Source organism: Rhodamnia argentea, chromosome 8, assembly GCF_020921035.1.
Source record: "Rhodamnia argentea isolate NSW1041297 chromosome 8, ASM2092103v1, whole genome shotgun sequence".
Taxonomy (NCBI): Eukaryota; Viridiplantae; Streptophyta; class Magnoliopsida; order Myrtales; family Myrtaceae; genus Rhodamnia; species Rhodamnia argentea.
In genome coordinates, this window is record NC_063157.1 from 7,502,470 (window position 1) to 7,571,081 (window position 68,612).

The following is a 68,612-nucleotide window of genomic DNA, read 5'->3' on the forward strand; positions in this document are numbered from 1 at the left end:
TCCGAACGTAATATCGGGACGAACTCTCTTGCTGTATTGTGGACATTTAATTTGTGAAAAGTCGAGATGCGTTCGTTCTATAATGCACTCCTCGATCGAGTGATTCAAGATTGATTCTAGGGCTTGTTAATTCCGTATAATCCATTGCGTTTGTAATTGGGATATGTTCCTTTCAAGTGGGACCCGGACAACCTGGTGGTGTTGCGGCTCAAGGACGGGCCGAGACCCAATGTCGAGGTCATGTACATCGGCTCTTCGAAGGCCGACATTGACGTCGCCGAATAGGAGAAGGTCTCGCGGTTGCTATTCAAGTCATTTCGGTGCGTACCGACTCTAGATATGTAGAATAAGTTCTACCATGGCTTTTGCAAGCACTATCTCTGTCTTCTGTTTCACTACATGTTGGTCGTGTTGCCAAGGCAAGATGCAACAGTGATACCAAATCTGAAAAAAAAAAATAGGAAAAAAAAATAGGAAAGAAAACCGTAAAACCGAGATGATTCGAATCAAATCGAACTGGATTTTCGGTTCTGTTTGTATTCAATTTGGTTTGCAATTCGGTTTAATTTAACTGCTCATCTTAACGGTTCAGTTCGGTTCGGTTTTTCAAAAAAATCGAATCGAACCGAGCAATTGACACCCAAAAAAACGAAGAGGGTGGGCCCTATTGACCTCGATCTGTACTTCAACCAATCAACTCAGATGATCGAACCCCACTATCCTGCTCCCGTTACAGCGGAATATTCTCCCAGCAGGAACCCTTCTCATTTCTCACATCTCCGGCTCCAAAAATAGAGGTGGTGGGCGTAGTGCGTCTCTGTCGTCTCCGTTCCCATCTTTCGTTTGTCTTCTTCACTCGGTGACCACTGTGTAAGTTCCAGTTGTCAAGGCTTCCTTTTCCGATCGATTCCTTCGCTTTATTGCTGATCCCCTTGTTTGCATCGCTGATTCTCTCTCCTTCTGTCAGATTGGACGCCTGTTTTCCGGGTCCTCTGATTTCATTTGCTGCGGGCTGTGTCTTGCAGGATTCCATGGCTGATGAGGCGATTGTCAATAGCGCGAGCGATCCGGAGGTGGTGAATTGGCACCCGGCGGATCAGCGTGGGGTCGATTCCAAGGTAAATGACCTGACCCTGAAACTGAAGTTGTTGGAGCTTGAGAAATTCAATTTGTTGTGCGAGAATGATGAGACCAAGGAGAGGGTTGGCGAGCTGATGGCGGAGATCGAAAAGCTGAGGAACGGTGAGGGCGAGGCCAAAAAGGAGGTGGCGCGATTGAGGAGCGCGACGGAAAAGAAAGACCAGATAATCCAGGGCTTGAAGAGAGAGGTGGAGGGTTTAAAAAATGGCAGGGCAGAGAGCGATGTTAAAGTGAGGGAATTGGAGCTGAAGATTGGACAATCCGAAGTGAGGGAGACGATGTTGATGGTTGAGAAAGGGAAGGCCAAGAAGAAATTGACAGAGAGGGTTGAGGCGAAGGAGAGGGAGATTAGTGGGTTGAAGGAGAAGATTGGGGATTTGGAGGCGAGGATTGCAATGGTCGTGTCCAAGCTGCAAAGTTCGAAGAATGAGAAGAGTGCTGCGGAGGACGCATTGAGGATATCTGAGGAGAAGGCAAAGGAGATGGAGTCGAAACTGGTTGAATTGCAGAGGAAGTTAGAACAGGAAGAGAAGGTAATTACCGGATTGAAAGACAAGACAGCTGAGACCATCAGTGGGAGGCGAGAGATCTTCGACGAGACTGAAGACAAAGGGTGGAAACAGCAATGGCCGGTTGTGGCAGCAGGGTCCGCTGGAACTATTGTTTTGGCTACCGCTGTGGCCTATGTTTGCTACAGTAGGCGCCAAAGCTAGAATTCGGCAAAATAATGAGCAAGCACGGAGGAAACAGAAGAGAGAGATACAAAGAGCCTCAGAGGTTTTAAACTACTCTATGTTGTTTCAATTTTGTTAGATGCTACAGCTTTTTCTTTTGCTTTGCTTGGGGGCATCTCGCCGTTTGTTTGATTTCATATGTGGTCTTTCCAGAAGCTGAATCGTTATTACAAGCTATTGAGTAAGATGAAGTTTCCCCAATTTCCGTATACTTCAGTGATTGCTCGTGTTCCATGCTCATTGCTGTTGCCTTCAACTTGGATTTAGAATTTAGCAGAGTTTTGGTTCTGATACCCCGCTTATTTCTTCGCTGGCTGGCTGTTTCAATGGCATTATTGCTGCAATGTGTAGATATGTTAGTTCGATGCTCTACTTAAGCACGGCAAGAACTCCGGTCCGAGCTCTTCAAGTAATCATTCCTCAAAAGGGGTGGAGAAATCAAGTTATATCCTGAGGCAGGGTTTAGGAACCTCATTTTTTGCGGTATAACAACCAAAGCAGCTCATTTCCCAGCCAGGACCTTGCTTTGGGATCAATCTTCTTAAGTTGGTAAGACAAAGTAGGGATTTCACTTCACCATTATCGGCGATATCTCACAGGGCAAAGCCAGGAATGTGAGCATAACTCACTTCACATGAAGCTGCAGAATATTTTCACCATAAAAAAAAATGTTCATCAAAGCATGTTTCTATTCAGTAGAATGCTCAACACTAGGGGATTCTCCAGTGAGTTTCTTTCTTCCATTAATAGAGGAGCACAAAACAAATCCAAGTCTTTTCTCTGTTAATATGAGGATATGCAGTTTCGAGTTCCACCATCCCCCAACGCTATCTATCACCCTGAAAGAACGAAACTATAGAACACAACAATCAATTTCAAACCATTCATGCCATGTCTTTTCACTTGTTATAAGCGTTGGGGATCGGGGAAGGGTCAATTGGATCATACTTTGTATCATGTTTGTTCATTTTTGCGGGTAATGACACCCTTTTCATCAAGAAAATACGTGTTACCCTAATATAAAAGTCAGTTAACTTCCTTATTGTAGTAAAACGTGCTAATTAGCCTCTGTAAAAATAACTTGGAAATAACGAATTGTGTAAAGTTGGTTTTTAATGGTTTGACGAGATTGGAGACGTTTGGTTCAACTTATTGAAACTATTCGTATTTTGTACTTAGTTAAAACTGGTGTTTTCTAGTCCTCCATTAAGGCAGGTGCCACAGAACCACATTAATCTTGCGTTTCTTTGGATTTTGCATTCTTGTTTGCATCACATTGATGTGCCGTCCCCGACACTAAATATAAATCAAGGCCACCCAAAAACTATTCCAAGTACAAGAGCACATTGATGTTTTCTTTACAGAGTCCCCAACAGTGAATATAATCAGAAAGAGGCCCGTGTTAGGATTAGGTAGAGCTTGAAGGGGTCGATTCGGGTTGTCTTTTCGTTGGAACCCTGGGTCCTCCATAGTCATTAGCTAAAACAGAGAAAATCTTGCTGGCACACACTCTCTACAAGTCCTCAAGAACATCAACAAGATTCTTCTGAGCAGCTGCTTCACTCTAATGGTTTCGTATAAATTCTGTGCTTTTCGGAGAGGCAAGGAAGTTATTGGCGGTGGTCAGAAGTCACGACACTCGGCCGTTGTCAGAAATGACAACGATCGGCTATTATAGTGGTGGTTCTCTCACCATGACTAGCGAAACAATATCCGGATGCGTCACTCCATCACGTCATCGTCGAAAGATAATGGGGATTGCTAAGTTAATTTTACAGCTAATAAAAATAATTCAATTCTTGTTTATCTCACCCCCCCTGAGTTCCTCACAAGTCAGTATGTCTTTGATGGCTCTGTCAGGCAGCGCTGCCCGATCCACCTCGTTTAGAGTTATACTTCATCACAAAATTTCCGTGTCTCTTGATGGCAACTTATAAGGCAGCTTTCAGTTACGTAAGTGCAAAACCATCCTTTAAGAGGTTCTTTGAAAGAAACTACTGTTGATCCTTTGGCTGGCCAGCTCGCCCTCATTGGTATGTGTGAACCACCATTAACAGTTGAGTAGTTCATGTCTCCTGTTATTTGTGCCAAAGGGATCTTTAATTTAGAAAATTCTATAACACGAAAAGAGTAGCTATCTTCATCTTCCATTCTGATTGTCTTCAGTGCTTATTTTCATTTGACCCTTTTTAAGATAGGCAGTGATTAGGTCCGAATTCTGTAGAGTTGGTCTGGTAGTGTCAGCATACTGTATATCCCGACCATTAGATGGTTTTGTATGATTTTATGTACAGAATTTTTACCTCCTACTTTGATTCTCATGTTATGTTGAAGATCTGCCTATCCTGATATTTGGAGAAAACCGTGTTGAAAGATGAACCTCCAGTGGGTGGATATTGAGATGGTGGTGGATGAAATTTGAGTATCTGCTTTATGCTGTAGTTTTTGCATTGTGCACTTTGAAATGCTCGATCTAGAGGCTGGTTGGAGTCACTGGGTGTATAAGCTTTTGTTAATTTATTTCTGGAACATCAGTATCGAACGCACCAGCTTTTTGGCTTTCTCTGACGGAAGTGCTATTCTGAGATGGTTTTGATTTGTTGGCAACATTGTGCGGGGATTAAATGGCGCGAATAAAAATTAGAAGGCAGGAGCAAAAGATCATTTGGCCATCAAAGAACCCCTTGGTGTCATGTTAATTTGATCACCATCAAAGTATAGCATGTGAATATGAATTGTAGATTTCTTCCACGCTGCTGTTTCTCACCTGCACGGCAATAGAAGAAAACTTAGGTCGGTTCTGTACTGCCGTGTTAGATCATGACAAATGACACGGTAACCATGTGATTTTGCGCTGCATTTCTAAGTGTAGTTGCAGTGGCACCATTTCTTCCTTTGGCCCTGCAATTGCTTGAGTACTGTTATACTCAATTGGTGGGAAAAACTCTTAGCAGGACAAATGAGCAACCAGCGGCTAGTTCTGTTTCTTATTGATGCTTTCTCGTTACATCTAGACAAAAACTTTTGTGGCGGCACTGAAGCTATCGATTTTCTTCCTTCTTTTCCTTTCCCCTACGCAAGAAGGACAAATTTCCTGGGTTGCGATGTTCATGGGACAACTTCTCCTAGGCTTGTAAGAGGGACACTGTTTCAAGAAAATTGATGGTCCAGTAAGATGTGAATTTCGTGAAGGCACCACAATCCAGGAAGTGTTTGCTGTACTGAACACTGAATACCAGTGCAGAGACTCGTCCTCTCATGAAAGAACAACAAAGGAAGAGAAACTGATGACACTAACCAAGAGAATCAAAACACTGCCTAATCTTGCTCACTTCTTGATATGCAAGCAACATGTTGTCATACCTCCACACGAGCTTGTATACATGCGACGGAGTGGTACGTATGCGACTGCGATGCTGGTACAGTGCCTTTATTAAAACTCAGTCTCCACCTCGATGGAATCTGGAGGCCTCCTAGCAGATTCACTGACGTAGACACATCACTGCTCTGATTAGTAGTCTCATTCAACTTACAAAGAACAGCAAAATTCCACCATTGGCTTGGTAGGACCTAAATGTGTATACAAGTAAATTGACACAGTAGGTCCGGTGCTGGACATTGCAGGGAGTTGCATTTGGGCTGCCACATCGATGACAGTAGTAATGTCCACTCACGAACTGATTTACTTTCTTTTTTACCCACCTTAAGGTTGAATTTGTTTCGTAAAAAATGAACAATTTGAAAAATATTTTACTAAGTATGATTGCTTAAAATAATTAATCAATTGAAAAATTATTTGCGTTATCAACAACAATTAATATCCGAATTACGAAAATGACTTTTATTTATTCATTTTTGTAAGCCACTTCCAAATCGTTTATTTTTTGTGAAAAAAAGAGAGCTTTGACTTATCTCCCAACAATGACACCTTGGTCATTTCCATCCAAGATCATCATCACCGTCCTTCTATTCTCTCCCTGGGAGTTCCAGGGCTGCGATGGCCACTTCTTCAGCTTCAAGATGCATCACCGATTCTCTGAGCCTGTCAAGAAATGATCCCGGTCCCCGGCAGGTGATTGGCATAGGAAAGGGAATCAGGAGTACAATGCCGAACTAGCCCACCATGATCGGGCACTTGGCAAGCGCAGTTTGTCTGGTTCTGATTCGGTGCTGGCATTTTCCAATGGCAACTCGACTTTGAAGATCAGCTCCTTGGGATTGAATGATATCCACAAAGATTGGTTATTTGTACAAGTCATATTTGAGTTCTCAGTTGGATGCTTGGAGAGAACTCATTAGCCTTTTTGCTTAATGCTTTCATAGTCCTTGTTCGGCCCTTTTGTTCAAATTTTTCGAAAGGTAAAATTATCTGCATTGAATTCTTGTTTTCGATTCAGTCATCAAGATTATTGGAACATTCAACTTCCCGCATGAAGGACTTGTATTAGAGTTGCCATGCTCTCTTGGGCTTGTGGAAAGAATTGGTTTAGTGTTTAGCTCATGCAAGGGGATTTTGTTTTCTGGTTCTTGAATTGAAATGTTTCTTATAAGAGCATAGAGATCATTTCCCGGTAAATTCTTGCAAAGGATGTTCTTTTCTGGGTTTCTTTGGCGGCTACCTCAGTCTGTATGACGCGACAGTGCAACTTGATACGCCAGGAGTGAAATTCTTGGTGGCCCTTGACATTGGCAGGGACCTTTTCTGGGTCCCATGTGATTGCCTCGACTCCTCTTAATCTCAGGATCATCGGATATTTTCCCCTGAGTGTGTGGTCCATCCGACAGAGAACACAAAAAGATGGCAAATGACTGAAGGGAAATATAGGAACGATGAACATCATGGCACTAGATGTCCCCTTGCGTTCTGAGGAACTACTATGTTCAGAGATCAAAGTGCACGAGTGTGGGGCATACAATTCTTTAGTTAGCTGGTATAGCTGTCAGTCCCTTGTATGTTATAACCTCAATATGAATTACAATCTTTTGATCCAGGGATATAATCTCGGCACTTAGTGCTTACAACCCTTCGGTATCATCGACAAGCAAAACGGTGACTTGCAGCAACCGTCTTTGCACATGGGGCAGCGATTGGGTAAGACCACTCAACAGTTGACCATATTCCGTGTCCTAAATATGGCTAGAACTTCGAGTTCTGGGGCTTTGGTACAGGATGTCCTACATTTAATTGAATGAGCCCAAGCTATGAACATGTTGCGCCTGAAGCGTTCCGCTAAGTTCTTGAGCATCACATCTTTGATCTTCACAGCCTCTGAATTCCTTCGATCAACATCAATATAACAGAGTATGCTTTTGGGAGTGCGCAATCATATTTGCATAAGGCATATCTTGATATCGGTTTCAATTAGCAATGTCAATGCTGTTGTGGACAGGTAAAGAGTGGTTCTTTCCTGGATATTGCAGCTCCCAATGGCTTGGTTGGCCTCCGGATGGGGAATATATCGGTACCTGAAATTTTGTCGAGGGAGGGCTATATAGCAGACTCGATCTCAATGTGTTTCGAGCATGATGGGACGGGAAGGATCAATTTTGCGAATAAAGGTCGTCCTGACCAGGACGAGACCTCTTTTTTTTTTTTTTTTATCGGAACCGTCAAAGTAAGTGGCAACTTCTCAGTATGATAGAGTTCATTTTCTGTAAGAAGAAACTTACCCTGCAACTCATGTCCATAACTACTTTTGCAGACCAAGCTATAATGTCACTGTTGATTCAAATTCAGATAGGAATGACGCAACTTGACACGAATGTGGGGCATACAATTCTTTAGTTAACTGGTGTAGCCGTCAGTCTCTTGTATCGTTATAACCTCAATATGAATTACAATCTTTTGATCTAGGGATATAATCTCAGCACTTAGTACTTACAACCCTTCAGTATCATCGACAAGCAAAACGGTGACTTGCAACAACAGTCTTTGCACATGGGGAGCGATTGGGTAAGACCACTCAGCAGTTGACCATATCCCGTGTCCTAAATATCGGCTAGAACTTTGAGTTCTGGATCTTTGGTATGGGATGTCCTACATTTAATCGAAGGAGACCAAGCCATGAACATGTTGCGCCTGAGGCATTCTGCTAAGTTCTTGAGCATCACATCTTTAATCTTCACAGCCTCTGAATTCCTTCGATCAACATCAATATAACAGATTATGCTTTTCGAAGTGTGCAGTCATATTTGCATAAGGCATATCTTGATACCGGTTTCAATTAGCAATGTCAATGTAGTTGTGGACAGGTGTAGAGTGGTTCTCTCCTGGATATTGCAGCTCCCAATGGCTTGCTTGGCCTCTGTACGGGGAAGATATCGGTACCTGGCATTTTGTCGAGGGAGGGCTATATAGCAGACTCGTTCTCAATGTGTTTCGGGCACGATGGGAGGGCTATATTAGAACAGTTTAGATCACTGCTTAGCTCATTGATGCCCCAATAAGACAACCAGTTCAACAATTTGGAAATACGAAGAAAATTACTCAACCAGTCTTGAAATTATTGTATATATGTTAATTTAGTCTTAAGTTTTTTTAATCTTATCAATTCAGTCCTAAACCTTTGAGCGAAATTGCAACATAAGCCTCCTGGCCAATTTTCATCCAGAATCACTAGCTTGGCAGTCCATTCATTTGCGAGCTATCTACGTGGCACATCGACACGTCGCCAATTTTAGGCAAAAATCAGCCTAAAGGACTATATTGGAATATTATGAAAAGGTTGAGGACTAAGTTGGTGAAATTGACACTGTACAATAGATTTAGGATTTTTTTTTTCTATTGAAATATAGATTTAGGATTGACTGGACAATTTTTCTCAAAAGTATTTACAAATACAAGGGGCCACATATAATAATTAAATTTAGTCTCGCCATTTCCGAGAATTTGACTTTAACTTCAATAATGGAAATTTTTTTTTGTCAAATAATAATGGACATTTGAATTTCCACGTTTTCTAGAATTTAATAACATTATGTTTCCAGTAACTTTTTTTGTTTCTTGGTGGGCAAAAGTGTAGGAAGAGGAAGATCTTAAGAACTTTGGGCGACAATATCGGGGTATTCCGGGGTAAAAAAGTCAATTTTCCATCGAATTGTTATTGGATACCGAGGACTTAGAGACTCTTCTAAATCTGTGTAGAAAGTATCTTCAACCACTTTTCACAACCACCAATTCAATTTTCCGTCGGACTATCCAATCTAATTCAAGACACCAAAAACCCTAAACCGGTATATCTGTGACAAATGTATCTTAAATTAATTCTTTTGACCACGAAATATCTCAAACCGATACACATGTGATAAATTTACCCTCCGTTAAATTGAGTTAATAACACGAAAAATTTCAAATTGATAAACCCGTGACAAGCGGAGGACAAAAACCCCAAATTGATATACCCGTCAACCGCCACGTGCCATTAGACTCAGCAATTTAACGGTTAAATTTAACGAAAATTGACGGAGGGGTATATTTGTCATAGGTGTATCAGTTTGGGATAAATTTATCACAAGTGTACCGGTTTGGAATTTTTTGTAGTCAAAAAAATAGTTTGGGGTAAATTTGTCACGGGTGTACCGGTTTGGGGTTTTACGTGGTATTAACCCTAGATTTAAAGGTAATTTAGGAAAAGAATATTGTAGAACAAGCAAGACTCAAGATATGAAATTTAAATGAAATTTTGAACATGTGAAAGATACTGAAATTATGATTACGGTAATGATATAAATAAACTCTTTTCTCGACATGAAATAAAATTGAGATGGTATGATTATCATATTGATATTATTAACTTCCATAAATACATTCATTGTATTGAAGTATATGGTTATTATCGTTCTGATAACTTATATGAAGCTTTTTTTTTTTAAATGTTGCCCTAAAGTTTTTATATTCATGATTTTATTTTTCAGATCCTTCTGCTTAGATAAGACAACATTGGGTTTCCATATTTTTCAAGCAGCTTAAAAAAAAATAAACAGTTTTTTCCTCGAAAATAATAATTCGAGACCTTTGGTGCATTTGCTGCGCGAAAAAACTCAATAATTTCAAAAAATAATTTTAATTTCTTATATTGCTCGAAAAACGAGTTAATAAAATATGTCAACATTAATAGCAACAACCTAGACCTAAACAGGTTCGTCAAAAAAGAAAACATTTTTGCTAGTTCATTTATATTCTCTGACGTAGCATATCTAACGTTTGCTTTGTTCCGGATAATATATTAATATACACAAAATTGTAAATTGAATTGGAATCACCCATAATAAAGAGATCCAAATCAATAGTAAATAATAAGTGTTGACTTTTTTTTTTTTTAAAAAAATCCAAACTGGTACACATTCATGCCACATTTATATACCATCCATTAAATTCCATCAAATTTTTATGAAATGTGAAAAAACTTGAATGACGCGATCAGTCCACGCGAAAATTCATACTTCTCTTTTTTTATTATTTTTCACTCAAAACGCCACGACCTCAAATTTGTCTTCTTATTTATTGCTTCAATTAGCACACGTTTGCATTCGCCTTCGTCTTCACTGCTTCATCTTTGTCTTCGTTTTCGTGACTCGTTCAAGCACACTCTTCTTCTCGAGCATGCTGTTCTATCCAACTCAATCATGTTCGCGAAACTAACAAACGCAGCCTCGAGCAGATGTGTCAGGGCTAATCATAAACAAAGCAAGCAAACGACGCGTGCCCAACGTTCATTGCGGTTTCTGTTTTCCCCTTCTGGGAACAACATTAGCCAACGATAAGACGTTAGAATTAAAGAAGAGTGCAGAAGAATCCGAGTCCGCTTGGTTAACTTATCACTTTTGTCACCAGAAACATCCCAACAAAGTATCCAAAAATTGTTGACAGATGAATGTTTCCTCAAATCATGGCCACATGCTCCGAACAAGTCCGAATCCCAAGCAAAGCATTTATCATATTCTTGTATCATCTATCTCTATCTTGAGAAGACGAGACCAAAGATCATCCAGTTTCTCTGATGTCGCCGAGATCGAGCTCGCCGAGCTTGAGCGCTTAAGCCCCGCTTCCTCGAAAGTCTTCTTCATCTGGCATCGTATCCTAAAAGGACCTGCAGCATTGGCAAGAGTTTGTGAGATTATATAGCGAATCTTCGTCATGCTACAAACTGATGTTGCCTTTCTTTGGATTTTGCATTCTCATTCGCATCACATTGATTTTTAGTACAAGAACACATTCATCTTTTATTATGCTGTCCCCGACACAAAAATATAGATCAAGGCCAGCCAAAAACTATTCCAAGTACACGAGCACATTGGTGGTTTCTCCTACACTGTCCCCAACAGTTAATATAATCAGATTCATTCCAATGAAAACTATTCCAGGTACTGCATATTTGTGCAATTAGACTAGACCCCATAGCATAACTTGACTTCTTCGCCAGAAAAGGAAGAATCGGTGAAAAGGCCAAGAAGTAACTAAGAAATTTAGGAACAAGGAAGACAAAGCTTAAAGTTACAGATTATCATGACATAACACTTTCTCAGCTCATTCCACTAAGGAAGATGAAAGAATCTAAATGTACCGAATGAAAGCGAATGAATAGGGTAAGTTACCACAAATCCAACAGACATTTGAGCTCATTGGTCTACCTAACAAGACAGACATTTAACTGGTAAAGAACTCATATCTATCCGAATCACATCTCAAACACTTCCAATAAATAACCAAAGAAAGAGCACTGGGTTAACAAACAGAGCAGCAAGAGATAAGAAGTACCTAATACCCGGCTGTTGCAGACATCTATGTACCCAGTGTCAACAAGAACCTTCTCTCTCTTAGCCAATTCAATATCCTCGTCCACCATCATCTCCACCAACTTCTCGAACCCAACCTTGGCCTTCCAACCCAACACCTCCTTGGCCTTAGTTGCATCTCCCCTCAACTGGTCGACCCCCGCCGGCCTGGGCGGTATCTCATTATCATAAACCACATAGTCCAGCCATTCGAGCCCCACATATTCAAACGCCGTCCTCATAATCTCGTCCACCGTGTGCGCCTCCCCCGTCCCGACCACGTAGTCATCAGGTTTTCGTTGCTGCAGCACCATCCACATCGCCTCCACGATTCCCCAGGAACAACTTGCTCTGCAGCCCCATCTTGATCCGCCCCACAGCCCATCTTGATCCGCCCCAAAATCTCAATTCTACCATAAAATTTTTGTCTTTCATAACAAATCACTAATTTTTACTTGAGTCGCAAATCTACTTAAATTAATCTTCTGTTCAAAATTTTTCGTTGACAATCGAGAGATTGAAAACTCCCAAGCACAAGTTATTTGAGTTTCTCGAAGGCGAGCTCCCTAAGCACGAGAGATGAAAAGTAGAGCAGGTACGTGAAAAAGCTACGTAAGATTACTAATAGCAATTTAGGACGGATGGTTAATGGGATCCATTTGGGACTCAAAGTAAAAGTTGATTTTTGGGATATGTTCACTAGAAGTCTTAAAACTTATCATGAAGGTGCAATTGAATCATAAAACTTTCACAAAATGCAATCGATTTCTAAAACTTGTCAATTTGATGTAATCGAGTCATTCCGCTAACTCCGTCCATTTAAGCTAATTTTCTGCGAAAGACGATTCACGGGTCACTTGTCGACGGAGCTTCTGATGCTAATTTTCCGGGCAAAATTGTGTGCAGTGTCTGAGCCTTCTCGCTGTCCCAATTCATCCCGAGCTTGAGGCCGTGTGACGGTACCAGCCCTTGTAGCCGAACCGGGAAAGTCCACGATGTAGTGCTGTTTTTGGCCCTGTACTGCATATCCGTCGGCACCGGGGGCCACAAGCCGTTCCTGCAGAGCTTTGGGGCCGAGCAGTTCGACGACAACCCGACGAAGAGCGGAAGAAGAAGAAGATGTCCTTCGTACCGGTGGAACTTTGCACTCTGCTGTGGCCGCTTGCTGGGGGTGACGATCATAGTCTATGTCCAGGACAATGTGAGTTGGGGCGTCGCGGATCTTGTCCATGCCGTCACGATGGCGTTCGCGATCAGGACTTTCTACGCGGGGAGGTCCTATTACCGGTACTGAGCTCCCGAAGGAAAACCTCTCCCGCCGTTACTGCATGTTTTGGTCGCGGCAATCCGGAAGCGAAACCTGCCGCATCCTTCGAGTCTGGACTCGCTCTTCGAAGCCCCGACATCAGAGAGTTCTCACAAGCGATTCCTTCACCACACAAATCGACTGAGGTAAGCAACAAAAACCCGAGTCGATCTTGTATCGATACAGGCCTTCTCGAAGTACAAATTTCAGGCTTCTCTTGGTTATTCCTAGTCCTGCCACTCTCGATCAAGCTTCACCGGTTTTAAATCGATTCGTATATGAACAGATTCTCCGACAGGGGAGGAGGCCTCCAATGGAGAGATATATGATCCGTGGAGACTTGCAACAGTGACCCAAGAGGAAGAGATGAAGCTCGTGTTGAACATGACCCCCATTTGGCTGACCTCACTGCCCTTCGGGATATGCATCGCGCTGGCCTCGACTGTCTTGGTCAAGCAAGGCGCGGCGATGGACCGGAGGATCGGTGGTGGGGGCCGCGGCTTCGAGATCCCCGCGGCCAGCACCTTCGCCCACGGCACCGGGGGATGATAATCTCGGGGACCATGCATGAGAAACTGCTTGTCCCGATCCTGAAGAAATCCACGGGCAACGAGAGAGGCATAAACATACTCCAGCGAATCGGATTTGGTATGATCTTCTTAGTCGCAGCGATGGTCGAGGCGAAGCGGCTAAGGACATGGAAACACAGCATCCTCGTGCGAGGAAGGGCGATGACCAAACCGTCCATGAGCGTGTTCTGGCTAGCGCTGCCGTTCCTCATCCTCGGCCTTGGGGACGGGTTCACGCTCGTAGGCCTGCAAGAGTACTTCTACGACCAAGTCCCCAACTCGATGAGGAGCCTCAGGATCGCGATCTACCGGAGCGTGATCGGGACGGGAGCTTCCTGAGCAGCTTCCTCATAACGAACGACGACCACCTCACAAGGCGGGCCGACAGCGGCTGCAAAGGGATGGGTCGGGAAGGACCTAAACTCAAGCCGCCTCGACCGGTTCTACTGGCTGCTCGCGGCAATAAATCTGGCGAACCTTTGCGTTCATGTGGCCATTGCAAGGAAGCACACCTACAAGAATGTGCAGAGGAGGGAGGTGGTTGTGAAAAGATTGCAGAGAAAATGGTGAAGAAGATCATGAGGCAAGGGCTTGCTGATTGCCGTAGTCCAAATTGAAAGTTTGGTCATCCAAGAATGTACGGCTTTGTGCAATATCGCTAGATTAATCATCATCTTGACTTATAGCAATATTTACACCCGCTACTCCTTACGGTATCGGCGTCCATCACAAATTTGTTGACTCGCTACACCTTATCGTGAATGGCACGTCTTTGATCGGACTCAAATTGATCCAAAGAAAGATAATTTTCGGTACACGGGTGGAATAGAGGTATGAAAACCAAATGAGGAAAAGGCCAAGAACTTCCATACATAAAGTATGAGATGGTGATACACATATGTACATTCTTTAATTTTAGCTGTCATTTTCAATTTATTTGTAAATGGGTTTTTGTTCCGTATCAAGATTTCTTATTGATGAGCTCTTTAATGTAAAATCTTAATGACATTAAATAAAATTATCGAGTTCAAACATAAAAAATGTTGGGCAATTAGATTTCACGAAATTAGTCGTGAGAATCATTATAAAATCCCGATCAAGTTGGAGATGTTCGAACGAAATAAGAAATAATTATAAACCCAAAAGTTTAGTACGATCGAATCTTAGGGAAGAGAGAATTTCGAGACATATTAATTACACTTACAATGTGGAATGTTCGGTAATATCCCTTTTAATGTAAGCGCCGTTTATTTAGTGAAGAATACATAATTTGAATTTTTTTAGAATAATTGTTTATATTAATTATAAAAATAAAATGAAAAATGCTTTCATTATTTAAAGAAAATGTTTAATTATGGTTATCGATAATAAAAATATGTTTATTACAAATCAGTAAGAATGAATTTTCGAAATTGGCCCTCCAAGCAAAACTACAAACTCTACACGACCGTTTCTGCAATTCCTTAAACTTTTCCATCTGTGTGTCTGTCCTTTTCTTCGCCCATCGACTGCAAGAATTCTTTGTGATTCAGCATTTCGCTTTCTCGCACTTTTTCTCGAGAAAAACTGTTCTTTATTCGCCCTAGAAAATCCGACCTCGACCTCGACCTCGACCTCGACCGAATCCCTCTCACTATTCTCTCAGAGAAATCCATCAATGAACGAGCGAGCGTCGTAATCTCTTCGCCCCAGCACGATTAAGGGATTCCGAGAGAGGCGCTCCGTCAATGGCTGCGCAAGCGCAGGGCACGGCTATGGACCCCGTCGCGCTGGACGACATAATCGAGCGGCTGATCGAGGTCCGATCGTCGAGGCCCGGGAAGCAAGTGCAGCTCTCGGAGTCGGAGATCAAGCAGCTCTGTGTCGCCTCCAGGGATATCTTCATGCAACAGCCCAACTTGCTCGAGCTGGAAGCGCCCATCAAGATTTGTGGTATTGTTCGTAATTTCTAGTCCTTTGTTAGTTGCCGCATGGTTATACCTAGTCAGCCCGAGCTGCTAGTTTCCTAATTTACTGGCGTTCAATTGATATGAATATTGTGCTTGTTCATTGGTTTTGTCGGTGTTTGGATTGTAGATATCGGAAGTGGTGTGTGGAAATGAGACTTTTTTTTTTGTTTGCCTTATGCTTTTTCCCCTCTTGGCTCATAGTGGCAATGGAGATGAGAGTTTTGCAGGCTCAGGCTGTTCCTGTTGGAAAAGCCCCACGAATTTTGCCTCTGGTATTATCACATCAGGAAAGAAAAATTCTTTGTTTATACTATGTCTTTTAAACCATCTGATAAGTGAATCTATTGCAGTGTAAGTGCGATACATACTAGATTGTTAAGGTTACTGAATCTATTGCAGTGTAAGTGCGATACATACTAGATCATATAATGATGAAAATACAAAAGAATACTCGTCCAAACAAGGAACTAAGACTGAATGGCCGGTTGTGTGTGTCTCCCTCCTGGAAATGTAGGTTTTGTCCGGTGTTTATGGTAATATTCTTGGAAACTGAGTTTGCAAGGGGACGTTGAAGGTTTAGGAAGCAAAATATTCTGTGAAGGGCTGGAATTTGAGTTAGTGTGATGGGAACTGAGGGAACAGGACTTAATTTGTATAATATCATGCAGGCACTAAGAGTTTATTGCTATTCAGAATATTTAGGGGGTTAGATGATATGTGTTCTTCAGTGTTGGCTTGAGCGAGTGTTGCATTGAGATCTAATATGTCACTGTACTGATGCTCAGGGGGTAACCCTTTATTGAAAAAACATAATTTAATCGGATCTCTAGAGTTTAATGTTGATCATCGTGAATGTTGCCACAAATTTGATTTGCGTGTCCATTGGCAAATAGGAGGGGATATGTTGGCTCTTGGTCTGAATTAGTGAAATTAACAAATCTTTAGGAAGGATGAGGGTGTGGCTATGCTTTGATAGAGAGAAGGATTTTCGTAAACCAACGATGCCTTGTATGCTGACAACATGTCAACATTGCATTGACGATGACCCAAATAGGTTGAAACTGAACTCTGAGTTTGGGGGAGCCAGTCAAAAAGTATTTCTTTGCTTTTTCTCTGAAACTTTGCCTTTTTGGCAGAAACCAAAAAGAATCAAATTTCAAAAATGATGTTGAATTAATTCCAAAGAACTGTCGAACTTCTACAATTTGTATGTTTGTAAAGCTTCAAGCGTCTAAAAATTTGCAATTCAAAACTATACAAGAAAATGCATAAGCAAAATGAAAAGGTGAGAGTCTCCCCAAATACATCTTAGTTCCAGCACGACGATATTAATAGCTATTAAGTTTTATTTTATCTTATTCTTTCATATCGAATAGTGATTTGTCTATTGCATCACTTGCAATTGTAAAACATCATTTGAATTAGGAATTCTTCAGCGGAATAAGAGTAGACCTTTGCTCATGTAGAATGAAAAGTGGCTACTTCTTAGTGGCATGAGTTTGCTGACTGACTATTTCTGATTCTTTGTTGGAGGTAATGTTGTGTGGGTGTAGCTGGGGTCTCAGGGAGCATAGTGGCAGATTGTCACATACATTTGCACTTACCTTGTGATACTTGGATTTTATCATGCTATCATAATGTTAATATTTCTTTTGGGCTTTAGGTGACATTCATGGACAGTACAGTGACCTACTGAGGCTTTTTGAGTACGGCGGTTTTCCTCCGAATGCCAATTACTTATTTCTAGGAGACTATGTGGATCGCGGCAAGCAGAATTTGGAGACGATATGCCTTTTGCTTGCCTATAAGATCAAGTATCCAGAGAACTTCTTTCTTCTGAGAGGAAATCATGAATGTGCTTCTATTAATAGGATATATGGATTTTATGATGAATGCAAGCGGCGTTTTAATGTGAGACTTTGGAAAGCCTTTACCGACAGTTTCAATTGCCTCCCAGTCGCGGCTCTTATTGATGACAAAATACTATGCATGCATGGTGGTCTTTCTCCTGACCTGACAAACTTGGATCAAATAAGAAATCTACCACGCCCAACTGCTATTCCTGACACAGGCCTGCTTTGTGATCTGCTTTGGTCCGATCCTGGCGGTAGGGATATGAAAGGATGGGGTATGAATGACAGAGGGGTCTCATACACCTTTGGTGCAGATAAAGTGTCAGAATTATTAACAAAGCATGATTTGGACCTTGTTTGTCGTGCTCATCAGGTATGGCCTTTCATGTTCTCTATGTTGTTATTTCTTTCTATTTTTTTAATCATTCTAATGTATTTATCCTGAAAAAATGGTTATTGGACCTAGGTTGTTGAAGACGGATATGAATTTTTCGCAGATAGGCAACTAGTGACTATATTTTCAGCTCCGAACTACTGTGGTGAATTTGATAATGCTGGTGCAATGATGAGCGTTGATGAGAATTTGATGTGCTCCTTCCAAATTCTTAAGCCAGCAGAGAAGAAAGCTAAGTCATTGATGTCAACAAAGATGTGATGCTTGCTGTACTGTAATTCTTCGATGAGGTCCGATCAATGCTGCTCTATGTCTTTTACATTTTTATGATGTCATAGCGGTACTTTCACTTCTGTTTAAGTGGAAACTTGCACCAATATCTTCACATCAGAACAGTTGCTAGCTGTGATGATTGTTTTCTTTCTTTATTCCTCAACTGCATTCATGCCCAGTTTGTTAGTTGCGCCGGTTCATAGCAATTAGTCAACTACATCTCATTTCTCTTTTGCCCGATTTCTTAGTTTTACCCAAGGGGTTTATACGAATGGAATATCCGTGCACTCGTGCTATTCCTAGTATATTCAACTTTATAATACCAAAAATATCTTGAGAATACTCCATTGGTTAGTGTGGCTAGATTGGAGATTTCTTCAAGGCTTTTGTAGATTCTGGTGGCGATAATCAATCTCTGAGATCTGGATATTATCTTATTCTGAGTACTCAACCATTGGAAGCTCAGCGTACTAATTTCGTGCCATCATCTAGCAACTCCCTTTCTTTTCTTTTCTTTTTTTGTCACCATGAATATTTTTGGGAAGTAGGTAGAAGTGAAACCAAGTTTAGCAGATGCTGTAATGGATGACTGATTCTGATCCTGGTTTTCTCTGTTCTTGCTGCTCCTCTCATGCAGAGATTCTTCCCTTGTGGCTCAGGATGCGGCAAAAACCTGAAGATCACTATTATATATGGCTTTTTAACATCTGCGTTTGGTGTAAATGCCAGTCTGCTGTTTGAAAGACCTTCCCGATGCCATTGTGAAGACAACTTCTCGGGCACAAATAAATGCCATTCCCCGGTAATTTATCTGCTGCACTTGTTTATGTAACTGGCCTAGGCGTGCTTATTTGAGATACTCGTGAAGGTCAGTCTGTACTGGTAATGATGTCTGTATTGATTCAGCTGTTTGTTAGGGAGAAAAAGAAACGGGGTGACATTTTGGCACCTACAAATGCATTAGAATGTGCTCTCTTGCCATTAATATGCAAAGGTTTTTTTTTTTTTCACATGCACCAACTATATCCTCGTAAGACTCTCACAATGGCTAGTGTGCAATTTTCCTTGTTGACCCCTAATGTTGTGGATATTTGATCTCTACTGGTTTGTGAGTTCAGTATCAGTAAAGCCTCTTGGCGACATGGGTCGCTGTGCTTCTCTCACCCTGTGGTTGCAAAGCCTGTCACTGTGCCTCTGTCTGCGGGGTGGTTGCTGTGCAATTCATAAGCCCATGCTTGAGCTGATGAGTCAGAGCAAAGCTGGGTATTGGTGTTTTGAGATTTGAAAGCTTTGTTAGTGCAGAGGCATGGCACGATAGGACCAGCAGATGACCGGTTAGTCCGATGATCTGTTTTGCTGGGAGTGACTCTTTTTACTATACTAAGATACTCACATTAGAAACAGGGATGCCGGCACTTGATCTCATAAATCTGTCCACATCATTTTTTTTTCTGAAAATGCTGTGCTGGCGGCGACCATTGTCTCTCTTAGAGGACCCAAACAACATGAATTTTATAACAGTAATTGAGAATGAGAGAGTTATCCTTATACACTGTGTCGATGTATCGTGCCGCGGTAATCAACAGGAGCCGCCAGACATTATAATTATGTTCCTTCCATCACCATTATATGTCAAGATTAAGGTAGTAGTTAGCGGGGCTTGTGGGGTCGATGTTGATGGGGTTCAATCATGGCCCAGACAAGAAGATTGCAACTGGCCTTCCAAGTTCAGCCGACTCTATAGGAAAAGCGACGAGACCCCAAAAAGGATAGAGAGGAGAGATAAGTGGTTACTGAGCTGTAAATCAGTGATCACCTAAGGCCTGACTATCATAAAGTTTTCAACTTATACGTCACGAGCTAAAGACCACTCCTTTATGTACCACGATTATCTTGACTTTTGATATAAAACGAGTCTGAAAATTGTCAAAAAGTCATAGTTGTATGGGGATTAATTCAATGTTAAGTTTTTTAATTATGTCAATTTAGTTAGAAGCTTTTTGACATCTTGTCGATTTAGTTGTCAACTTTTTAATCGTGCCAACTAAGTCATAAACCTTTTGAAAACTTATCAACTTTGATGGAAACTTGTTGATGTGGCAAAGGTCAACCGTCTTATGTGATCGATTGGCGATGGAATGATTAAATTGGCAAATCATTAAGGAATGAATTGGTCATTGTATAATAGGTTTAAGACTTTTCGGAAAATTTTCCTAATTTTCTGATGTTGGTTGGTTGTTTAGCTGGTACTAAGAAGCGGCTAGAATTTGACCCTCGAGTTTCGATAGAATTTAGCCAAGTGGGCTATAATTATTTCAAAAATTTCTGTTGTTGAAAGGAAGGAAAAATCCGTGGGGGCCTTGCCTTGTGGCCAAGGTGAACAAGAGATTGTTATTTAAGCTACGCAAAGAAAGAAAGTTGAGTTTAGAAGACAAGACGCGAGGAACTTTACGGATCATCTCTTGGTTTCTACAGCAAAAGAGGTTTTTTTTTTTTTCCTTTTTAATTTCCATTTGGTAATAATTGTATCCGTAAATCGTGAAAATTAAGCGGAATTATTCATTTGATAATCTCAAAAATGAATCACATGGATTTTATCCTAAACTTGTAGTTACTAAAAAGTAAACGCGATAATGCGAAATTTAAGATGTGAAGCTCCACAATTTTTATCGCGGATCTGACTAACGGAAGAGAAGACTAATGCAACTTTTATTGTTATTCTAGGTTATGGACTTTTCCTAGTTTAAGAAAGGCTAGACACGAGATCGTTATAAATGGTACTAAGGCATGGTAGTCAAAAGTAAGAAAGAAGGATTTATTATGGGACGAGTCTATGTAGATTTTTGCTTCTTGCTATTTGTTCAATTTGAATTTCGCGATCGATGCGCTTTTAACTTTTTCCTTAATTCGAAACTTTCGCCATATGAAAATGTTAACGAGTAAATTCACGCTCGGAGTATTTCGCGACTTTTTGAAATTCAAATAATATTTTGAAATTTGTGCAGAAAGGAAAAGGGTTGCTTTTCACTTTTCGAAAGCTTAACCAATCAGGTCATCAAATATTGTACCTTAAAATAGCAATAGCAAGAGTGTTGTAAATTTCAGTTACACTAATTAATTAATAACATATTCCATCGTGATTTTAATAGGAACGACCTATCGGAAGATGAAAACTTTCGTGCATCATATTCACTTTGGAATATGCAAAGTCTTTAGTTTTTCCGACTAATTTCATGATCATCTTTCTTCCGGTTGATATAATTATCGTCAGAAGGTATTGAGGGAAGGAAATGAATAGTTTCAATGTCACGCGAGAAAAATAAAATTAGAAGCTACAATAAGAAAATTGTACTAATTATGTTTTATCTTATTTTTAGGTATAAGTGCAAGAGAAATGCTAAAAATTATCACGAAAGTAAAAAACTTTTTAAAAGTGACATCCTGTTAATTTCCTTCAATTTGACTAACATGATTTTTTTTTTCACTTTCACGTGTGGCGTTAAGGTTAACTAAAGCACTAAAATGACGTTCCAAATCATAATGATTTAATTAGGCTAAAAATTCAGAGTTTTTTAAATAAAATAATAAAATAAAAAGGCTAAAAGTTAGGGGAAAAAAAACCGCCAGCAGAAGGAGGGTCAGGCCCTTTGCCCGTGGTCACCGCTCCATTATCGCATTGACAATGGCTAGTGGGGTTGTCGGTCCTCACCTAGATCTGGCCTTCACTGACGCCCCATTAGTGATGTGGCAGCAGTCGCAGGCAAGATGGCCAATTTGTATTTGTTTTTATAGAAAATTTTAGCTTTTTATTTTTTTAATCTAATTTAACTAAAAAATAAGCTAAAAGTTTGAGATTTTGAAATCTCGTTTTAGTATTTTAGTTAACCTTAACGCCACGTCGAAATGAGGAAATAATAAAAATAGTCTTGTCAGCATTTTCAAGTGCCACTTAAACGGTAGGTAAGCGGCAAATGACGTTTGAAGTTGTCGTTCGTGCACCTTCCCCAATGAAAGAATGAGTGATCATTTCCCTTGCAGATCATAGCCTTACCACTTGGTCCCCAATGGCCAACAGGGGATTTGGTATAGCAGCTCATGGTCGTTTGCGCTGCGCATTCCCACCGTACTGGACACGTGTTAGCTGAAGGAAGTATGATTCTGAAAGTGATTTCGGTTCGCCAATTCAAGCTAGTTTGACAAATAAATGGGAAGGATTTGATAGCACCAATTTGAAGAGTTGTAGGATTTGATTTTTATTTTTTGAAATTTTTAAGATTCAATTAGATTTTCGTGATAAATTTTAAGGCTTCGAATTCAATTACCCTTATTTTTTATTGTGTACGCTGTAGATAGTTTTGGAAGGTAAGAAAAAAAGTGACAAAAACCACTTCCACATTATGAATAATACCCTTGGCAAAAAGGATGGACTTGTGAAGGCGCCCAATTACAATTACCGGCACCCTCTCCATCCATTTTTTAAATTTGTTGCCGAACACTCTCTCGCTCGCTCGCTTTCGTTCGTAGTTCATACTTCAAAGGTAGGGTTTTGCCCTCTGCAAAATTGAAATTCTCTTCCCAGGCTCGATCTTCTCAAACTTCCCCGGCCTTTCTTCTCGAAATCGACTGCAATCCCTGCATTGCCAGACCCCACATTGGCCCGGGGGGGAATTTCGACGCTTCTCTCCCTCGTTTCCCTCGTCAATTTCCCCACCGAGGGATCGGCGAGGCAAGGTGGAGCGATGATGAGGAGTTTGATGGATCCGTCGACGGCGTTCCTGGCCGCGAGCGGAGGCGACACCGTGAAGCTGTTCGACGTGTCCGTGGAGACTGGGGATCCGTGCACATTGAGCTACGCGCCGTCGCCGGGGAGCACCGTTCACTCCGTCAAGTGGAATCACACCAGTGAGTGACGGTCTCCGTGTAGCTCTCCGTCCAGTTTCGGGAAATTTAGGTCTAGCTTCGAGTGTTCTTGTTTCCGCATTTTACACTCTGTCGGCGGAATTAGATTTGCTTTTCTGAGCCGAAGTGAGGATTGAGTGATTGATTTGTCTTCACGAAAGTGGTAGGTTTATGGTAATCGTAAATGAAGTGTTTGCCTAGTAGCCAATCTCTATACCTGGTGTGGGAGTGATTGGCTGTTTGTGAAGCGAGGAGACTTTCGTGTAGGGTTGTCTCCAGTAGCATGTATGAAGAAGATTAACAAGAATTCATATTTTGCTCGGTTCAAACATTCGGGTTTTACTTTTTCTAATTTTTTTTTTTTTTTGGTGATCTTCAGATTTAGTTGTTGCTAGTGCTGGGGAAGATGGGAAGATCTCGCTGTGGAGGAAAAATGGTCAAAGCATGGGGACATTATCGGTGTCTGGGACAGATGGTGGAGACAACACTGAGGTACCAGATTTACTCTTTAGTTCTTTCCCCATTGTTAATCAAGCTAAAAAAGGCTCACAGACAGTTGTTTTCTATTTATAGTGGTTACTATCTCCTGTTGTTTGTAGTTGTCCCTTGCATTAGGTTTGGGATGTCAAAACTTTTAATTTCTGTGTGTCCAAAAACACATTCCTTATACAGCCACTATGTCTGGGAACTTGCTCCTCCATATTTAGCACACGAAAGAAAGAAAAATAAAACACGGTTTCTATCCCAGTTGTCTTGCTTTTCGTTAGAGCTTAGAACATAGTGACTAGAAGAATGGGGGATGTGTCCGTTGAGTGGAGACTGGATAGCATAACTCTAATGATTCAGTTTTTTGGACTCTAGAAATTGTTACCTACACTCTTGAAGCAGATTTAATGACTTTACTTGTACAATGTACATGAAGATAGTTGCAAGAATTTGCTGAAATGGACAGAAATTCCTGCATTGCGATCTCATTGGCAATTATTGATGATTTGCAATTCCACTTGATCTTTCACATGCAATGTTTTTTTTTTTTGGGTGATATGGCTACTATTTTCTTGCTCTTTTACACAATTCTGTCTCATTGCATAAGAAACTAACATGTTGCACGAGGATCACAAATAAAAAGAACTCAAGTTTTCATATTTGTCATGCTATCATGGCCATGGCATTGACTTACTGTAATTTTCTCGGCTTTCAGGAATCTATCATGGCTATTAGCTTTAGCAACAAGGGATCCAGATACATATGCTCCGGGGGGAGTGATAAAGTTGTAAGAATATGGGATTTGCAGAGGAAGCGATGCATTAAAGGGTTAAAGGGTCATACCAATACGATAACAGGTGCCATGTACAACTGTAAGGATGAGCACTTGGCTTCTATCAGTATAAGTGGAGACCTCATTCTTCACAATCTTGCATCTGGTGCAAGGGCGGCTGAACTGAAGGACCCCAATGCACAGGTCATTTATTGTTTTCATCTTAAACTGCAGCATGGTGCTTGCTGGCTCAGCTTTGTAAGCTAATTTTATTTTGCTGGATGATTCAAGACCAGGTACTTAGGGTACTTGACTACTCAAGGATTAGTCGACACCTTTTGGTAACTGCTGGCGATGATGGGACAGTTAATCTGTGGGACACTACTGGTCGTAGCCCCAAGGTTTTCTTTTATGTTTTAACATATGCTTGCTACCATTGCGATGTTTTGCTACTTTATTTCAAGATCCCTGTAGAAAATCATGGAGAATTGAAAAGGTTGTCATTGTTAATAGCTCTTCCAGAGAATTACCTGTGCAAATTTGATTGCCAATCGAATTAGCAATATAACTTCAGATGTGACATTATAGCTCCATTAAGCACATTGTTTTGGATTTTCCACTGTCTTTTGGAAGGAGATTTTATTTGAATTCGAATGAGCATCATTGTGAGACTACCTCTTCCTTAACAAACATGCACGCACCCCCCACACAATCACCACATGGTTGGCTAGTCTGTTTCTCATTTTCAGTAAGTATTTGAGGCAATGTTTTGATGGTTCCTTTGTTTTCTCTAAGATTGCTTGGTTGAAGCAGCATTCTGCACCAACTGCTGGTGTTAGCTTCTCTCCATCCAGTGATAAGGTTTGTCCTTCCACTCACTAGCAGAGACCTGCATTTTAGTTCGTCTTCATGAAAAGAGAATATCAGATGGCTACGGGGCATGGTGGATGTGAAAGCTTGTTGTCTTTTTTGTTTTGTTTTGATTGATAAGGTCTGCCTATTGTTGTCGATGATCTAAACACTGTTGATGATTCTAATATCCAGAATATCTGTGGCAGATGATTGCCAGCGTTGGTTATGATAAAAAACTGTATACCTATGACTCTGGATCTAGAAGATTCTCCTCCTGCACTTCCTATGAAGCACCCTTCTCTTCGGTGGCTTTTAGTGACGATGGATGGATGTTGGCTGCGGGAACCAGCAACGGTCGCATAGTTTTTTACGATATCCGGGCAAAGCCTCAACCTTTCACTGTTCTTCGTGCTTATAATAGTTCAGAGGTGATCGATGTTTTCCGTGTTTACCTTTACACCTGAAACTTTCAAACTTGGATACTCGTCTGTTTTTAGCTGGTTCTTTGTATCGTAAATCTTTTTCTGTGTTTTGAATAGTCTCCCTAATATGCACACAGAACTACCTAAGTAAGTCTTTGTTTTCGTGTATTTCGTTGAACTGTTTTTCCTGTTCTCCGATACTCCCATCAAGCCCTTTTAAAACTGATTTTTCGTCGCAAGAATTGCTTCTGACTATTTATGGGTTCTTCCATGTCTTTTACAAGAGTAGAACATCACCTTTTCCCCTTTTTTCTTGACTTTGGATTGTTGGCTTGATAACGAATGAAATTAAGTTGGATATGTTAGTGGGCATGGGCTAGCATGGGTGTAGAAAAGAATAACCTACCCTGTTTATTTTATGTGAGATTAAGATGCATAAAGTATGGTCACTCTGTCTCCATGAATAGAGAAGCATGTTGCTATGGAAATGTAACCAATATGATGAGGCATTTGTTGCATAAATCTCCCTTTCTCACAATGTTCATTGGATGGTAGTGGGTTATATGACAATACGGGAAGGCATTTTGTATGAGGGAATACATGAAATAAAATGAGTTAAAAGAAAATCCTATAAAAGATTGAAATTGAGCATTGCTGATTTTTCCGCTTTCTCTGCTGGTGTCTCCACCTATTATGCTCATTCTTGATTCCTGAATTGAATGCAATCTCTGCTGGTTTTTGGATATGGCATCATGTTAGGAAATCCAAGTATTTATTCATTTAGATATATTTGGTTGAACTTTCTCTTTCCAATTTAAGACCATTCTTGAATATTAGCATGCCAAATGCAGCCTATGTATTTCAGTTGGTTTCATTGTATGAACAGCTAAAGGAAATACCCATTGTATGTACAACTGAGGGAAATACCCTGGTTTTGGTATAGTGATATATACTCCTTTGTCAATTGGATAATGGATCTCTCTTCCCGCTCCACAGAATGGAACAGCAGTAATGGCCTCTGCTGCTTCTTGTGGAACTAAATTTTGTGATGAATGACTGGAAAAGCATATCTGCTGCAGGCCTTTTTCGTGCTTTATTAAAATGGCTGTGAAACTTAGAATTTCGCTATCATTATCTAATTGCTGTGAAACTCTACAATAACTCTGATTAGAAAATGGACCTCGAAATCCTAGTCTTACTATAAACTGAGTTTCTGTGGTATTAATCAGGCTGTTACGAGTTTATGCTGGCAAAGAGCCAAACCAGTTATTGTGAATGAGAGTAACTGTTCGGCTGAGACTGCTCTTCTTGGAGGTGCTGATGAAGAATCAATACTTATGCCGGATCCGCTTCCGTCCTCAACATCATCGAACCTTACAATAGCTACATCAGTATCTGGCTCACGTAATCCTGGCCGATCAAGTCTTTCTCTAGATGCAACTTCGCTGACGACAAATAGCAGTGGATTAACCATGAGCACACAAAATTTGGTTTCATCTGAGGAAACACCCAACAGAAGCCATCTATGGCCTGGTGGGACATTGGCTAGGTTGCATGCTCCACGTTCTACTTTTAACCCAAAGGATGACATGGAGGTTTTCTCCCCCCTTGTCGACGTCCAGCCAATCACACCCTCACTTGATAAACTATGGAACGACGATGATGGTAGAAGGAAAGATCTTTCTGCTCTTGATAAGAGACCTTCTTCGCTATTGTTTCCTTCATCCAATCGCCGGTATCCCTTTACTGAGGACGGAAGCAACATTCATCCTATATTTGATTGGAAATCCACCTCCAACTCAGGACAGGTTTGATATTTTCACTTGTCCCATGAAAATGCTATAACCTTTTGTTGTTTGATACACATTGCGAATGTAACTGTGCTCATAGAGGCAGTATTGCAATTTCTACTTCCTTCCATAATTGAGAGCCTGATTTATGTTTTGGCTCTTTTGAGGCAAAGGTAGAAGATGGACCAGGCCTATATGTCTTCATACAAACAGTTTACGAGTTCGATATTATTTTGATTTCAAAGTGATTTTAAATATTTCCTGGATTTTCCAGTTTTTCTTTCAATGAAGAGTAGAAGGCGTCCTATTGTGTTAGATTAACTCTATGTGGGATTTTGGTAGAAGACATTCTGTTTCGCTATAGTGACTCTGATGGATGCTTACAGTCTTACCATAAACATTGTGCCACTCACACATCTTATAGGAGTTACTTTTGAAAATCATGGACGGTTTCTTTACTTTGTGCAGGATGAGAATCGAATTTTAACACAGCTTGGATCTACTCCTCCTCAATCATCCAAGAGTGAAGATTCTTCTATCACTCCTCCAGAAGCTTGGGGTGGGGAGAAGGTATTGGACAAATATGCTCATATTCGCCAGCCTCTCACTTTGCCATCCCGTCTAGGAACGTTAGCTGGTAGTCAAACATCAGGGTCTATGTTTTCATTCCAAGATTTTCCCTCATCAGTGACCCCGACAAGTATCAGCTCTTTAACAAATTCAAACTTCGATTACGCTAATTTGCGGAGTAAAGATGCTTCCAACATTCAGGAGACTCCACTTGGATATTCAGAACTCCCTCCCTCTAGTTCATTGTCCTTGTCTTTTGGGCCGAAAGGCGTGATGGGACAAACTACAGTGGAATCTTCTGGAACAGCATCTTTGACCCTGCCACGGCGCCTTTCCACTTATGCTGAGAGAATTAGTACTACTTCTTCCTTCAGCGACGGGCCATCCATTTCAGTAGGTTCACCAAAAACCAAGAAAACGGGAGTTGAAACCAAGGAAGAGCTTCTTAGCAGTTTGTTATCTAGGTCACAAACATCAGGTGCCTTGGAACCAGGGACTCTTCCAACGATCAATGTAAGCATTCAAAACTGTTTGAAGAATAATAGTTATTAGTGGTGGCTTTGAAGGCAAATTATTGTCTTCTACACTGTACATGCTCAGTATGATAAGATCTAATCAGTATTTTTTCACTTTTACAGGGAGGAATACCACATTTTCAGAAGACCCCACATGTGGATTCACAGCAGGGAAGTTCCTTTACATTGCAGCTCTTTCAACGAACCCTTGAAGAAACCCTAGTTTCCTTTCAGAAATCAATTCACGAGGATATGAGAAATCTACATATTGAAATATTGAGACAATTCCATATGCAAGAGGTATGCTCATACATTTTTCCTCCTCTCTCTATTTTCTCTGATTATTTCTTGCTTCCATTGAACAGATGGAAATGTCAAGAGTGATGGCCTCGATTCTGGAAAATCAAGCTGAGTTAATGAAAGAAGTCAAATATCTGCGCAGTGAAAATCAACAGCTTCGCCAGTTGCTTTGAGATAAGAGAACTTAGGTCGATATTTTTTGCGGAAAAAGGTTGAATCTCTCTTTCAGTATTAGAGTCTCCGATTGCTTCGGTTTGATTCAATGGAAAAGAAACAGTTTCCTAATTAAAGGTCATGCCTGAGGGGTGGGTAGATGCTAAGAGAGATAAATGCAAATGTACTATGTGATGTAGGAATTCACCGTTGTACAGAGGTATTCTATTCTGCTGATAATGTTCTTCAAGCCGGCATAAGTTTGTTTGTAATATGTGTCAGATACGTTGAGCTCGTTCGTAGCTTTGATTTGGCTGAGTGGTGTTGGTTTTCTTCTGTGATAGTGTTCCAAGTGCCATGATTCACTGATAAAGGATCTATTGTACTTGACTTAAGGAAGCTTCTTCAGACACTAATGGGAAGGACTGCAAAACTACTGTACGGCTTCATAATAGAATTGCCGAATCAGGATTTTGGATCAGAAACAGGAAGTTTGAAAATCACGATAACCAACTAAAAGCTTCCTCTCTTTTTTATGTCGAAAAAAAGCTTCCTGTTAAATTCGGCAGATTTTTTATGGGTGAACTGGTAAGATCTGATCTTCCAGAATCTCCTATCAGGAAGTATTATATGTAGGCAACGGTTCAGTTGTACAAGTCCATTTTGTTTTTCTCTCAATTGACATGGGATAAGTGCAGGAATCGGACTTAAGGTCTGGTCATCGGTCAATTGATGACTTTAACGACTTAAGGGTCTGGTCATCGGTCGATTGATGGTTTTGAGAAAACTCCAATCAAGTCCAGAGCGCGTCGCGGGGTGGAATTCCATCGGCTGAAATCCCACATCTTTCGAGTGGAATATCGGGACATCTTCCAAGTGTTATTTCTGACTTCTGAATTCTGCCGACGGCGTGTTCTAGACCGGATTGTGATTTATTTTAAAGGTCAAAAGAAATTAAAAATCTCAAATTATGTTTACTGTGGCGCATTTGCCTTCGTTTTTTTTTTTTTTTGTGACATCAAAAATTTCAAACTAATACATGTGTGACATATTTTTTTTTTATCAAAGTTCCGTTAAAAAAAAGTTCCATCAACAAGAACCGTTAAAAATCTATTTATATAGATGCTGGAAAGCAAACAATGGCTTAAGTGAAATAAAACGACATTTTGGCTGAAAAATTATTTGACAGAACCTTGACAAAAAAAACAGCTGATACAATTAGTTTTTTGGTCACAAAAAAAAGTTGAGGAAACAAGTGTCACAATTAGCGTAGTTTGTAATTTTTCATGTCATCCAAAAAATTTCAAGATAAATTTATGACTGTAGGCATAGTTCGAAATTTTTAGTGGCTTTTTATTAATTTTAAAACCTTAAAAGCACCAGTCAAAAAATGGGGCTAGAGAACTCAAATAAATGAAAATGAATCGAATCCAAAAAATGATGTGATTGCTATGCACAGATTACCAGTTGACAAAAATGGGCGATTAAACTGCATACTTGGTCTCTTCGGAGACATCCGATAAAAAAAACTGCATACTTGGTTTGACCAAAAAAATAAAAGTGCATACTTGGAAGTTGCACGAGGAGGGCAATCCACTGTTGCTCCTCCAACGACAAACGAGCAAAAAATAGTTCATATTAACAGAAGTCTTTCCAGTCAACGACACGACAGAGCCTGTGTTCTTCTGTAAAAGGGAGAAAACGCCCACTCTTAACAAGTATCCAAGCAACCATCTTTGCTTCGACTATTGTTCAATGCTCAACTCGACTAAATTACATCAAATAAATAGCATAACGGCAGAACAATCGAAAAGAGATTCCAGTGGATGCTGAAGAATTTCCTGGCAGTTTGACAACGCGCAATGCAGTTTCAGCATTTCAGTAAAGATATTTTGCTAGTGTGAAAGGAGCAAGTTCCTTCCAGGACAGATCCAACTCGTCCGCAATGCAGTGTATTCCGCCACACAGCAATGTAAGAGGGCTTCAAGTGGGTCTACAACTTCACCTTTTGACAAGTCTCAACACATCACCCACGAGATGTAAAGAACCAGTCACAAGGACCTAAAACATTATCCCAAAGAAACAATTGTAAGTAAAATGATACAATCATCCAGTAGTAAAGGAGCACAAAAAGGTCGAGTTGAAAAGGAGCATGCATCTCTAGGAAATTTGACCCCATTTGATTTTATTTTATTAAGCTTGACAGGAGATGCATCCTTCTGCAAGTCGAAAGTTTGGTCATGAATGATTTATCAAGCCAACAGTCCATGCAACCAGTTGTAAGCATTTCAGGCAAGTCAAGCATGCATGAAGATTCTCATCCTAGAAGATTACTATTTCACTCTGGCTCTTTGCTAAAAAAAAAGGGAAAAGTCTGAAGTATACTGATGTCATAGTTTATGGCAAATGGGTGAAATGATTAACAAGGACAAGCTTTCATAAGCTGAAAGAGTATCATAAAGAAAACTAAAAAAGATATGTCCTCTTTTTCCTTCTGCATGTGTCGAGAAAGCAAACATAAAAGTGGCAGAAAAGGATGCACATAAAAAGTAAAGGTAAGAGAGGTACCCTTTTGCTAGAACTGCAAAATACAAATTTGTAGCTACAATTCCTAGATTTGACATTCACCAAGCTTGTGCTTCTAAACTTAAATACAATCATGTTATGCATTGATATAAAGAAACATTACGAATGTATTTCTCAATAGATTCCTGCCTAGGCCTCTGCAGCATTTCTGTTGTGAGGTCCCGCATCTGACTATTCACATCAGTTGGTTATCCTCAGTTATGCAACAACTATGCAGTCAATAACCAAAAATGTGCTTAACATCGCCCCAAAACCAACATGCACAAATTAGTGAACAATTAAAATTGCATTCTAGTCTAAGTTACACTGAGTTCTTTTCCAAACAAAAGATTCTATACATCAAGTAAAATTTAATAGGAAAAATTCGGATGAGCTAGCCATTTCTTTCCAGAAGAGGTAATATCAATCCTGGACGTTCACAGAAAAAACAGACTTGATTCCTGAAATCCAAAGCATGTAAATGCCCATCAATAAAGTACCCTTACCTGAAACCGCACTGAGCGGTTCTGTTGCGCATTGTCCCTCAGCCACTTAATAGCTAATGGAAGAGAAGAAAACACAGCACTATTCTCACAACTTCTAATGCAAGCTTCTGTATCATCCCTAACTTCATCACCAGCAACATCTATGTTCTTGGCCTCGCCTTCTATACATCACATGTATGAAGAATATTAATAGAGTGGAAGACATCACCAGATATAGCCCATAGACAGATCTAAGGCACATAAAATATTACCTTTTTCACCTTGGATAAGGTTTTCCCAAACTCTTTGCAAAGCAAGCTGCCATGACAAATCAACTTGAGAATTGCTAGGAGGCAGAGCATGTGACCCAACCTTGTAATATACAGATATGTTCGGTACAAAAAGTGCCTTCTTGAAGTGCACTCCTGGACATTATAATATGTATATGTGTCATTATACATTTGTCCAAACGACATCCTCAAATGAACATACTGCCCAGCAATTCCATGCATCTAATAAATATGCAGAACGTGAGTTCTTTGTGGAAATGATAACTGGCATATGCTGGAGAGGAAAGTGATTTTAAAATGGGATCAGAAAAAAAGCTGGTCAAAGAGGTTGCTCTTGGTCTAGTAGTTTGACTTTGTTGGTAATGCAGTTCAGCGTAGTTAAGATCATAAATTACATATTAGTTTCAAAACATGACTCTACTCTTTGACTTGCAGAGTCCACAAAATTTTCTAGGTGTATCTCAGCTCGTCATGTAAGGATGCTATGGAACAAGCACTTCTCCAAAACTTTAAGCTTTCCGAAAACATGTCCAGAATGCATATGAGCATATATCTTTAACACTCCCTTTCCTTGTAAGCCAGATCCAAGTGTGAAACATAGGATGTGAACAAAACAATGGCAAACAACAACATAACGACAAACATCAGTATAAGATCCCAATGCATACTAGCAATGGCCATCGGCCACTTTCACATATACGTAGAGACTTAGGCCATGTTTGGTTCAGCATTTGGTCAAGGGACTTTGAGAAAATGCAAATACCTTTGGACTAAAGGCCTTTTTCAAAATGCAAGTAGTGTTTGGTAAAGTGTATTTTAAAAACACACTTGGAAAGCAACTTTGACGTAAATGTTGTTTGGTGAAAAATGAACTTTTTAAAATATTTTTCCATTTTGAAAAAAAGGCGGCGGCTACCGGCGGTGGCAGCGCCCGGCTATCGGCAGCGGCGACCGGCCACCGGCAGCGGCAACCGGCGATGGCGGTGGGCGGCGGCGGCGGCAAGCGAAGGTGACAAAATTAAAATAATAAAAAAATTAGTTGCGTTTCGCCAAAGTCCTTTAGCCCAAAGTACTTTGGGCTAAAAGATTTTGGAGAGCATTTGAGATGCAATTACATCTCTCCAAAGTGAGCCAAAAAATGATCCAAACACCATTTGCATTTGGCCAAGGGACTTTAGAGCCCCAATGCTCATTTGCAATGCTGAACCAAACGGGGCATTGCTAGCTAAGCTTATATGACCATCGACACATTCTAGTTTCTCAACATCGGTGGGTAAGTATGGTGAAGCCATACAGAAATCAGTCTAGATATCCATGCAAAGAGATGTTTAAATCTGTAGCTGAAACAAGAAATATCAAACATTTACCCTGGCTTCATTTTTACAACTGCTGATTCAAAGAAACGCCTAAATAAGGAATATGAAGACAAATGAAAGAATGTATTATCACATCATGAATTGGGGAAAGGACTGGTTGATGATGCAATATATTTTGAACTTTTACCATAACTAGCGCATGTATTCATCAGGTGAGGAAGGAGCAACTTAGGGTCTCGCACGGACATGCAGTTGAAGAGAAGTATCTGCATTTGTCACATAAATAAGCTCAGATTCACTAGAAAGGCAGAATGGATTCATCATAGGAGCAAAACCCTTCCCACATATTTCACTTTACATCCCAAGAAATCCATGGCTAATTGTGAAAAGGACACAAAAATAGAGAAAGAAAATAAAAGCCATCAAATTCTGCAACTGAATGGCTAAGGTAATTTCTAATTCTTGCACAAAACTGAAAAAGTTTGCCGATATTCCAACCAGCTGTCTTGTATTAGTGGAAGTGGATCTGCCAACTCCTAGCTTAAGATAGCTGGAAACCATGCCGAGACTTTCCATTATGCGGGTCCTTTTAACCTCATAATAAGGTACCATGAGTACTGCCAGCCTATTGTCAATGCGTAAAGGTCCATTCTTTCAGACAACGAAATTAGCATTCTGATCAACAGAGATATTATCACATGAATCTCACGATGTTTTAGATTAGAATGATGTCAGTTACTGGTTGGTAATATTCCATAGATTATGCACGTTATCGTTTGCTCAAACATATTATGTGGAGAGAAGAGTTGGAAAAAATATCAACGCAGACTAACCATCAAAATAAAACAGAAGCATACAAAAGCTTCCCGTACTTGCTTTCAAATCCTATCAGTCTTTTCGATGCATCAATACCAACAATAAATATATAAAAATAAAAATAAAAAAAGTTGATGAGCTCTACCTGCGTGGAGATATTTGCAGAACTTTTACCATAGTTATTGCCTATCATTGCATTTGCAGATTTAGAGTCGCCCCCTTGCTGATTACCCCAGTTGTGACATGGATTTTCTTCTTTAACAGCAAGAGAAAACCACTTTGCGCATGCTTCCATGCTTTCAGGACTATGAGCACCATCCAAATAAAACACCAGTTCTCCTGAACTTTCAGAGTTTAATAGCCGATCCGGGACAATCTGAGCTCGCCCTTGCAAACTGGCTGATGTCAGCCCTTTAATGAACTGCTCAGGCAGATTGCTCTAGCACACAAAAATACATTAACGAGGAAAGATAATCAAATAACCGCACAAATGAACTCGGGATTATGCTTACCATCTGTTGCAGACAGGTTATGTCCTGATGACCCGTCCTCTGAAGCCAAGTAGAGCATAGAACAACAGCAAGACCAGCATTAAGAAATTGATGCTCGCCCACTAGCCCAAGTTTCAGACCCTTAAGTAGGTTGGCATCCAGTGGCGGTGCCACTTGAAGATTCACCTATATGGAGAATGATTATGTTGTCAAGCAACTATAAGTTCATATCTGGAATCATGTAATTGAAATACAATCAATCGTTTCCAGAAAAAAACATTAAGCATAAATATTATTTCAAAAGAAAAACAAGACAAAGCTTGGGAAATAGATGCCCCCGAGTTTTACAGTTCATTTCCTGCCACAGAACTCCGTATGTCTAATAGAAAAGAAGTTTCAGATTGAAAAGATTATGAATTGCAGAAAGTCAATCCTTCTGTTTAGGAAGTAATGTACTCCATGCATGTTATAATTCTCGGTAACTGACCAGTGAAGTAAGAGCATCTTACATCCAACTGGGAAGCTCTCTCTTCAAGCACCTGCATAGCTTCATCAGGTTGAGGCACAGTAAATGCTGGCACTCCTCGCTGGGCCACACGAAATTAGACTATATAAGCCAAATGGATCTCGAAGAACAATATGCTGATAGGGTGCTAATTATATGCTTCAGCAACAAATGCTGAAAAACACCTTGAAGATACCAGCCTTTTCCCCAGCAATTTCTCCCAGGGTATTTCCTGTGCAACATAAGAGATAACAACGATGAGTATTCACAGTGGAACCAGCATTATAACTTTACACTGAAACCATTTGACCTGAATCCAGGACTATCCCATAAGCTATACTTCAACACAATATGCAATATCTGTAGAGATGATGATTAGATGCCTTGGATGAAAATTCAAATGCAACACATGATGCAGATTGGTCAAGATCCTTATCAACCTTCAGAAACTACAATCTAAGCTTGCCAAAAGATGTGTGAAACTTCCTAATGAGATGTAAGGTTTGACGCATCATGTCATTTCTAAACTCGTCAATTATAAGGGAAACGTTAGAAAAATGAACAGGTTACCAAGTAATACGAAAAGGTCCCATCAAGCAGCAGTAGTTTGCAGATAAAAAGTCTGAAAGTTGACATTCAACAGGAAACTTGAGGGAGCCCCTCAATAACGTGTGAATTGTGGAAAGCAGGCTTCTTGCTTACTGAAACTCATAATATTGCTTCAGTAACCTGCAGGTCTACTCCCAGCTAGTATAGAATAAATTCATCCATTTTTGGCACCTAGACCTCTAAACAGCGAAATATGGCCCAGTAAGGGACCATTCATTCTCTACGAAATACTGTTTGGGTTTACACTACTCAAGATACTCAAGCACAGTAAATCACGAAGTGATTCATGGCTTAATTAATCAATGAATTTAATACAAAAAAGATGAGGAAATAGAAGTCTAACCGAGAATTTCCATGTGGTCAAACCCGAGAGAAGATATACCGCAGACTATTGGTGCCTCAACCTGCAGAGTTGATGCATGCATAATCACTTTACAGGCAGCTTACTAAGTTAAGTCCTAGTTGTCACTTTTGTATAAGCCATTAGAAAGGTGGAGTGCATCTCAAAACTACTCCTTATGCAACAATCGAGCACTTACCACGTTTGTTGCATCAAATTTTCCTCCTAAACCGACCTCTAAGATGGCAACATCCACCTGTAAAGCGAAGACATAATTGAAAAGGGAATCATCTACAAATATTCAAAGAGAGACAAAGAAACTCCTAATAAGAATCCAAGTGTTTATCGAACTAACTTGCTCAGCTGCAAATATCTTAAAGGCAAGTAAGGCAAGGAAGCGAAAATAAGTAGGCATTGGTACATCCTCACTAGCTTTTTCCTGCATACAGAAATCCAGTCATCAAAAGCAGAGCTAGAGAAATATAATTGAGAAAACACTGGCCTGGTTGCAGCAGTCTCAATAGGACACCACTGCAGCAGACATACAATCAATGGCATGCGCCAATACCTTTAGTCTATCGTAGCACCACCAGAAGTACGCCAAAAATTTCTCTTCGCAAATGTCCTTACTGAAGCAAAAGACATGAGAAGGAAAATTACCAAAGTTGTTGGGCAAGATACACCCAAAAGGCCTGATAGAAAATCATCCATCCATCTATTCGGTTGCTCTTTAAACCAAGCCAACCAAGGAAAGCTAAAAGATGTCGTGGAAAGTTTATCCAAGAAAGTTAAACTTACCCATCCAAACGAAATCTTTCACGCACATCGATGAGGTGAGGTGATGTGAAAAGTCCAGTTCGGAACCCACAATTACGGAGTATAGATTCTGTAAAAGTGCATGTGGATCCCTTTTCCAATCCAGCAGCAAAAAGTAATCAGCACAAAGAAATTTCACTGAATTTAGGAATTACTAGGCCGGAAGACTCAAAAGTCCTAGTACGATACAACTACATTATGACTTACTAATTACATTATGACTTAATATTGGCCAAGAGCAAGCTTATGCAAAGTATAAAGACATCCCACATAAATGGGCCTCCGGAACCTGCATAAATTAAAGATACACTCCATCCAATAAAATTACAATGAACTCGCAAAAAATTAAAATGTCAGAGAATAATGAGTAGACAGTTATGAAAGAACGCCTGCTTACAAATTCGTATCAACTTACATTTCCATGGAAAAAGATGAGCTAAAAAGTCGCAGCAAAATAATTCTTCCCAAAAATCATTTATTCAGATTTTTGGGAAGAAAATGAATAAAGCCCTGCTGAAGCTCTCTGATTAAATGATGAAACAAGTGAGAACCCAAATATCACTAAGCAGTCCACTTTAAGTTAGCAAGCTGAAACAAAATATCAATGTCCGAAAGCAAAGAAGCATTAGGTAGCTTAAGGAAGTAGAATTAGGCACCAATGCACTCATAAGCTGACAGCAGCAGTTCAGAATGAGGCTCCCTTATACTTGAAAACACTGAATCTAGAAAAGCAAAATGGAATGCAAAGAGAGACGACAACAGCTGATCACTGAATTGATCTTATTAATGCATGTAGACACTTAGCCGGTTCGAGCATTGCACCCGGAAAGCAGAGAGCATCATCGAACATAACTACATCCAGACGCATGACACTGAGATAAACTTCGTCTGGCGAATCAAGCAAATGCCTAGTACCTTGCCCTTCGTGCCAGCCACATGGATAACCTTCATCTGCGGGATTTGTTGATCTAAATCCAACACCTAAAATCCAAAAACCGCGAACAAAGACCAAAAGAAAATGAGAAGAAAAAACAAATGAAGTAGTCTCGCTCGCTTATCAAACCAAACCGATAAAATCAACCACAAGAGTTTTGCAAGAAAGATCACCTTCAGATAATCGAAAAGCAAATCGAACCGGTCGCCCTTGTTGCTCTTGTCGGCGCGACTGCGCTTGGTGATCAGAGAAGACAGGGCCTCCATCGCCTCCTCGTACGGAGGAGCCGCGGGCCTCGCCGAACCGCTCTCACCTGCGATGCACAAATCGTCAAGCGACCACCAACCAGAGCAAACTCGAATTCACGAATCCAGCAAACGACTCGTCGCGCCGAACGGAAAGCCCCAAACGGGGGGGAATACCTTCCGCCATACTTTCCCCTCCTTCGCGCCCGCTCTTCAGGACCTGAACAGTCAACAGCGAAGGAGTGAAGCTTCGTTCATGGTGATGACATTCGAGGTATCCACGACACAAATGCAGATTGGAGAGATAGGTTGCAAGGAACGCACAGAGAGGGAGGAGAGAGAGAGAGAATCGACGTCGAAGCGGAGGCGAGCGGCGGCGAGATTCGAGAGAGGCTGAGGAGCTAACGAACTTGAACGGGTGGCAAATATGGCGAAGGAGTGGGTGGAGGCTGGCAGATGAACGACGCTAGGTGGAGGCTGACAGCGACCGGAGACCGAGGAACGGAACATTGATTTTCAATTAAAATGTCCCAAAAATATTCTCCTTAAAACAATTAAATAAAAAGTTACTAAAGGTGCACGTGACAACAACTCTAGAACAGAAATCTATTTAATAACTAATTTTTAAAAAGTAATTTTTCGAGCATAAATCTTTTTTATTACTTAACTTCATTTTTCTTCTTTTAAAGTATTTTTTTGCTCCAAAAGTAATTTTAGAATCACTTAAAGAAGTAAAAAAAATTTACTTCTATCCGAAAGTAAAAAATCAACTTCTGCTCGTAAAGAAAAGTTAATTTTTAGAGTAGAAGTGTTGTCATGCACTACTCTATTTGCTCCTAAAAAATTATTGATGTCACCATAATTTTTGTCTAAGTGTTAGCAATATTTCTGTTTTAGAAATCAACGTCCGAAGAGATGTTGAATTTTTACTTCTAGAGAGAAGTGGGTTTTTTTTTTTTTTTACTTTTTTACATTGCTCCAAAACTATTTCTAGAGCAAAAAAATAATCCAAAAGTAGAAAGATGAAGTTGCATAACCAAACAAATCTCTTCTCTAAAAACATTTTTGAAGCAGAAATGCTACTGTTGCCATGCACGCTTAAGCAATCCATGAACAATAAAAATATTTTTCTTTTGTTATTTTTTTAAAGCGACGCAAACAATCATGTCTAAAATATGTTTTATAAATTATATTTTTTTACAAAACAAATAGAGCCATAAAGCCGCATGATGATTACCGATGCATTTACCAAGTCTTTTTACTTCCATTAGGGTGATAAGCTTGCAAGTTCGCATATTATTGAGGTCTAATCCATGTTGGCAATTCTCTGTCTTAATAATAGCAAGTTTTCCTAATTAGGTGTTTTTAACAAGTTTCGCGTTCATATATTATCCGGGATCGCAAGATGTCAATGCATATTAGTAAATTATCATCGGTCACAACAAAATTGACCTTTAAATTTAGAAGTGTGTAATATGATATACATTGAAACAAAAGTTAGCGATTTACATGTGTGCGAATAGGTAAGGAGAAATGTGTTTGTGTGTCTAAAATTTGTAAAGAAATGGATCTAATGCTCTAAAAGAATCTACAACTTTAGCATCATCCCAATTTCACTGTAATTTTTTTTTTCTAAAAAAAAAACTCCAACTTTATTTTCAATTTCGAATTTACCCTAAATTTCTTTTGCCTCCTAAAAAACCTCAACTTTAAGTCCAGTTTCAATTCTACCCTCGATTATTTTGCCGAAATCTGCCCACATTGACCCTTCGTCCAAAATCGTCCTTAGTAATCTTATGTGACATTTCCACGTCATTACTATACTTTTTCCCCAAATTTCATATCCAATAAGATGTCTTTTGAAGATGAATTTCAATATTAGCCCAATCAATGTATTCTTAGATTTGAAATTTGGGTAAAACTTAGAGGAATTGGGATTGGGTGTTCAATTGCTCTTATTCTCAAGAGAGTCTTCCTTCAAATTTGAGCTCGATCTTCAATCTCTTGAGCTCGGGAGTGTTCCATCTCTCACGATCGAAAAACTCACGGTTGGGACACTCGGCTCGGACGCTGAACTGTCTCATGCTTGGAAGGTTTTCATCTCTTAGTTGTCGACGAGAAATTTTGGACAGACGATTAAGAAGGGAAATATTTGCGACTCAAGTGAAACTTGGTGGTGTTTTATGATACCAAAAATTTTTTAGGGTAACATTGATACTAGACGGTAGAATTGAGACAATATCTAAAGTTGAGAGTTATTCATGAAACCAAAAAAGGGCAGTATTGGGATTGGACGTAATGTTGAGAGTTTTTTATGGCATGAAAAATTATCCAAAAAGTTTTAAACGTATTGCACTTTTGTCAATTCAATCTCAAACCTTTTAATTTTGCTAATTGAGTCATAAACCTTTTCACAAATTATCAATTAAATCTATTAGGCCAATTTTAACCGGAAAACACTAACGTGAATGCCGACCATCCCACGTGAAAATTAGGTCCAATCCAAAATTTGCATGCGACCGCAATGGTCCAGGCGAGGCTTGACGAGGGTCGCGACTCTTCGGGCCACACAAGAAAAAAAAAATAAATAAAAAAGGAAAGATTTTTTTTTTTTAAATTGTACGTATTGACATTGTCTCCGCCACATAAAGTGGACAACATTTGCGTCAAAGATTTCCAACCGGAATTAATCAAACAGACTCAATTAGCAAAGTATGAAAATATTTATGACTCAATTGACAAGATTGAAAGATTTATGATTGAATCAATAAAAGTGAAATGAATTTAGAATTTTTTGGACAATTTTCCCTTTTGATTTTTGGGGTTGTTTTGCTTATAATGAGCCTATTTGGGGCAAGATTAGAATCTCTAAAAGCATTGAGAAATTACACATTGGTTTTTTTCATTGATAAAAATTGATAGAATTAATGGAAGCACTCGATTACACTTTCATACAAGTTTAAGGATTCAATCATATTTTTCGTAAATTTTTGTAAGAACTTTTGATCTACATATCTCATGTTATAAAAACAGAAGCATCATCAACTTTCCAATAAAATCGAAAATTTTCATATAAAGAAGCGAATTTCGGGTGAAAATGCTGATCACCATAACCAACTCTCAATTCTCAAGGGTAACTTTAAAATTAAACATGCGGATTTCGGACTTTGAAACCACACCGGATCTGTAAAAGTTCTGCAGGTGATTGTGACTCGTTAGGCAAATAAACACAGGTACTATAGGTGTCGATAAGTGCTGACGTAATTTTAATTCTTTGCGTGGAATAATTGAATTCAACATATAAATTTAAGCATTCATTCGTGTCACATTCGAATCTTTGATTTGTAATTCACGTTTGGCCTCGTATCGTGCAAAGGTGCGTAACATTGTCGATCTAGTAATGCTACTTAGAGTTACAATTACAAGTGGAACCATGCTTTTTTAACCCCCATAATTTCTCACAGTAGAATGGATTTTTCATGTCTGACGGAATCGATATTAAGTCCACTCTCTCTGCGCGTATCTGATCGTGTGCCTTCTGAGCCAAAGCTGATACACCACCATGTGGAACGCATCCAACGGCTGAGGCGACTGGTTCCACGCTAAGTGCCTGCTCGCGGCCACACACGATCCCCTCATCCGCTCCACGCGCTCCCTCGTCAACCCCCTCAGCGTGCGCTTCACTCCCTCCGCTCCGCCGCCGCTCCCCACGAACACCGCCATCTCCTGCCACCTCAGCACGTCGATCAACGGCAGGTCCTGGATGGGACGGTCCGTGATCACCACCGGCACGCACCCGAACCGCATGGCGTCCCCGATCCCCGACACGTCACCCCCGTAGTCAAACAAGCAGAACTCGCTCGTCGCGAGCCGGCGCGCGACGGTCTCCCGATCCGACGGCTCGGGCTCGATCAGGAAATCCGGATCTCCGGTTAACCCGTGGGCCAGGCCGGGGTCCTTGATCGCGCCGAGCCTCGCGTACGCCAGGTGCTCAGCCGGCCCGTTCGACGGCGAGGCGCGAGGCTCGCCCTCGCCGGCGGGGATGATGCCCGCCGGAGGCAGGGCCAGGTCCTTGTGGGGGACGAACCCGCCGTCCGACGCTGGGAAGCACGACATCTGGACGGAGTTCTTCTTCAGCTCGACGAGGTTCCGGTCCGACCCGGACCCGATCCCGTCGCAGGAGGCGTAGAAGTGGTCGGCCCCCAGGGTGCGGTTCCAGTAGGGGAGGTCCGCACGGAGGTCCCGGACGACGCGCGCTACGGAGCGCTCGGAGAGGTCGCCGTCGAAGGGGACGAAGAAGAGGTGGGCCTCGCTAGGTTTCTCGGTGACGAAGGGGCTGCCGAGGAGGGAAGCGAGGAAGAGCGATTCGGCTTCGGATTTGAACTTGTAGGTCCTGCGGGCGTCGTAGACGAAGATCCTGAAGTTCCCGACCATGTCGTCGTAGTCGGCGGCGAAAATGGCGGGCGATAGATACGGCGGAGAAGGAGGAGGAGGAGTGGAGTGTACGGACGGTGGAGTGAGGAGAGAGAAGAGGAGGAGGAGGAGGAAAGAGGGGTCGGCGACGAGCATTTTCGCGGGAGGCGGAGGAGAGAGGTTGAGCAATTTGCGTTGGGATCGGAGCTGGAAGTTGATGGAGAAAGAATCAGAGGAGGTCCCTGGCGGCTGGCGTTTTGTGAGGTCGGACAAAACTAGCGATAGCCGGCGGGGAGCATTCACAAGCATAAATTCGGGTTTGGATCCGAATCGGCTCGTCCAGATCCATTTTTCCGAGAGTTTTTTTTTTTTTTTTTTGGTCATAATTTTTCCGAGAGTTGAAAAACACTGCCGTCCGATCTTTTGGTCCTTTCCTAACCTTTCATAAAAGAAATAAATTTTGACCAAAATAAATAAATAAAGTATACTAATTATTCAAAACCACTCTTTGTAGTTAAAAATTCGACTCTTTTAATAATAAAGTCAATATTAGAGATAGTATAGGTGTTAATGGATTTTTAAACGAAAATCAGCTTGTGCACAATAATGGATCTAAGACTTCTTAAAGCCTAGCTCGCAAGTTCCTAAAGGGCCAACCGACGGACAAATCGACTTATTGAACACTTCGTTCGTCTATGCATGTTCGATACATGATGTTTACTTACCTCAACTCATCCTGTACTTGTACACATCTCTTAGAGGTGGAATGGCATCTAACGACAAAAGTGGTCCAAGATGAACGATGAGCTATTTTAGTAATTTGAGATTATTTTAAAAATGATTATGAAATTCAAATGATAACTTAACCACTCCGTAATATTAATCTTTTAGAGAAAGAGATGGAGAAAATGTCTTTTTGAGGGAAAAGATACTTAGAACTGAGATAAAATCTCACATCTCTTGGTAGTCCATGTCTTAGATATCCCACTCGCTTAAATAAAGAACTCGATGAACTCGAAATGACTAAATATTCGATCTAATCTCTCAATAAATAACTTTTCTCAATTTCGTCCTTAATGGAGAGTGAAATTTTTGCAAAAAATGCAAAAGAACCAAGGTCCGAAGGGAGAGAAACTTTCGGTGAAGGTCATCTTTACCCTTACTAAGCTCGGACGAGGGTTTGGTGACTATTATTGAAAGGACTTGACTACACTTTCTTAAACCAACACGACTTGATTGGAGTCCGGGCTGTTCGTCGGTGCATATTTTTTATTATAAAAATTTATATTATGGCATCTTCTTCTCCATATATTAAAATTATGCCTTCATTAAGTATCACATTCTTCCACAAAATGATAAACAAATTATATGAAATTTTATTTTTCTATTACGTTGCATCTCATATTAAGAGATTGCTGATAATTCAAAAATATGCAAATTGATATACCCACATTTGCTTGGGACATGTAAATAATACATATTTAAAGTCCGAGTTGAAAGAACATCCACATTTAACCAATGAAGCCTTACCCAGTTAATTTGCCGTTCACGGATATTTGTTTCATTATTATTTAAGATACAACATCTCGATTTAAAAAAAAATGCTAATTCGAACAAAGTTCATCATAGTAAAATCATCTGTATGATTCAAGAAAAAATCAAATTTGATTTGAAATTTGAAAAGATACATAGAGAAAAGACTATCTTCAAATAAAATTTTTATTTATATTATTTTGAATATAACTTATCAAAGTACGACTATCCATTTGAAATTTTAAAGCATAGGAGAAATACATCTAATTGCGCGAAACTTGATATTCTTCTACAAAATTGCTTTTTATTATTATAAAACTTCTTATCATAGCATCTTTTTCTCCGCATACTATGATTATGCCCTCATTAAACACGACATTCTTCTACAATATTAATAAACAAATTATATGAAATTTTATCTTTTTCTAATACATCGCATCTCATATTAAGAGAGTGCTGATGATTCGAAAATATGCAAGGACATTCCCGCATTTACTCGAGATAAGTGAGTAACACATATTTAAAGTTGATTTGCCCTTGTACTTGCCACGTGAAAGTTTCACTTTCCCTTTGTGAATGCCACGTGGCAAGCCGCATGGTATTTTTTTGCCACGTCATCCACATTTAACCAATAAAGCTTTACCTAATTAATTTGTCATTTACAAATTTTTGACTCTTCTTTAAAATTTAAGACACAACATCTTGAATCACTGTGTTAATTCGGACAAAGCTCTAGTAAAATTATCTAAATTTAAGGGAAACTCTATTTTGTTTAATTTTCAGCTGATTTTGAATATAACTTATCAAAATAAGATTATCCATTTCAAGAATTAAAGTGTAGGAGAAATACATCTAATTGCAATTTAATTTAGCAGGGGGGAAATAGTAGGTTTAGGGAAACTAAACTAGATTTTGGTGAATTACAAGTACTTGACTTAGCAAGGGATAAGAAATGTTTTTAAAATTTTTTTTTTTTTTGCAATTTAAAGTGTCGGAGATTCAATTTACTTTTGAATTAGTACGATCCACATTGACAAAACGTGGGTTTCTCATGGAATTTCTCTGTAAAAGTTTGAAATCGAAATAGGATACTCGCGAACATGCAAGTGCTAGAGATCACTTGCGCGTGCTCGCGAATTTGGACTTTGAAATAGAGCTCATTTATTATTCCGAAATAAAATTGACTTAAATGATCGAATTAATTATAAAAAAAAAACCACTCTATTTAGAAAGCATGGAATGCATCGTTTAATTCGTCCAATGAAAGAATTTTAATCGATGTAGTGAATCTTGCCGAATATATTCATATAACTTCCCGATGATGTGCTTTTTTCCTACGCTGGTGAGACATTAATAAAATTAACTACCGATTTTTAATTATCATCGGACAACTTTTTAATTATTTTTTCAGTACTTAAAATCATCAGCAGCTAAAATTCAATAATTAAGCTTTTAGCACCGAGGTGTGCTTTATAGCCATATTAAGCGTTGAAAATTAAAATTTTAGCACTTTTTGTCATTTAGTGCGTTTGATAATCACTTAAAAAAACCATTCGATGTATTAAGTAAGAATGGCTTATCGAGTGAAAAAATATATGACGGAAGTAAAATCTTACCAATGACCTTTCTCTACTTAATAGGTTGGTAGGGTATAGCAACATAATTAGCAAGATTCTAATTGTCATCAATTACATTTTTGTGCTCAATGAATTAGATAACCCCTGGTTGATTTCTTGCCTTGATTGAATCTTGTGAGTCAATATCAGTCACTGTGGTCAAGCAAAAACTTGCTTGGGTTATCAACCAGGCCTATACTTTCCAAACTTACTTTTAAAATTTAAATTGTCTTTGGTCTTCCGGATTTCTAGTTATGATAGAACTAGATATGATAAGATAAGAAATTTTAAGATTCTGTCATATTCTATCAATTGTTTGGTGAACAGTGAGTTTAAAGTCGGATATTTTTATATCATATTTTATTTATTATTTTGTAGAATATGGATATCGATTTAAATGACATATATGCCCCTACGTAGTGCCGGTCTTATCATCATAAGATTATCTTTGCATGATTTAGCATTATTATAAACCATTATCTGTGGCAAAAAATGACAAAAACTGCACTATTGCAAAAATTCGGGTTGCAAAAACAATATTGTTCATAAAACATATGATTTAATAAACAGTGACCCCGCTTCATTCTTCAAATGCCACAGAAACTATAAACAATGCTCCAGACTCCACTGATAATAGCATATTCATAAAGCATGTGATTCCAAATTTGGAGAACCTTGCATAGTATTTACATAATCCAAAATAATCACACACGATTTTCCCCAGTAAAGGTGTCCCTAAGAGAAGAAGCAAACAACCAAAACAAGATCATCAGTAAAAAAACACGATGAAAAGTCATGTTAATTCGAAGCATAACATTTTATTATTACATCATAAGTAAGGGTATCTTACTTCAAAAGTCTTTTACTTATTAATCGACGGAAAGTTAATGCGAGCGTGCATTTACCACGAAGTTCGGAAGGATTCCTCGTAATTTTCCCTAAATTAATGGTAAAAATAAATAAATAAACGAGCAAATCAAGGAGGCATTTCTTACAAAATAGAAAGGAAAAAAAAAAAAAGAGTGACATACACGCTGTCGCTCCCCGAAAAGAAAAAAAAAAAACTGATCCTAATCACACGAAGAAACACTTACGATGACCCACCACCTACCCATAATAAAGATAAAGAGGAAAGAAATCAGAAACCAAAGACTCCTCTTTCACCGTCGGATCAGGCCACTATCTCCACATGGCGAGCATCCGAGGCCCCGCCAGGATAACATGGATCGACACGTGTATGGACGCGATCCACCACCCAAATTCCTTTTTCTTTTCTTCTTCTTTTTTTTTTCCCCTCCAATAATTCGTCATATCCGGAAATTCTTACGCTAATTGACAATGTAAGTTTACAGAACCAATTGCGGATGCGGACAATCTCGAAATTGCCATGCGGCGGGGATCCCGACAGCCTAATATTAAAATTTTCGTGACGTGCATGACATTACTCAAATCGGGCATTTCAAATGAAAATGGATTGCCCCGATTTGAACCACGTTTGGGATTCAAAAATTTTCAAATCCCAAATTCCTTTTTCTTTTCTTCTTCTTTTTTTTTTCCCCTCCAATAATTCGTCATATCCGGAAATTCTTACGCTAATTGACAATGTAAGTTTACAGAACCAATTGCGGATGCGGACAATCTCGAAATTGCCATGCGGCGGGGATCCCGACAACCTAATATTAAAATTTTCGTGACGTGCATGACATTACTCAAATCGGGCATTTCAAATGAAAATGGATTGCCCCGATTTGAACCACGTTTGGGATTCAAAAATTTTCAAATCCCAAAAAAATTCCCGCTCACATTTTTTTCTTCATTTCAACATATGAAGTGACTCAAATTAAACTGTTCATTTTCATTTGGACCGCTTGATTTAAGTAATGTCACGTATGTTACGGAAATCTCAATGTTAGGCGATCCAAATCCGTGCGGCGGCCTTGAAATACATCGATACATCAATCTTTCTTTAATTATGAAAAAAAGTGCAATAAAATCATGTGTTTTTGCAGCTATGATAAGAATTTAAAATGCTCCATTTATTTTATAAAAATAAATAAAAATATATATTTTTAAAAATAATCAATTATATCGTTTAAAAAATTAATAAATAAAAGTACTTTCATAGTCAACTATCGAGAAGATTATAAAAATATTTTTTAAATTATTTATTTTTTGCAATATAAATGTAGCGGAAAACACAAATAATCGGAATAAAAAGAAGATACGACGGGGTTGCGTAGGTATATATAGTGCAAGTAAATTTGAAAAATGATTAATGCGATGAATGACGAAATTGAAAAATAAATAAACCTAAAACGACAGCGACTCGGCGAAACCAGCAGACAAAAGCCATCCAAACGACGTAGCGTATTCTCTCCCTTCTCTCTCTTTCTGTGTGTCCGCATTAGAGTGCTTCGCTGTGGCCCTCTCTCTCTCTCCATCTCGCTCGTTCGCTCTCTCGCTCTCGCTCCCTGCGTCGTGCGTTCCTCGCAATCTCATCCTCACAGATTCCTCACCTCCCTCCGTCCCTTTTCTCGATCGCCAAATCTGTAAGTCCCTTAAGCCCTCGCGGGAAACCCTAATTGCGCCGATTGCGTGTCTTGTGCGAGTCCGATTGTGTTCTTTCCCCCTTTTTTGAATCCGTCCTCCGAGATCTCTGCCTCTGTTCTGCTCCAGTCTCCGTTTAATCTGCAGTGCTTTTGCTGTCTCTCTCTGTCTCTCGCGGTCGATTGGTGCATCGGGCTTTGTGTGAGCTCTTTCTCGAATCGGATGGATGTCTGGGTTGTGTTGCATGTGAATGGGGCTGGTTAGGTTTCGCGGTTGGAGATTTAGTGGGGTTGTCTATTGCGGGGAATCGATTGTCTTGGTGCGAGATGGCATTGGTGGCGGTCGACGTTTTTGTGTTTCCGTCTTTTGATGTTAGGGGTGAATGTTGTGGTCCATGGTGTTTGGACGGAGTTATTGAGTTGGGTGAACAGGGGTCTTAGGGTTTGACGTACGTATTCGGGAGAATTATGAATGGCGGTGATCCTGTAATGCATGTGTTAGTGGATTTTGTTTTGTGACTCATCCCTTTTAGTTTTCTGCCCTTTTGATTCGCATAATTGAAGAAAGAGTAAAAAAGGAGGAATTTTGGGAGTATCGGATGGTAAAACATGACAATCAAAGTTGCATTATGGAATGTTGTGTTGCTATCACTTGATGATTAAATCCTCGAAGAATTTGGGGGTCATTTCTTTGAGTAAATTGAGGAATTGGATTTTGTAAAGTGTCCTTTTGCCTTGTTTTCCTTTCTTCCCTGGATTATTGCTTGACTAAGTCCTAACTATCTCTTTCTTTCGGCTCAGGGAAACCATGAGCGATCAGGGAGAAAAGACATGCCCTCTCTGTGCTGAAGAGATGGATTTGACTGATCAGCAGCTGAAGCCATGCAAATGTGGTTATGAGGTCTGATTAACAATTGTTTGTCCTGGTCATTTGGAACTCTTTTCAAATTATATGAAGTATAACCGCCATAAGCCACACTTTTGGAAATATATGAATTTATATAAGTATACTACCACTTGCATTAGGTTAAAACCTGCAAGGTATGGAATTATGCTTCTCTTTTTTTCCTTTTGAAAGAACCTGTAATTCTCGAAGCCATTAATAATACTTTGATTCAGTGTTAATAGGATTAATATCATCCTGTTGATCAGTTTCCAGAGCTTTCATAATTGATTGACACTATTTTCTACTTTAATTTGGGACATCATTCGACTTGCTTGGCTCTGGCATTGTTCCTCTGATCACACCTTATGGGCATGTTGACAAAAGGGAAACAGCTCTCATATCTTGCATACACGTTGTCAAAATCCTTTTTTGATCTTGTTAGGGGTCTGTTCCCTTTTATTGGTGACTGGGTTGATTTTGTTTTGTTGTGATGTAATTGACTTGCGTTTGTTGCTTTTCCTGAGAAGAGTGGCGATTCACTTAGTTGTAATTGTCTTATAATTAATGAGAAAAAGCAGGAACGAGTCAATATAATGAAACGAGAGCATCGGGTGTATATTGTGAAGCTTCCTATGTAATCGATAGTTTTAGCCCATGGCAACTGCGTGACTTCATTCTATGGCTAACGACAGTCCTGGAAGGAGTCACCCCATTCAGAGTGCGCCTGTAATCTTAATATGACCTATATGTAGAGGTTGCTGCACTCTGATTTGATCATCACCCAACTATGAAGTCTCCCATTAGTTGGTTTGGTCTGTAGGCAGTCATTTCATAAGGTGGCTCCACTCTATACACGTTCGCTTGACTACTCTGTCTGTCAATGTTGTAGTGTAGCCAATTTTAAGTTGGTTGGCAAGTATGGTACGACTCATACAATTCGTGCCAAGCTTTAGGAGAACTTGTCAGTTATAGAGTTCCCATATGGTCAAAATAAACCATGTCAGTTTTTCTTTCCATGTGAGTATGACTTCATTTTAGTGGTCAATGGCTCTGAGTTCCCATGGGCACAAAGTGAGTGATAGCTACATGTCTCGTTGGCAATTACACAGATCATTCGCGATAGTGATTCTGCTTTTTCTAATGCACGTGCCTTCATAAAGGATACCGTGGCAATTTTCTGTGTGAAAATTTGGTGTCATGTGGATTGTTTTGCCGAGTAGTGACAATAGTAAGGAATTTGTTTTCGTACTTCATAAGTTTATAGACCTGAGGAGCAAGGTCGCTTGTAAAGTGGTGTGATCTTTACTATTGTTGGTTTCTGTTTGTTCTGCGTTAAAACATCTTGTTTGTGGTTTCTGCTTGTTTCCTCTCTCAAGTGCTCTGTTTGATGACAGTTATGTGTATGGTGCTGGCATCACATTATGGAAATGGCAGAGAAGGTTGATACAGAGGGTCGTTGTCCGGCATGTCGTGCTCCTTATGACAAGGAAAAGATTGTGGGAATGGCTGCAAGCTGCGAGAGGTGTTGTTCTTCATAAAAAGACAAATCTCTCTCTATCACACACACATGCTTATAAACATGCACACACACAAAATTGACGTCTGTAATCCACAGGTTGGTGGCTGAAGTTAATATGGAGAAAAGGAGCAAGTCACAGAAAGCAAAGACAAAATCATCAGAGGGGAGAAAGCATCTCAGTAGTGTGCGTGTCATTCAACGCAACCTGGTTTATATAGTTGGTTTGCCGCTTCACCTGGCTAACGAGGATGTGAGTTTTCTTCTCTCTCCTCTGTGTCCATGCAGATGAGAATTTTAAGTAATAATCAACAATTATGCATATTGTTTATTGCAGCTTCTCCTTCGGAGAGACTATTTTGGTCAATATGGAAAGGTTCTTAAAGTATCTATGTCTCGGACATCAGCTGGTGTTATTCAGCAGTTTCCTAACAATACTTGTAGTGTGTAAGTAACCGGCACTTGCAATTCTTGCTGATGCATTGACTGGTTGTTTATGTGTAATGAATGCTTTGATAGTTAAATCAACATAAATTTTAATAATAAGTGCCAACATGATGTTTGGAAGACAATTATCATATATTTAGCATTCATGACTGTGCCTGTGCTATTCGTTTTAGCATTTGGTTTCCAAGCAATTATGGGCTTAAGTGTATAGAACCGATATTCTCTTGCATGGCTTTTAAACTCTTCTGTTTCTTATTGCCAAGTCTTTTGTCAATGAAGACATTGCATTTATGAACTTAACACTGCTCTTGGCCTCCAAGTTTGCGGCGTCTTACTTTTGATGCAAAGTGATTTGGACTTGCAATTGTCGCGAGCTTTCAGCAGTGTTCACTTGATTTGGGAGTTGAAATTTTCTTTTATGGTTTACATGTTGGCCTGCTGTTTGGTGGCTCGTGGCATTGTTGTCCTTTTAATTTACCCAAACTTATTGTTTTGGAAAATATGTTGTTTTTTGTTACTTTTTCTTAGATATATTACGTACTCAAAAGAGGAGGAAGCAATTCGTTGTATTCAATCTGTACATGGCTTTGTCTTGGAGGGTAGACCATTAAGGTAAGTTTAATGTTTTTCGATCCGTTAACCTAGATAACTTGACTGTCTGAACTTACTGCATCTCAGCTCCAAATTAGCTTATCAAGAAGTTGGTTTTCAATAATACATTGCAGGGTGTGCTTTGGGACCACAAAGTATTGTCATGCATGGCTAAGAAATGTGGTATGAATATGAGTTATGTATGAGCTGTAATTGGCCTGACTGCTTACTGAAGTTCCATAATGGAGCGGATCTGAACTGACATTTGACTTTCTGGTCCAGCCTTGCACCAACCCAGATTGCTTGTATTTGCATGAAGTTGGTTCTCAAGAGGATAGCTTTACAAAGGATGAAATAATCTCAGCCTACACGAGGTAGACTTTCATTTCTGGTTCTGCTTTAATTTGTTTTTCCAATTTCATAGCCTTTTCTCATTCTTTGATCTGGCAAGTGAATTATCTATTGCTATTTATATTTTGAGTGTCATCTATTGCTGTGGGGTATTGATATTATTCCCCTTCTAATGTCGCTTACATTGCACCTTCTATTGCTGGTGGTATTTATGGAGCATGGTCGAAGTTTCATTAAGTAGCTTATCTTCATTTCTATTAATCCATGAGAACCAATTTTGCTAAAAGTGTATGATGAAGATAGCTACTTGTGGAACTTCTACCTTGAAATCCTTCCCATGGATATTACTTTAGTTGATCCTAAGCATTGTATTTTCATCAAGTATCTGAAGCTGCCATGTTTACACCTATTTTGTTGTAATTGACTCTTGTTGATGTTGATTGATTCAAGGACTGTATGCTCCCCTCAATACCACCGTCAAATCAGCGTCTCTAGTTTCGTGTGCTGATTTTTGTGGGTCTTGAGTTAAACATTCTCATTGTGCGTTTAACTGTTCTGTGTTCTTGTTTGGAAGGAGCAGAGTTCAGCAAATCACTGGTAATGCAAGCACACTGCAAAGGCGTTCAGGCAATGTGTTGCCACCACCTGTTGATGATTTTTGTACTAACAGCTCTGGTTCCACAGGAAAACCTATTATGAAAACTGCCCCAATTGTAAGCACTTCATTTGCCTTGTAAGGTTGCTTACATTATCATGCACTCATTAAGCAGAATAGGCTAAGCATTCCTAGTGCATTTCTCCAGATGAATATTTTCGGGACATAACTAACTAATATTTTGGATTCTTTTTCCCTAATCAATTTTAAAAAAAAACACAAGTATCTGAAATGTAACCGACAGTACTGGAACCAAATGTTTGATTCATAGTTTTGTTGCCTGTTTTTCTGATTCGCAATTGGTGTTTTCTGTGGCAGACTACAGCGAGCGTTCTCAAAGGTTCTCCTCCAAATGGAAGTAATGCCAGACCAATAGCTCTCCCTGCTGCAGCCTCATGGTAAGCCACCTTCTACCTGCTCTAAGTTTTTTTTTTTTGGTATATCTAGCTTTCTTTTTTTTTGGCTAAATTGAGAAATGAACAAAGCAAGCACAATCATATTTGTTCCTTTTGTTATATTTGATTGAATTTTAATCTTCTTTTCTGAAATTGATCCAGGGGTACGCGTGCTTCCAGTTTCCAATCTTCTGTTCCTATTTCAGTTAGTTTAGGTGGACCTATGTTGAAATCGGAGCCTGTGGAAAGGACACATGGATCTTCCGCAGCACTTGAAAGCACTGATCAGGCACCTGTGTCTCATAGTTATTCAATAAAAAAGACATCATTGGTTGAAGGGATTCAGTCAATATCTGCAAAGAGCTTAACAGATCCAATGAATACTCTGAAGCAGCTTACTGACCTTCCTCCATCCAATAGTTATGTTGCATCAGATGGAGCTCTTTGTGGTTCAGCATTAAGCAGCCGCTTATCATGCCTGTCACCTAGCAAGGACGACAATGGCAGTACTAATGCGCTTCCAAGAGTAAAGAGTTCCTTAGACAATGCAAGAGTGTCACTCACTCTAGACCCACAGACAGGAGGAAATATTGGAAATGGAGATATTCCAGTTTTATGTGCTGATATTTCTTCGATGAAAATCACCAACCACTTTGAACACGAGTCATCGAGGGTTGTAGGACCAAAATCACCGGATCCACTTCAGACTGGATCACCTAGGAATCAAGGGTCGGAAGAAGAATTATACTTAGAGGAATTTGGAGAAAAGGGAGGGAATAAAACTGTCCCACCTAATCTTTGGTTGGATGTTTCTTCTGACCAGTGTCCCCAGAATTTAGTGTTGCAAAATCAAGTGCCTAGTGCTTTAGCTGAGGTTGTTGAAGATGATATACGAACCTTTGATAATCAAAGACTAAGAGATCCTGAAGTTGGGCAACACTCCTTTTGTTCATCTAGTCCGAATCACTCGAGATCTCATTCGTATATACCCAGCGAGGTGTTTGGCATGAGGAGTTCAAATGCTGACCCCGTGCCTGTAAATAATACCTTAAATGGCCACCATTCTCTACTTGCATCATGTAGTTCTACAATGTCTAATGGTTACCATGATAGCTTCGCCAGTGAGACTGCTGATTCTAATGGAGTTGCTGCAAGTTTCATTGTATATCCAAAAGAGGTGACAGGAAGGCAGATGGTAGATAATTCTGCCATTGCTGGTGCTGGTGCTTCCTCGGATACCGGAGAGAGCAGCATAATCTCAAATATACTGTCCCTGGACTCTGATGCTTGGGATGATTCATTGACCTCGCCGCATTATCTGGCGAAACTGTTGGGAGAGACTGATGAACAGCCAGGTTCTATGAAAACATTGACTTCCAGGAAGGTTTCCAATAGCAATCAATCCCGGTTTTCTTTTGCTAGACAGGAGGAGAGTCAAGCATTTGACTTTGAGCCACCTCATGGTGTTCCTGGCCAACTGTCAGGGAATGGATTGCTCCACAAGGATGGTGAAAATAGAGAGTCTTTCTCTAATAGGATTGGGATGTCTAATGGTTTTCACCCCCAAAGTCTTGTTGATGCTGACAATTTTTCTGGTAGTCAGTCTCTTATGGCTTCTGGCAAAAGTTCTGGTGAGTAGTGTTTATTCTCATTTGAAGTCGATTGGTGATATACACATATATAAGTTAATTGTTTGAAGGTTTTTTGGTAGGCTTCCTACTGAAGTTGAAGTATATGAACACATGATATTAATTGCTACATATTATTCTCCTCCTTTTCTGTCCTGCTTGTTGTTTAGTTATACAGGTGGGTCACTGAACATTGATGGTCTGTTTTTATCGCAATGCCCTCCTTGACTGCTAATACTAACTATATTGGGGGTGTGGTCATCTGTATATATGAATTTTGCTTCCGTGGTACTTCAAACTAGTTAGGATTTCTAATTCTTTCCCTCGTGCCTTTTCTGGATGTCGGGTACTTTGTATTATTTCCATCTTGCTATTGCTCTGAACTTGTGGTTTCTTTTGTCCATATTTGTTGTTTCTCGGCTTAAGTGGAATAAGTTTTCATTTCCATCACTCTGCATTTTCACTTGAGTGTGGTTGCTGTTACGGTCAGTGTGTATTTTGGGTGCCGTCTCCGCTTATATTTACTTTGTGGCATGCATTCTAGTGAGTATTATTCAGCCATCTGGCCTTCTAATGACCACTTTTCAGATTCTACTGCAACTCGAATGTTTCCATTTCACACTATCATCAAGAGTTAATTTGGTTGCATTTCTCGATTCTCAATATTCTTGTCGATCCTTTCTGGTATCACAACGGGACTTGGAGTACTGCGTTGCATTTTGCCTTGTCAAGTTCATTGATTGGATAATCTGCATCCCTTAAGAAAGTTACAATAAGAAGTTGCTAGAGGCAAGATTCATGGGGCCTTTGAATGACGAACAGAAAGATGATGAACAAAGTTGGTATATTAGCATTTATGATTAAATAGCCAGTTGTGGACACGTCTGGATCACTGAGAAGTAATGCATTCTCACACATGTTGCTCTCTGTTTTCAATTGAACTCCCTCTGACCATTGTTATATGTCCTTGGCTTGCTAATTTTGTACATAATGAATCTATCGTAACCCAAGAACTGTTTGTAAATGAATTGATTCCGAGTTTATAATGGAAATTTTACATTGGTTAAATGGTCACTTGTTGTATTTCTTCTTTTCTGGCGCTATTGGCAAATTCCCATCATGACCCTGTCAATTTTCTTTTAGCAGTTTCAAGGTCTCAAATGTTGGCCCCTCCGGGTTTCTCAGCACCCAGTAAGGCACCACCTCCAGGGTTTTCTTCTCGGGAAAGAATGGACCATTCTTTTGACTCACTGTCTCGTAAGTAGACAAATATTATATAAATGTAGTTCAACTTTTACCTTTCATTGCATCATCAGTTTGTGCTCTGTTTTCAGGGAATCAGTTACTGGATACAACCTCTTGGTTGAGTAATTTACATCAACCACCATCAGCTGGAAACATTGGCAACACAGTGGATATTGAGTTCATGGATCCTGCTATATTAGCCGTTGGCAAAGGGAGACATCAGAATGGGCTCAATAACCTGAGCTATGATGTTAAACCTTTCCCTCAGTCAAATGCTTTCGAGGGTGATTCTAGACTTCATTCACTGATGCAGGGATCTCTCTCTCCACACCAGAACCTGGCATATGTTGCGGGGGATAATTACTCTAATCTCAATGGTACATATGGTCTTCCTTCTAGAATTTTGGACAGATCACAAGTAGGTGGCACACCTCCTTTTTCCCCGTCAACTCTCCAACAGGCTAGAAATGGTCTAAGTACAAATGTCCACTGGGATGGATGGAATGAAATCCAAAGTGGAGACAGCCTCGGCATCTCTCAGCTCCTTAGAAATGAAAGGGTTGGATTAAAAAAATTTTACGATGGTTATGAAGATTCCAAGCTCTGGATGTCTGGTTCAGGAGATCTCTATAACAGGAATTTTGGGATGTGATGCTTTGTCAGATGCAACATCTTTCTTGGTTGGCTTGGAGATGGAAATTACTGTAGGTGGAAGTGACAGTGATTTTGGATGATTCCATGACATTGAACTTTAGTGGACAGGACAGACTCATGAAAGCTCTTGATGGAGGCAAGCCTGTTGAGGATCAACTCCCAAGTTAATGGGGGTATCCAATGCAGCAGGTAAAAGTGGATGTTTTGATTTAAAACTGACTGAAGCTTGTAGTCTGCTCCCCCTCTGCATTTTTTTTATGATAACGTTGAAAGAGGATACGGTTGGATAGCTTTTGTCACAAGGGTATGGTCATCTCTTATTGTGTGTGTGCAAAAGTAGTTAGAGGTACATTTAACAAAAAAATTCAGAAAGCTTCATACATATTTGAATTTTTAAGGATAGTGAAAGCATCATTTCCGTTGTTTTTTCCCTTTGTTGCTTGGTTTTGGTTTTGGTTGTATTGGAATGATGGTAATACCACAGCTTTCTATTGAATGGTGGTTGTCTATATCTAATCCACCTTCGTCTTGAGAATAGATCCAAGTTTCCGTGGTTGTCTGACTCATTAAAAAGAAGTTTCTAATTAGTTGTCTTGCTCTATCATGCACTTGCAGGTGTGCGGGTTTTGGGCCGAATGTGGCATCATAGTTGGAATAGTGATTGCTTCCAGATTCTGGCTGATGCCCTTAATGAGGGGTTCTGGTCCTGACAAATATGAATGAATCCAGTTGTCACTCTCGCTTGCTGAGATCTTAAGCGAGTCCTTTTATCGGTTATAGGATTTACGGTGTGAACAAATAGAAATGGACTCCTTATTGAGCTTATTGCAATGACTTCCCTGTGAATGTCAAATAGCATATCTTCTGTAAGTACCCAATAACCTCTTCTGGAGTTTTACATCTGAAACCTGACGGATATATTGTCCCCTGGCGTGATATCTGCGATAAGTAGTAATTGAAGGACACTGAGCGAGATTGGTTGTTTCTTTCGTCTAAGATATTTGAGATTAATCATCCTAAGGGCCGGAGCGTTTTGTGCAGGTACTCTTTTAATCTTGTAGTCTTTTTAACATTTTACGCCTTGGCGAAGTCATCATGATTTCATGTTGATTGGGGGGATGAGTTCCATGTTTAGAAATTGTCAAAACTTGCTACTGGCGACTGCGGTGGATGTTGATTCTCGTGCCGAGTAGTATACACCTTAAAAGACAGGTGGTCAGCAATTACTTTTGAGTATGAGAACATGGGAAAATAGTCTGTCAGGGCATTGGGACAGTAATCTCACCTGTAGATAGCGACGCACGATGTACTTTTGTGGAAACGGTCGTGGGCACTCTATTTTGTTGTTCATTGAACCACTTTGTGGACTTAATAGCAGCTTCGAAAAGTTGGATTCATCCAAAGATTTCCGGACCTAAGTTTGATCTACTTCGCCTTGGCAGGTTTGTTCTTTCAATTATCTTGAAAGAGGCCAGTGGCCCCCTGCCATTTGATGAAACTGTGAATACTGTACACCCCTGAAAACTGTATTATGTGGGAGAATTCTTGCCTTCATCAGTTCCATCGTCATATGAATCTCAATCGTTCGTTTTTGCCTGGTGAAATCACCAATTGAGCTGGTTCATTGCAAGAGTTCCTCCTATATTTGATGTTTTTAATTTTTGGGTAAGGATGGGGTGAGAGAGGCTAAATTTGATGTTTTTATTGACTACCAAATCCTATAAAGTCATACTTAGGGAATTCACCTTATAGTTGTGAGTGCTTGTTATAAAGCACTTGGGAAATATGAATGTTGTCAACATTGGAAGGACAGGTCGTTACCCGAGGACAGCCAAAATCACCAAATCCGACCTCATAAGATTGACGGATTTGTATCGACTTCAAAAATGCCTTAAAATATCCGGTTGATATATGTCTAGATTTATGTTGTTTTGTTATAGAGAGAAGTTAAAAAAAAAAAATCGAATACTTAAAAATTAAAATTAGAGGAATAAAAAAAAAGGGTTTAAAACTGAAAGCGGTGGGATGAGTCACTTGTGCCGTCAACTGCCATGAGAGGTCCGCAGGGATGTCTCCTTTTTTACAGCATGTCGACCATTTTATCTTTAAGAATGGAAAAGATGTAAAGCTGATGAATGTGCGTGACCGACCGCTCAAAAAAGGGTTGGAAAGTGGGGATCCACAGTAAAGAAGTGCTCCTCCACTTTTTCTATGGGATGTACAACAACAGTCTGCCATGTTTGAGTTGAGGAGGTACATGCATTTTTGCATGATAGTTTGCTTCTTTAAGATTTACAAATGACGATGGAGAAATAAATGCGGACACACACAAGTGCATTATAAGATGAGATGACAAATCCTTTTCGAGTGGTATATCAATTTTATCAATAAATTGAAATCTACATGCGGCGATGGGAACGTAATAACCGGTACGTATAACCTCAAGTGGCCATGAGTGAAAAGTTGCAAAACCCAACTTTTTTAATTGGCGAAATGCAAAATGCAACTTAAGTTATGCACCCATATATCACATGCAATCCCAACTTTTCAAAATCTGTGACTTTGTCCTTTGAGCTTTGCCAATTTTATTTCAAGTTGCAGCCTATCGTCATCACGTATTTTACCAATTTGTCACCTTTCATTCCGCACAACATGGTTGGTGTTAGCCTCGGATCCGAGGCCCACGAAGATTGCAACCTTGGATCTAGTTCTAATCGATGTCGAATGACCTGATTTGGACCATATTCATGGGAGAGACTCTGCTGTCGGGCAGAGCTCGCGACTTGTGCAAGCTAGACCTCAATATGAGATCCACCTACGATGTTGTCCAGGGCATCGACATATGAGATTCGAAATCTCATATCTCGACGTGGCGGCGGCGGCGATGGGCTTGCGGAGGCGTGAGATAGATAGGACGACATGCGATATAAGGTGGGCACAAGGTGGATATTACCTAGCGGCCGAGGCGACTCGGGAGGGCGCTGGCGGCGTCTGTGGCATGTCCTCTTGTTCGAAGGGCAATTGTCCATCTTTAACCAACGAAGAAAGGACAACAGCGTAGAAAGAACATGAATATGCACGCGACAACAATTTATATAAGAAGATGCTACAGGAAATTGAATGTTGAAATAGTAAGGTCAATTTTGAGATTTGACTTAACAATAAATTCACAATGACACCCATAGATTACACACCGTATAAATCGATTTAGACATTTGACCTTTTTTTTTTTAACTAATCCCAAATCCAAATCATTAATTCAACATGGCATATCGAAAAATTTAAAAATCGAAAGTTCGCGCCTCTCATTCGCATGACAAGGACTGGACCGCCTTCGTCGCTGTATTGATAGCCATGGTGCAGTTCATATGGGACATCTTCTTCTTCTTGAACATGAACATGACCGTTACCTTCCCCTTGAGCTCGCCTTGACTGCTCAACGTTATGAGCCCCGAGCTCAGTTCGCTCCCCAGATTTGAACTGCTGGGCAAAGCGTCCGAGCTCAAGCTCACGCTTGCGTCGATCTTCTTGGTGGACTTGAAGTTGACCTTGCTCTTTGGGATCATCACTTGCCCCAGCTGAACGTCCCCGTAAGTGAAGTTGATCGCGGCTGCGTCGTACTTGAAGGGACCCCAGTTGGTGTTCTTGATCCGGATGGGCACGACGAAGCTCATGTCGAACGAAGGAAAGGCAGGCTGAGTCCCGACAGTCAAGTCCTGGAGGTCGTGGAACTCGCCGATTTTGAACTTGGGGGACTTGAACTTCATGATGACCAGGACGAAGAAGAGGGCCTGGGCGACCTGGAAGACGACAAAGGCAGTGATGCCGATTGTCCACTTCACCTTCTTCTTGCGCTTCGCCTCCTCGTCCACGTAGCTTAGCGGCATCGCCATCACCGATCTCTTGCTCTCTTCCGAACGGGAAGGTGGAGCTTCGTGTGATTTCAACTGGCGTTCGTTCTCTTTGAACGAATTCGGAGATCTGGAGAAGCTGTGAGGAATGAATTGAGGAGGCGGGTGTTTATATATCAGACTTCGGTGCCTGCCGGAAGACTGCTTATTACGACCAGAGATTTCCTTCCTAGAACATGTCATTCAAGTCCACACGCCAAAACTCAACCAATGTGTAAATTTGGGAATAATAAAAATAATCTAAGGTTTGAGTTTTTTGACTGAGTTTGATGAGCCTAAGGTCTGGTCAACGTAGGAAATCAGAACAGTTAACCCCGTCCTCTTAATGATAATTAAGAAGAGAGTGTTCATTAATCTCGAGTTGATTAAATACATAGACGAGGCCCGCCAATGTTGGCCATTTCCACGCTGACTGTTGTTATACTATAATGTTGCATAACATAAACCCCGTTTGTTTAGTGAAAACGAATGATCGGGACACATCTTTTTAGAAATAATTGGCTCTATCGCTTGAAATGACTAGTCAATGACAAATGTGTTCCTTATCAACAATGATTTATGTGTAAATACTTTTCGTGGAGGATGAAAATGTTCTTAATTAATTTATTCGTTCTTTTAAAGTCTCTCCTCTGTGACAAGACTATGTTTTTAGCTGGTGAAGATCCTCCCGATCTCTTAATGTTCTCAAAAGCCAGGACGACATGCTAGAGGATGACATAGGTTTTGCTTAGCCAATTTTTTTTTTCCTGTCGAATTTGCTTAGCCACTTCAAATATTTCCGGAATAATCACTTAATCAGTCCTAAATCTATTGTACGGATGTCAATTCAGTCATAAACTCTTCGATTTTGCAAATATAGTCTTAAGTCTTTTGCGCGAATTTTCAATGTAGTTATTCCGGCAAACTTTAGGTAGAAATTTCTGACATAGCGTCTAGTCATCGTGGAGCACCCTATGTGACACGCCGACGTGTACAACTCGTGGATCGCCACATCAATTTTGCGAGGACTACATTGAAATTTCGCAAAAAAATTGACGAAATTGGAAAGTTTAAGGATGAATTGGCACCCAAACAATAAATTTAAGATGGGAAAATTGTCCAAAAAGTCATAAAACTATTTTATTTTTTTTGTCAATTCAGTCATAAACATTTTAATTTTGCCAATTCGGTTCCAAACATTTTCTCGTTTTGCCAATTTGATTCATCCGACTAATTTTGGCCTGAAATCGCCGACGTAGCCATCCTACGTGGCACGACTGGAAATAACGTGGATAATTTTTAATAACATTTTAATATTTTTTTACTTTACGTTTTTATTTATTTCCTTCTTTCTTTTCCCTCCGCCACCCATCATCAAGACTCGTCGATGGCCGATGAGGGCCGTGCTCACTAGATCGGGTGAGGAATGCTTTCAATAGCCTTGGGCCAGGCTTCCCTCGCCTAAGGCTCGGTGATGGCCGGCGAAGGGAAAAACGAAAAAAAGTAAAATGTTAAATAGAAAAAATAATTCAAAAAAGATTAAAATACTATTAAAAATTGTCAATGTAAAACGATCGACATCCATATTAGTAATTTTTTACTAAAATTGATCTTATGAACTTAATTGGTAAAACATGAAAATATTTATGACTGAATTGGCAAAACTAAAAGGTTTATGACTGAATTGGTAAATGGTTAATAGGTTTATGATTTTTTGGATAATTTTGTGGGTTTAAGACTGAATTGATAATTTTCCCAACATTGTCAAATAGACCAATAGCATTGAACAAAAACCAGGTAACTCGATGAACCATTTTGAGAGTGGCTCTCATATCAAAGAAATTAAGTGTTGAGAGAGAGAGATGGCAAATTGAGTTTACTTGGTGGTAAAAGAGCTTTAAATAAAGTTTTGTTTTTTTTTTTTTTTGCGAAAAAAGAATTATTTGGAGAACTTCATACTAAATAATTGATTGTGTCGCTTAAAAAGGAACGAATGAAAGAAAAAAATTATTGTGTACGAAGTTATTTAGACATAAATTATTGTTGATAATGAAATATTTTTCATTGACTAATTGTTTCAAGCGATATAGGCTTTTCATTTCAGAAAAATACTTTTCGAATAATTCATTTTTTACGAAATAAATTAAGGCTATACGAGTGTTGATTTTGGGAACAAACACACCTTACCTTGATTGAACGGTTTTGTACCACTCTCTTAACTTTTTTCTCCATGATATCGATGATGTCGCTCAGGAGAAGCTGATCATGGCACACAGGGAGGCACTGATCACGAGCTCCTTGTTGCAATCACTGAAACGCATCGCACATAGGATCGATCAATATCGATTTTGCAAATGCAAGTTATTATTATCCCTTATTTATTTTTAAAAGCCTGCATGATAACGATTCTGATTCGAAGAAGTGATTCTAATTAGAATTGGTTTTTTTTTCTGATTATGTTCCCAGGATGAGTTTTAAAGAATCAGAACGTATTTGATAACTGCACAAAATTTCTGTTTTAGGCCAAGGGAAAGTGATGAGAAAATTAAAAGGGAAAAGTAAGGAATGCGGGATTTCGTACTATTTTGTGTTTCTAAAAAGCAATATTTTTTTCATAATCAATTTTTTGTTATTCTTGTTTTTGCTCCAAAACTGTTCCCGAGAACATAATCAGAATCATTTACGTTACCAAATATATTTCTCATCCTTTTTTGTTTTCGAGAAACAGAATCGGATAATCAAAATCGTTGGCATTAAGGCCCTAAATCACTTATTCAGTTAACTCAAGTAGATAAACGTTTACCAGGAGAACTATAGAGCAATGCAGTTGATGACCTTCCTACTATGTACAAAAGGATGCGTTGCCTACTATACTAGGTACATTGATTGAGGTCAGACATGTATTATCTGATCCGTTATTTGCACGGACGAAACCTTAACTTACATGGGATCCATCCGATCCATTAACTTGTCCAAAAACTTCCCACCGAAATGGTGGAGCAGAGCCTAACCATAGACGCGTGTTAGATGTTGCAAACACTCTTCCGATCGCAGCCTCTTAACCCGAACAGTTTTGGGGATAGGCTTCTCATACCATGGTGTGCACCATTAATCGTACTCCGTCACATACTACAAGTAACATCTCTTCTTATGACTGCTTGCATGACCGTGTTTCTAATTACAACCTTTTCGAGTTTTTTGTAGTTGCCTGTTTTGTCCCATCTTCTTCCAAATGCAGGCACGAAATCAAAACCTTGTGCTCGTTTATGTTGCTTCCTCGGGTATGACATTGAGCACAAAAGGTACATATGTTGGGTTTTGGTCTCTAATGTGTCTGGTCATGTTACTTTTTGAAAACACAAAATGTTTTCATCGATCCATCTTTTCGAGTCCTCGCTTTTTGTTCGCTTCTTTACCAGTCCCAAGAGATGAGGGCTTTAATTCTCATGTTGGCTGGGGGTGGTAACCCACTTTGATTTTTGCTTCGATAGGGGCTACTGCCGCTTTCAAAGTAACTCACTCATCTCATGTAACATAAAATTGAGACTGCTGTCATTCGATCTAGCACTGCAACAGTATATCTTGCTCTTGCTAATATGGTATCAGAATAACTATGTTAAAGCGATAATTATTAAAAGACACGCAAGACCGTCATAATGGTGAAATGATCACTTATTGCAACACCCAGAGTTCTAGTCAAATAGCCATTAACGATGTTTTCTATGAGTGCGCCCAACATATTGAAATAGATTGTCATTTCATATGATATTACGTGCTGCATGAAATTGTACGATTTGTTTCCACTACATCTATTGATTCACAAAATCACATTCACCCAAGCATTTTCAAGATCTTTTGTTTTTTTTTTTTTTTTCAAACTTCAGTTGACTTCTTCTACATCACCTTGAGTTTGAGGGGGATGTTAAGAGATATTCAAGAGATTTTGGATATCTTTCTGATTGATGCTAATTGATATTGTAATATTATGTTACTTCGGATATTCGTCCTGTAAAGCCTATAAATAGGCTCGTGTATTATTCGTCATGTGCACGAAATGTACGAAATTTTCACGAATTCTTTCTTCCGCATACTTCTTATCTAATAGGAACCACGCTCACATGATTTCGGTGTACCCGATAATTACCCTACATGCAGTACCTCTAAGGGGGTTAGCTTCGTCTATGTTGTGCATGATAGAGGTAGCATTATTATTGAGCCTCACGCGCTACAAAGTTGACTTGTTATTATATTTACATGGAAGTGTAATGCCAAGTACTTCCCCAAAAGGAGAAAGAACGACGAAATTGACCAAGACCAGTAAGAATATGTAGCCAAAGAAGTCGGCTCTTGTACTTAGGTGGTTGAAAGGTCGACCTCAATAAGGACCGCTTGAGGCGGACTTGCGAACGGAATGGATCAGGTTTGGTTGCAGAGAGAGAATTTTCGCTTGGGGTCGCGCTTGCAGACACCGGAGGTTGTTGATGGTTGACAGGCTCAAACTGCAAAGAGCAAGAGAGGCACAGTAGGTCGGCCGGAGTGTAGTTAGTTGACGACGGTGTGCGTAGGCCGGCCGCCGATATGTAGGGGAAGAAGAAAAGGAGAGTGGATCTACGCCATTTAATTTTCATTTCCTTCTTTGTTTTCACTTCAAAATTCATTAAATTGTTGCCCATCTGTTCTCCTTTTTTTTTATTATTTGGTAGTTTTTATCATTTATGATCTTTTTAGAGTATCCCCGAGTTCTTTGCCAAAGTTGGGATGATACTGGAGGCTCCGACATGGAAATGCAAACATGTCAAAAGCAGGGATGGTTTGATCAGTGCACTCAATACGACTGATGCAAGTTAAATGAGTCAATTAGCTCGAAACCCGATCCACTGAAACCCGACCTGACCAACCCATTCGCCCTCCCTGCTCTGTTTTCGGTGACGATGGCCTAAGCTCTCAGCTCAGCAAATATCACCAATCGAAGCTGTCGGAGAAAGAGAAGTACCATCTCATCCGCATGGCCTCCTAATTCTACAGAAACAGGGAGATACGACGATTGCAGTCTAACGTAGGGGTCCGGGTTGGCAACATGTTGAGAGAGAGAGAGAGAGACTTGACAAGACAAGCATACGTATTTTAGGCCAATGAACCGTAAAAATTAGTGGCAGGTTTTCTTGTGGTTTCCATCAGCAACGGCGTGAACTCAGAGATTATCGACTCCAACTACGCTGGTTCCTTCCTCTGCCTATCATAAACTCGCAGTTCCTCTTTCGAATCCACGAAATTTGACCTGCATTAGACTGTGTAATAGAAAACAGCTCGCTCTTCCTTTTTTTCCGGAGGCTTAATGGAATGCTCAGCCTATTTTGGGAGTAGAAATTACAGTGGCAAGGGGAAAAAACCTCTCATTGTTGTTTTATAATGGATGACACTTTTTTTTCATCTTTCGGATGAATTCATGAACATGACACGTTGGCCATCAAAGAGAGCTGACAAAGAGTGCCGAGATTCACCTCCTAATCATAAGCATTGATCTCTTCAAACCCTTCATCAGAGATTTAAGAGTTACTTAGGAGGCCATTGAGGCATCAACTGATAGTAGCCATGAGAGACGTTGTTGGCAGCCGAGGAGGGTAAAGAGAACCGGTTGCTTTGGCTTGTTGAGTCGGTTAGCAGTGGGGGAAGAATGACAGGAGAGCGAGGAGCGGCCGACAGTGAGAATCCTGATGATGCTGCAGCAGAGAGCAGTGTTAAAGGGGTAGAATTGACATGACCATGCATTCGTGTCGCCCAGGTAGGGAGTCCTTGCGACAAGCCTAACCCACATATCTTCTCTTTAGCTCTTTCCTGCAAGTCAGGTTAACGGGATTAGAACGGCGGACAACGTGCATCTTCAAGCACTATTTAGAAAAATTTAGGCCAATAGCTGCAAGGTTATCAATAAATTTAAGCTTCATTCGTGAAGCAGGACACAAAATAGAGAATACCATCCACGAAATCACTTGTCAGACTTTTTTTTTAACTATGTCTTGTTTTCACTTATCACTCTGGTACAACTTGACTGTTGGCATATTGGTATGAACATCTCCATATTATAGCCAGAAGTTTAGTTTGATGCATACGATCCCAGACACTCACGTCAGTTCAAGCACATCTTTTCCCATGTCCTATTTGTTGGCAAATAAGATAATTCCTTTAAGAGATCTGAACTAACTTGTGTTCGTTTCAGTTGTAGCTTGTTTCAAGTTGAAATTTCATAAAGCTGAATGGAGATGCTGATTGCAAGCTAAAAGGCATTGGATTGACACCAACTCCACTATCAGGATGTAATAGGAAAACAATAGTTGCTTACCATGCGAGGAAAGACACTAGGATATACACCAGTCCAAGGAGGAGGATGTCCTGATGTCATTGATAAACCTTCAAAAGATGGATCGGCCCAGGATGCAGCAGAGTTTTCAACCTGAGAAGCATTTTCAGTGAATACAGAAACCATCGGAAGTCGTAAAGTAGTAATAATCTGCGCCTCCTCATATAAAAACATGGAACTAAAGAGTATAAACAAAAGAGAAAGGAAATCAAGATAATGTTCCCTATTATTACCCTCAAACTACTTCCCTGACTCATGTTGCCAGGGTCAGCAAGGAACTGGGAAGGCTCTAAGATTTCCATTGTTCCCCTCGAGGGAGCTGATATCCCAAGATTGAGATCAAGACCATGGTCACCGTCTGCATTAATTGCAACAGAATGCTTCATCAACCTTGGAGAAAAACCTGACGTTTTTCTTCTCATGAAAATGATGAAACGATTCGGTGAAAGCTTCTTATTTGCGACAAAGAATGTGATTACAGATGCTATTTCCATTGCTGGTTTTTGAAATCATCTCTCCCTCGTACGTACTAGGTTCAAAGTTGGTCACAGCCTCTCTTCCGCTACATTTGATAGCTGCTTTGTCATACGCCCTGATTTCAAATAAGCAAAAGCTATAAGTGAGGGATCGAGAATGTTAAGGCTGCGTATTCATAGAATATAATTCTCTATGTGGTCAAAGGTTGCTCATGACACCTTGCTGCCTCTACTTCACTATCAAATAGGCCTAGGTATATATACCTGCACAAAAGCATTGCAAGATACTCAGATACAATGTTTCCAAAGTACGCTTTCCAGAATATTTAGTGCAAACTGGCTCTTGTATAAAGTAAACGCTTGCCTCAGTTCACAGGGGCAGAAAATCTTATATAAGGGGAAAAGGTTTAAAAGGGAAAAAGCTCTCAGTTTCCTACTTTTTGCCAAGGAATTGCCCCATTCTAGCTTCCCAACGCCCACACTTGTGCAGTGTCACCCCTCGATATTTCGAACTTCCCCTGGAAAAGCCAGTGCTCTGTCGACGAAGTATGTGTACAAATTCTTCCTTTGAAAGATTCTTCATCTGCCAATCTCAACCAAGAGAGAGCCTAAGCCAATCTATAATGCAAACTATCCTGAAGAAGTTTAAGTCACGTAAAACATCTTACCTGTTTCAAATCATCCTCATAATCACTCAAACTGAAATTTATGTCTGCATCAAGCCCTCTGAATTTTATTGCAGCTCGATCATAGGCTCTGAGTCCACAAAAACCCGAATATGTTATCTTCTTAGATGAATGAAAACTTCTAAAGCTACAAAGATTAATGACATATGGCAATGTCTTACCTAGCTGCAGCATGTGCAGTGTCGAATCCACCTACAAATCGGTCAAAGATTATCAGTGCTGCCAAATGTGAACTGACATCAAGGAAACTGAATTCAAATTTCCTGAGAAAAGACTATGCATACCCAAATACACTTGTTTTCCACAGTCCCTGTCCCAAAAATAAGAGAATAAATCCTATGTCAATAAGTTAATTCCAAGAAAAATTCAATAATTTATACGTATATCCAATTTCAGTGAAATTAATTGCATGAAAAGCAGAAGCAAAATGAACCATGCTCGGAACGAAATATCCAGAGATAGACCAAACTCCCCCAGACAAATTTGTTAGTTTCAGCAAGTCAATTGCACCAAATGATCATCGGTTCAGGAATCGGACCATTTCAAGGTAGTCCTTATCATCC

General features: G+C 39.9%; 7 protein-coding genes, 2 long non-coding RNA genes and 2 pseudogenes across 19 annotated transcripts in view; 7 read left to right on the forward strand and 4 right to left on the reverse strand.

The window, feature by feature from the left end:
* Positions 1 to 849: 849 nt before the first annotated feature.
* LOC115736794 (peroxisomal and mitochondrial division factor 2-like) lies at positions 850 to 2,073 on the forward strand. Its single transcript, XM_048284464.1, has 2 exons — positions 850 to 871; positions 1,026 to 2,073. The coding sequence occupies exon 2, from the start codon at positions 1,032 to 1,034 to the stop codon at positions 1,851 to 1,853; it is 822 nt and encodes a 273-aa protein (XP_048140421.1). The 5' UTR covers positions 850 to 871; positions 1,026 to 1,031; the 3' UTR covers positions 1,854 to 2,073.
* Positions 2,074 to 6,678: 4,605 nt separating this feature from the next.
* On the forward strand, positions 6,679 to 7,640 carry LOC125316350. Its single transcript, XR_007199587.1, has 3 exons — positions 6,679 to 6,777; positions 6,867 to 7,433; positions 7,577 to 7,640. It is a non-coding gene; the product is annotated as an uncharacterized LOC125316350 (long non-coding RNA).
* Positions 7,641 to 11,413: 3,773 nt separating this feature from the next.
* On the reverse strand, positions 11,414 to 12,065 carry LOC125316262 (annotated as a pseudogene).
* Positions 12,066 to 12,227: 162 nt separating this feature from the next.
* LOC115736577 lies at positions 12,228 to 14,181 on the forward strand (annotated as a pseudogene).
* An 823-nt stretch (positions 14,182 to 15,004) lies between these two features.
* Positions 15,005 to 18,977, forward strand: LOC115736793 (serine/threonine-protein phosphatase PP1 isozyme 4). Of its 4 annotated transcripts, none has more exons than XM_048284463.1 (4): positions 15,005 to 15,112; positions 15,177 to 15,455; positions 17,136 to 17,698; positions 18,630 to 18,977. In XM_048284463.1, exons 2-4 carry the CDS (start codon positions 15,251 to 15,253, stop codon positions 18,822 to 18,824), a joined length of 963 nt encoding a protein of 320 aa, XP_048140420.1. In that variant the 5' UTR covers positions 15,005 to 15,112; positions 15,177 to 15,250; the 3' UTR covers positions 18,825 to 18,977. The 4 variants fall into 4 exon arrangements, with proteins under 4 accessions (XP_048140420.1, XP_048140419.1, XP_030524517.1 ...); XM_030668656.2 differs by adding an exon at positions 17,792 to 18,009 and having other exon boundaries at positions 15,015 to 15,455; positions 18,630 to 18,878; XM_048284462.1 differs by having other exon boundaries at positions 15,010 to 15,455.
* Positions 15,462 to 15,912, forward strand: LOC125316351. The gene is made up of 2 exons (XR_007199588.1): positions 15,462 to 15,807; positions 15,853 to 15,912. It is a non-coding gene; the product is annotated as an uncharacterized LOC125316351 (long non-coding RNA).
* A 3,499-nt stretch (positions 18,978 to 22,476) lies between the features above and the next one.
* Positions 22,477 to 29,092, forward strand: LOC115736790 (protein NEDD1). Its single transcript, XM_030668653.2, has 10 exons — positions 22,477 to 22,894; positions 23,271 to 23,383; positions 24,093 to 24,353; positions 24,446 to 24,550; positions 24,945 to 25,010; positions 25,208 to 25,429; positions 26,653 to 27,231; positions 27,682 to 28,296; positions 28,422 to 28,598; positions 28,664 to 29,092. The coding sequence occupies exons 1-10, from the start codon at positions 22,732 to 22,734 to the stop codon at positions 28,769 to 28,771; spliced, it is 2,409 nt and encodes an 802-aa protein (XP_030524513.1). The 5' UTR covers positions 22,477 to 22,731; the 3' UTR covers positions 28,772 to 29,092.
* Positions 29,093 to 30,370: 1,278 nt separating this feature from the next.
* Positions 30,371 to 38,633, reverse strand: LOC115736791 (folylpolyglutamate synthase). Of its 2 annotated transcripts, XM_048283993.1 has the most exons (17): positions 38,488 to 38,633; positions 38,341 to 38,383; positions 38,092 to 38,231; positions 37,900 to 37,965; positions 36,967 to 37,076; positions 36,737 to 36,797; positions 36,524 to 36,607; positions 36,368 to 36,424; positions 36,172 to 36,232; positions 35,405 to 35,451; positions 35,224 to 35,301; positions 34,736 to 34,900; positions 34,369 to 34,662; positions 33,595 to 33,673; positions 32,083 to 32,226; positions 31,823 to 31,983; positions 30,371 to 30,812 (listed from the first exon to the last, which is right to left on the reverse strand). In XM_048283993.1, the coding sequence occupies exons 2-17, from the start codon at positions 38,348 to 38,350 to the stop codon at positions 30,753 to 30,755; spliced, it is 1,617 nt and encodes a 538-aa protein (XP_048139950.1). In that variant the 5' UTR covers positions 38,351 to 38,383; positions 38,488 to 38,633; the 3' UTR covers positions 30,371 to 30,752. The 2 variants fall into 2 exon arrangements, with proteins under 2 accessions (XP_048139950.1, XP_030524514.1); XM_030668654.2 differs by lacking the exon at positions 38,488 to 38,633 and having other exon boundaries at positions 32,074 to 32,226.
* A 2,973-nt stretch (positions 38,634 to 41,606) lies between these two features.
* Positions 41,607 to 42,932, reverse strand: LOC115736815 (probable glycosyltransferase At5g20260). The gene has a single exon (XM_030668684.2). The coding sequence runs from the start codon at positions 42,883 to 42,885 to the stop codon at positions 41,662 to 41,664; it is 1,224 nt and encodes a 407-aa protein (XP_030524544.1). The 5' UTR covers positions 42,886 to 42,932; the 3' UTR covers positions 41,607 to 41,661.
* Positions 42,933 to 48,085: 5,153 nt separating this feature from the next.
* Positions 48,086 to 57,539, forward strand: LOC115736626. 4 transcript variants are annotated; one of them, XM_030668410.2, is made up of 14 exons: positions 48,086 to 48,274; positions 49,073 to 49,172; positions 50,552 to 50,679; positions 50,773 to 50,926; positions 51,011 to 51,120; positions 51,649 to 51,732; positions 51,846 to 51,894; positions 51,994 to 52,085; positions 52,637 to 52,775; positions 53,036 to 53,115; positions 53,275 to 54,743; positions 55,884 to 55,997; positions 56,075 to 56,828; positions 57,255 to 57,539. In XM_030668410.2, the coding sequence occupies exons 2-13, from the start codon at positions 49,080 to 49,082 to the stop codon at positions 56,635 to 56,637; spliced, it is 3,075 nt and encodes a 1,024-aa protein (XP_030524270.1). In that variant the 5' UTR covers positions 48,086 to 48,274; positions 49,073 to 49,079; the 3' UTR covers positions 56,638 to 56,828; positions 57,255 to 57,539. The 4 variants fall into 4 exon arrangements, with proteins under 4 accessions (XP_030524270.1, XP_030524273.1, XP_030524274.1 ...); XM_030668413.2 differs by having other exon boundaries at positions 48,144 to 48,274; positions 55,887 to 55,997; XM_030668414.2 differs by having other exon boundaries at positions 48,144 to 48,274; positions 52,643 to 52,775.
* An 8,376-nt stretch (positions 57,540 to 65,915) lies between these two features.
* LOC115736717 (APETALA2-like protein 3) overlaps positions 65,916 to 68,612 on the reverse strand; it is a 3,898-nt gene continuing 1,201 nt past the window's right edge. For 2 of the 4 annotated variants that reach the window (XM_030668542.2, XM_030668544.2), the window contains exons 3-11: positions 68,334 to 68,359; positions 68,211 to 68,241; positions 68,032 to 68,119; positions 67,801 to 67,949; positions 67,583 to 67,627; positions 67,367 to 67,479; positions 67,121 to 67,245; positions 66,870 to 66,980; positions 65,916 to 66,364 (exon numbers count right to left, since the gene is read on the reverse strand). In XM_030668542.2, the coding sequence (XP_030524402.1) occupies positions 66,083 to 66,364; positions 66,870 to 66,980; positions 67,121 to 67,245; positions 67,367 to 67,479; positions 67,583 to 67,627; positions 67,801 to 67,949; positions 68,032 to 68,119; positions 68,211 to 68,241; positions 68,334 to 68,359 (970 nt within the window). In that variant the 3' untranslated portion in view covers positions 65,916 to 66,082. The remainder of the gene's footprint in view (positions 66,365 to 66,869; positions 66,981 to 67,120; positions 67,246 to 67,366; positions 67,480 to 67,582; positions 67,628 to 67,800; positions 67,950 to 68,031; positions 68,120 to 68,210; positions 68,242 to 68,333; positions 68,360 to 68,612) is intronic. The other 2 variants (XM_030668546.2, XM_030668545.2) reach the window with 2 other exon arrangements.

Coding starts and splice junctions, on each gene's coding strand:
- LOC115736793 (XM_048284463.1), top strand. CDS start 15,251: ATGGCTGCGCAAGCGCAGGGCACGGCTATGGACCCCGTCGCGCTGGAC. Junction 15,456..17,135: donor AGCGCCCATCAAGATTTGTG/GTATTGTTCGTA, acceptor TTTGGGCTTTAG/GTGACATTCATGGACAGTAC. Junction 17,699..18,629: donor TTGTTTGTCGTGCTCATCAG/GTATGGCCTTTC, acceptor CCTCTCATGCAG/AGATTCTTCCCTTGTGGCTC.
- LOC115736626 (XM_030668410.2), top strand. CDS start 49,080: ATGAGCGATCAGGGAGAAAAGACATGCCCTCTCTGTGCTGAAGAGATG. Junction 50,927..51,010: donor TTCACCTGGCTAACGAGGAT/GTGAGTTTTCTT, acceptor TGTTTATTGCAG/CTTCTCCTTCGGAGAGACTA. Junction 54,744..55,883: donor GGCTTCTGGCAAAAGTTCTG/GTGAGTAGTGTT, acceptor ATTTTCTTTTAG/CAGTTTCAAGGTCTCAAATG.
- LOC115736791 (XM_030668654.2), bottom strand. Junction 36,608..36,736: donor GGTGCTACGATAGACTAAAG/GTATTGGCGCAT, acceptor TTCTGTATGCAG/GAAAAAGCTAGTGAGGATGT. Junction 31,984..32,073: donor CCTTATCCAAGGTGAAAAAG/GTAATATTTTAT, acceptor TGTGATGTATAG/AAGGCGAGGCCAAGAACATA.
- LOC115736790 (XM_030668653.2), top strand. CDS start 22,732: ATGATGAGGAGTTTGATGGATCCGTCGACGGCGTTCCTGGCCGCGAGC. Junction 27,232..27,681: donor CCACCTCCAACTCAGGACAG/GTTTGATATTTT, acceptor TACTTTGTGCAG/GATGAGAATCGAATTTTAAC. Junction 28,599..28,663: donor GACAATTCCATATGCAAGAG/GTATGCTCATAC, acceptor TCCATTGAACAG/ATGGAAATGTCAAGAGTGAT.
- LOC115736815 (XM_030668684.2), bottom strand. CDS start 42,885: ATGCTTGTGAATGCTCCCCGCCGGCTATCGCTAGTTTTGTCCGACCTC.
- LOC115736794 (XM_048284464.1), top strand. CDS start 1,032: ATGGCTGATGAGGCGATTGTCAATAGCGCGAGCGATCCGGAGGTGGTG.